The following is a 61,401-nucleotide window of genomic DNA, read 5'->3' on the forward strand; positions in this document are numbered from 1 at the left end:
TGATCAAGTAAAGCGCGTCTCTCTCGGTGATGGTCAACTCACCCTCCATGAGCGCCTCCTTCTTTATTTCGGGCCAGTTGGAGCAGTCCAACTCCAGGTCGTCCCCCACGATCCAGACAATTTTTTTCCAGTCCTTGTAGGAGTCAAGAAGGCCAGTAACGAGCTTAAACTTCCTCACCATTTGGAAATGATAGTGGGACTCAGTCTGGTTCACCTTCACAGCCACTAGCCGGCCCACGTCCCGCAAAGATGCATGGCTTGACCACCAACCAGTGGCAGATCACCATGAACCCCACCAAGATAGCGATGGTGTTCGGCTTCATCTGTGCCGGTGAAACCCTAGCACTGTGAACACTTGTTGGAGGAAGGGATGTAGGGGTAGCCGCAGACCAAACTCTAAATGCCTCAAGTACAGAGGACCTCGCTCTGGCCCTGTTTGGTGGAAAATTTATAGTAAAAAGAAATGAAGGAAATTTGATATGTATTCCTTTAATCTCATTTACAATTGGATTTTCTGATTACAAAAGAAAGGAGAATGATCTGGATTCTCTCCTTTGTTTAATTCTGGGTTCTTCACGGTAGCAATGAGATGCCTCCCTTGAATGCTCGCGTCGAGTTTGCTTCTCGTTGATGATTCGACGTCTTGTTTCACTGGAACGTGATATTCTCCTCACGATTTGACGTTGTGGAGAACTTGCGTGGCAAGTTTTAGAACTCTGAACGAGTTTGAAACTCTATGAAAGAGTCGATTTAACCGAAATCGGTCTATAAGCCAAGGATGAAGATGAAACTCTATGAAAGAGTCGATTTAACCGAAATCGGTCTATAAGCCAAGGATGAAGAAAGCTCCTGTTACTGATCTTCAAAGCTCCAGCATCCCCCCCTAAGATCTTTTCTTTGCTGCCAACAAGAAGGATGAAAGATCTAGCCCCGAACTAAGCTGATTTTTTAGTTATTTCTATGGGATTAAGGGGTATAACTGCCCCCTTAATTCGCTCCTAAGTGGGGCTAATGGGATGTAACTGCCCCTTAAATCATTCCTGAATGGAGTTGTGATCCTCTCAGATCGTGGGAAACAGTTTTAAAACTGTTCAACTGTGTTTGAACAAGTCAAACATAAAATCCGCGTTTTGACATGGATTCTGCGTTCAAACGTAGTGTCTGGAAGCTCGAACACCGCGTCTAGAAGCTCGGACGTACCAATTGGAAGCTGCGTTGGCAGCGTTAGCAGCTGGATCTGAGCTGCGTTTGCAGCGATTTGGAAGCTGTGTTGGCAGTGTTGGAAGCTGCGTTGGCAGCGTTAGCAGCTGGATTTGAGCTGCGTTTGTAACATTTGGAGCTGAATGTCAGCTGCGTTTGCAGCCAGGTTTGACCTGTGTCAACGGCTAAAAACCCTGCGTCTTGATGCCGGTACACAGGGAGGACTTCCACGTCTTGGTTTGAAGAGACCGTCGATTTGTAGTCTCTTTCTATCAGAGCGTTGCAAAGATCGTTATTTTGTAATCTTTGCTTTAGCTCTTTGATATGTGAGAGCCGTCAGATTGTAACTCCCGATGTTGATTGTGAAGGCTGTTGATTAGAGCTTTCATCAGTTGTTGTGAAGATCGTCATATTGTAACCTTCATCGATCTATATAAAAGTCTTCAAATTGTAGCCTTCTGGAAGTCGTTGAATTATAACCTCTATTATTGCTGTTTGATGGGGATAAGCTATCTGTTGTGATTTTTAGACAGCCTACAGGCCCATGATCGAAAATGGCCTCTGACCTTGTCGGAGCCATCAGATCATACCCCTTGGGGATGTCAAACCTCCCAGAGAGCGTCCTCACTTGGGATTGTGTCACTTTGGAATGGATCCCCACCAGGAGAGCTCGACGATCCACATGCTCAAATGCCATCAAAGATTGCAGAGATGATTGCCGGAAGAGATGAGCAGAAAAGTTCCGAGTTCTCTAGAGGAAATTTCAATAGGCAATAATCGCCACCCTCAGGGCCCTGGTCCTATATATAGGTAGTTGACTTTACAACTGCCAAAATCTAGACCGTCGGGTTGAATTCTGGCCAACGACCAAGATCGATTCTCAGAATCCGAAGCGCCATCTCATAGATCGAGACGCATCCTACTTGCCTCGAATAGCCCACAATCTGCCAATAAAAGCGTAGTTTTGGCAGTAAAAAAGAATGTGCAGTGATGTCAGACATGTCATTCTGAAGGGACTTTTCAGTTCTTACATTTAATGCACCCACGTCCATCCAAAACAACTTTCACTTCACTAGAACCTGGTTAAAACCGACTCCAAGCAAAAGGGGCCAACTGTTATGATGTTTTCAATCACCTAAGTGTAACTATTTGCCAACGACAGACGTGTGTATTTCTGCATACAATACCCCAATCAAATTGGCGTCCGAGACCAATAATGGTTACATCTCAGCCAACTCGCTGAGTCAACATTCCTTTATGTCGACTTGAAAGGCACTACTAGTTGACCCGCTTGTCGAAGACGACTTACAGCGAGTCTAGTCGACCAGCTATTCAACGCCTCTTGATGACGACTCGAAAGTCGTTACTTCTCAGCCAAGCTAAAGGACTTCGGCCTCAAGACCCCCCACTGACAATGTCGACGTCGCAGTTAATGCCTAGAAGGTGCCATCATGCCTCTAGCTCCGATAGTATTCATGACTCATCGGACCACATAGGCATCGTCATGCCTCCGATCTGTATTTAGCTCGTGATTGTCCAAATCATCCATAAAATTGTCTGTTAAGTGTCCTGCATCAGTGTCCCCTTGTTGAAAGAAGCTCGACCTCGAGCTTATATTTGCTTGAATAGTAACTTCATCGATAAATATCTTTATTAACCTGCATCGATCAACATCCGCCTTATACTTAGCATTGATTTTCTCCATTTGTTCTTTAACGTTCTCGGCTAGGACTTCTTCTGAATCAAATTCATATATTATTCTTTCCGACATCATGTTTATTTTATTAGCGGCATGTGGATGTGCAGTTAACTTCAAAAACTCCACAATATATGTTCCATGATGCTTCTCGTATTCTAGTGCTTGAAGTATCATCAAATTCTTTTTAAAATTATTCACCAACTTTGCTTCTAGGGAAGAAAATCCTGCGTCATACTCCATACACAATTCTTTCATCTCCTTTGTCTCTAGCCCTCCACCAAGCAATTCACACATTTCATCAATTGTCTCACTCTCTAATTTATCTTTCTCCTCCAACGGGACAACATCAATATGTGTAATATCACTCTCAACCCCTTTGAGAATATCATGCATATCATCCATCTTCACTATCATATCACCATAATGAATCTCATGCATAACGATTGTTTGCACCTTAGAAGGAATTTCGGTAGGGGCAGGTTCTTCTTTTTTAGTTACAACCAAGTCATAGACCTCTTCAGATTGATTCAAGTTTTCTGCTAAAGCCTCTTTGTTTGCCACCAAAGATTTCTTCTCCTTAGTAGCTTTTATCTTAGATGGCTCCTTTTCCGTAAGAGACAGAAGTACAACTCGACGTCCATCTTTCTTAAAGATATAAACATTGTCTCTACTTCTGTGGGTAGCTCTAATATCGAATTGCCATGGCCTACCTAAAAGCATATGACAAGTATCCATCTCGACTACATCACACAACACATCATCAAAATACCTGTGACCGATAGAAAAAGGTACACGACACATCTCATCGTTCTGCACATTATTGCCCTTGTGAATCCAGTCGATCTTGTAGAGAGATGGGTGTTTCTCTATCTTCAAACCTAACTTATTCACCATACACCGAGAGACAAGATTCTTTCTACTGTGATTGTCAATAATAACATCCCAAATCTTCTGCATCATAGTGCACCTCGTGCGGAAGATATTATGCTCTGGAGGTGATTCTTCTTTCTTTATTGCTTCTTTAGTGCTCTTCCCAACTCTAAGGTCTTGCTTAGGATCATTGTCGCTGTTGAATTCATCATGTGGAGTCGAATCATGTCACTGGCGACCATCAACGCGATTTCGAACTCCTCTCGTGTTCAGACGCTGCACTGCCGACGCAAGTCTCTCTATGATAGTCTTCATCTGATTAACACTGATCTTCAGCACGTCGAACTCAGTTCGAGAAATAGGGTCTTCATCACCTGCCATCGGATCGGAGGAACAAGGCTCTGATACCAATTGATGCAGCGCGGAAGTTGTAGCCTCGGAATCCACCAATGGTGTTCTCCGAATCTACAAAGAACGATCTTCGAATCCACGAAGAACTTCGAATCCATAAAGAAAATATTGAAAAGAAAAATTTTATTGATGAAAAATTATTATTTTTCTTTGGGGTTACATGACTCTTCTTAAATAGAAAAACGAATAAGACTCCTAGTAAGACTAGAATTACAAAGAAATAGAAAGTATTAAATTCTATCCTAAAAAGACTCCCTATAATAGATGAAACAAATCATGAATCAAAATTGAATTTGTTTCCTAATCTAATTTGACTCTTTGAATTTATTTCCTAATCTAAATAGACTCCAACTTTATTACTAAAAAAACTAAAAGCTAATTATTTTTGGATTTCAGTCAAAACTGGGTATTACTGATGAGATTTTAAAAATCTGACAATCTAGTTGGCTCCGTCTCGTCGAGATAGACAAAACTGGGTATTACTGATGAGATTTTAAAAATCTGACAATCTAGTTGGCTCCGTCTCGTCGAGATAGACGATTTACATATATAAATCTGACAATCTAGTTGGCTCCGTCTCGTCGAGATAGACGATTTACATATATAATATGTCAGAATCTTCCTTCTGGGTTGGAAGATATGATCATTTGTATTTAGCTCGTGATTGTCCAAATCATCCATGAAATTGTTTGTTAAGTGTCCTGCATCATAAAATAATAAAAATCTTATCAAAATATCTTGTATGTAAATGCGGTGTTTTTAATTAATTAAACCACAAAGGAGATGGAGGAAATCTTTGAAATATCTCCATATATGGAAGGCAGCACTCGACCACATGTGTTTCCAACACATATTTTTAAGGTAATGATTAACTTTCAAGCTTTTTACCAGAAAATGTTTTTAGGGGTTGTTTGGATGCCTTTAGGAAACTAGAGTATTTATGACACGAAATAGAAAGTGGTTATTCATCTCATCACTTTCTATTCGAGTGTTTACATTGTTTGGTTATGAATCTTTGTGAATCCTAAAATAATAGTATTACATTGTTTGGATTACATTGTTTGGTTATGAATCTTTGTGAATCCTAAAATAATAGTATTACATTGTTTGGATAGTATAATGTAAACTAGAGTATTTATGACACAAAATGAAAAGTGGTTATCCACCTCACAACTTTCTACAAGGTTTTGACTTTTTTATTATTATTTTGGACACATTGATGACATTGTGTCAGCTTTCCAACAAAATCACTCCTAATTTTGGTGATTTTGCTTTCGGTGACACCTCATCAAAAGGGGTAAGCTTTTTATGTAAAAGAGAATTTAAACAAACAATGTAAAGTGATGAAAACTGATATTGAGACCCACTTTTTTACACTTTCCATCCTTTTACGTGGTAAAAACATACAACTAAACAGCCCCGTAGCTTTATCTTTTACTCGTAACTTCTAATACTTGTGATGTACCATTCAATCAACACACAGCATCGCATGGTTCGCATCACCTTTGCTACGCAACGGGATGGGTAGGAGACACGTGTACGATTTCTATAGCTTAACAATTTAAAAAATAATATTAATAAAATATATAAAACATCTTTATGGTATTAGTTTGTTAAGATAAAGAAATTATACGTAGCTCACATACTATAAACATGACGTATTGCAAAAAGATCCCTAAAAAGTTTTAAAATTACATAAAATATATTGAAAAGTTTAAAATTATAAAAACAATCGCGATGTCTCAAAACTTAGAATAACAAACATGAAATTAAGAAATTAACAGCAGTTTGTGAAGAATTTAAAATTTACAGTTAGCACCTCAATGGCTCAAAAATTATAGAAACACCCTCAAAAGTTCACAAACAAGCACCCTGAAATTTTAAAATTTCAAAACTTATAAACAACATAGATGAATTTAAGGGATTACCATGATGCATCCAAAAATTTCTAACATTTCAAAGCTTAAAACAACAAACATGAAACTAAGAAATTAATAGCAGCTTCTGAAGAATTTAAAAATTTCAATTAACTACCTCAATATCTCAAAAATTATGGAAACAACCTCAAAAGTTTAAATTATAAAAACTCACCCTAAAATACTAAAATTTTACATTTTGCAAATAATAAAAGATGAATTCAAGATATTACCTCAGGCACCTAAAAAATTAAAAATTAATCGAAATCAACCTCAATGTTACAAAAATTGTTAAAAAAAAACTCCTTCAAAATTTAAACATCTTAAAAAAAACTCTAAATTTTCAAAATTTTTAACAAGTACACATCAAATCTGGAAACTATTAGTAGACCGCTGAAATTTAATTTTTTCCAAAATTAATCTATAGTTTTAATAATTGTAAAAAACACTCTCAAAATTTTAGAGTTGTAAGAAATATCCTGACATTTAAAAAATTTACCACCGACACATAAAACATAGAATTTACAACTACCAAACTTAAAAGAATTAAAAAAAACCATCCTAAAGTTTTAAAAACTACAAATCACACCCTCAAAGTTCAAAACAATAAAAAATGGCTGAAATTTTAAATTTTGGCAAAGAAAAGTGTAATTGTTAGTATTTTTTTCATTAAGATATGCGTGTGTGTGTGTGTGAGTGTGAGTGAGTGAGTGAGTGAGTGTGTGTATATGTAGTTTCCAATTTAGGATTTACCATCCCTTTTCAGCATCTAAAAATAGTATAAGTTGATATTGGTAAACAAAAACAATAAGAATTGATTAAAACATCCAGCTAAGGAATAAAAATTTAAAAAATATTATAGCTTAAAATTATTGCCACTATATAAATTAAAGTAACTGCATATAATTTTACTAATAGGTTGGACCAGCAAAAATACATTAGTAAATTAATTGATAAATATTTAAATCTATAAAAATGATAAAATATTATAATATAATAGCTTAGTATTAATTAATTATAATTTAAAAACATTAATTTATGATTATAATAATACTTATAAGGTAAAAGAATACAAATAATTACATATAGAAAAACTATCAGAATATTCAGAGATACCCTTCAAAAGAATTAAGCTATTTCCATTGCAAATGAGAAAGTAACGGAAATAAATTTAAAATTCAAAAAATGTTCATAAATTACTTGAATTGGCATTAACATAAAACATATCTATTAAAGAAGCACCGACTGAGTTGCATTAAAAAATAATTTAACAACTTTATCCCAATCAAAAAAGAATTCTCCATAGAAGATATAAAAAAATTAGTAAGTATTCACAAATTTCATACTTTATTCTTCAAATACTAAAGAAATTAAATATTAATATTATAATTTATGACAAATTGGTAATTAAAATGCAAGTATTTAGTTTAGATCTTTATGAAAAATGACAGGGATATAGCAAATATAATATTATTGACATAACAAAAACTCTTATTGGATGCACATCAGAAGAACTCATTGTAGGAAAAAAGGAGGTAGCTTCTATTTTTATTTAAGTACTAAATTAGGATCACAAAGAATTTCGTATATATATATATATATATATATATATATATGAAATTAACATTTATTCTCATTGGAAAAAAAATCAAAGTCTATATTTTAAGCAGTTTGTGTTGAACATCGGAAATACATTTGACTTCTTTGTAAACTTAAATAAGAAGACAAAAGACTAACGAGCCTATGAAAGATAACAATATAAAAAATACAATTCTAGCTTGATGTCATAATCGATGTAGATGATGAATGAACTACTCTATAATTATCCGGGAAAAAGAAAAAGGTGAAGAAGGATTGATCTTAGCTCAATGTCGGCTGTTTAAAAATCATAACAGATAGCTAATCACCATCAAACACCGATGATGGGAGTTACAATCCGACGACTCTCATATTTTTAAGGAGCCAAGATGAAGATTACAAGATGACGGTCTTTGTAACGCTCCAGTAAAAGAGACCACAAATTAATGGTCTCTTTATATCAAGACGCAGAGGTCATCCCTGCGTTTCACCATCAAAACGCAGAGGTCATCCCGGTGTTATAACATCAAAACGCAGAGGTCATCCCGGTGTTATAACATCAAAACACAGAGGTCATACCCATGTTTCAAAGTCAAAACGCAGAGGTCATCCACAGCGCTCCAATTAAAAACGTAGAGTTCGTAGACTCAAAACGCAGAGTTCATCTCTGCGTCCCAACTCTGCGTTTCAGATTTACAACATTGTGCGAACACTACGTTTTCAGCCTAAACAGGCCAAACTCTCTGTTTCAAGTCTAAAACGCAGAGTTCGGGCTCAGAACACCATTTTCGACGTTTGACTCGTTCAAACACGAGCTGAAAGGTTTCAGAAACTGTTCCCCCCCTCACATTTAGAGGGATTTTTGCCCCACTTAGGAGCAGATTAAGGGGGCGGTTACACCCCATTCAACCACATTATGGAGAGAATTAAGGAGGCGGTTACACCTCTTAACCCCTACAAATAGGAGTAAACTCAACTGAGTTCGGGTCTTTCGACTTGGCAGCGAAGAAGAGATCTTTGGCTGGCTTTTAGAAGGAATTGCTAGAGCTTTGGAGATCAACAACAGAACCTTTCTTCATACTTGGCTTACAAACCCATTTTCGGTTAAACCAATCAACTCTTCTATAGAGTTATAACTCGCTCAAAGTTCCCTAACTCATTAAGAGTTTTAAACTTGCTCTGCAAGTTCTTCTAAACTCATTCAGAGTTCTAAAACTTGCTTTGCAAGTTCTCCACAACGTCAAATCGTGAGGAGGAGATACTGTTCCAGTGGATAAGGACGTTCGGATCGTCAACGAAGAGCAAACTCGATGTGAGCATTCGAGGGAGACACTCCATCGCCACCGTGAAGAACCCAGACTTAAACAAAAGGGAAAATTCAGATCAATTATCTTCTCTTTTGTAATCAGAAAATCCAAGTTGTAATTGAGATTGAGAGAGTTGTAAACATTCTTTTTCTAAGCAGTTAGAAAGAATAAAATCAAATATGATTCTTTCATTATTTTTCATTTTACAAATTTTCCACCAAACACTCAATATAAAATAAAACAGAAGGAATAAAAGATAATATTTTCTTAAATATATTATAGAATAGTTTAATTATTTTGAGTAAAATTAGGAATCTACAAGGGAGTTTCATGAACTTTTTTTAGTATTTTTATATGCTTATGTGGATGCTTTTATCATATAAAAGTATACTAGATTTAGTATTAATCTTTAATTTATAATTTTTTATGAAATCTATCAATGATTAGGAACAAACTTCATATTTTCTTTTATATCATTTTAGCATACTTTTAATCAATCATTTTGCCTTATTGGTATTAAATATTCACCTAATACTATTTTAATATTTTCACTTTTGCAACACTGTACTTTCTCAAGTAAAGTTTGGTTTCATATCGGTCAAAATAATATGAAAATTCAAATTAGCTTCAAATTATATTTGTTTTCTATCAATTCAAATATCAAAATAAAAATTTAAATTGGGTGTAGCACATTTAAACAAACATAAAATCACGATATAAAAGTTTAGAGATAAAAGTGAGCACACACTATTAAAGTGGAACCGAGGAACAAATTTTAGTTAAAAAATAAGCAAAAAAGTACTTAATCATGGTATTTAACCACGTGCATTGCACGTGTATAAAATCTAGTATATAAAAAGAGCAGCTCTTTTCAGAACAAACCACATGGGATTGGGTGTTCTGAGATTATCGACTGGTTCCAACAGTGGGCCGCCAAACAGGCCCAACTTAGTTTGGGTTTAAATCTGGCCTGGCCCATATCTGACCGAGCCTAACCCGGCTCATGGCGGTTCATGGGGTCGGTGGAGTTTGATCCAACCAGGATCAAAGAAGCAAGCCCGACGTCCTGGCCCGGCCCGGTCCGGTCCGCCTCTGCTTGACCCGAGTTTAATTGTAAACATTTACTTTGTTTAGCAAAAAATAAATGGGTCTTAAGCAGTCAAGTATTCCTTTAAAGCCCGGATTGCGTATAATATAAACAAACAAATATATATATATATATAAAGTTTAAAATAGGAAAAAAATAAATTAAATATAATTTTATAAATATAAATACAAAATTAATATAGTTTAGAAATGAAAAAAATAGAAAAAGGTTGAAAAAACCCATGGGTTAACTCACGACCCATGAGCTGTGGGCCCTGCCCGACCCGCTCCTAAATGGGTCGTGGGCCGAGCTAGGTCCAGTCCCAGACCCGAGATTAAAGAAGCAGAGCCGACCCACTCTGACCCACGTGGACCTAGGTTAAACCCTGCCCTGCTTTGAACATGACAAAGCCGGGTCATAGACCTAAATCGGCCCGGCCCACGCCCACCCTTATCTGAGACGCACATAGGGGCATTTTAATTTTCAAACCGTCCTCTAGTATTCTCCATGTGGTTCAGAACCCCGACTTGTATGCCGATGGTTCTGAAAGAAACCAAACTCGGTAGAGAACCCTCTATAAAATATAATACATAAAAGAAGTAGGGTGCGAGAATACACATATCATTAATGCATTATGTAGGTTCATCTACTATTATCCATCATAGCATTATAGCTACACTTTTAATGATAACGACTGTGCTAATAGACATGTGATTGCACTGATAGTAAGTAAATCGTTCGTTATATTAGTTGTTATCTTCTCATTCGTTTTTGCCTTCACGTCCCAACTACAATAACGCCAAAGGACTAGATGGGTTGTGGGCCAATAAAATCTGTGGATAGGGATTATGGTGCTCCGTTGATGGTAGCAAAAGGTTAGGAACTACGTGGGTGTGCTCGATCAAATCGTACGATGACATTGATTCTATATTCCTAGTAAAGAAATTTATAATATTTTGTTTTGATTTCAATTTGATATCAATATTTCCGACGAATTAGTGATATCCAAAGCTAAGAAAGTCGGATACAGATGTAAAGTCAATGCATTCATGCACATGTAATCCTATTATCCTAAACTACTCAGAACTAATCTCCTTGAAAATAAGGGGGGAAAAAAACCATAACCAATATGAAATTACTAGAAAATAAGAAACATGATGTGTTTTGGCATTAGAGAACTATGCAACGTCCTGATACAGTACAGTGTGAACACGTTTCATCAAGGGGGCCCACGTATATGTGATTACGCGTTTTTGTAAACACAGTCGGTTTCGTGAACAGGTGGGGGCCACGAAGTGCGTGAAGAGCCAATAGAGGCTCGTGGGCTTTCATGAAATCGGGTGGGCAAATCCAGCAGACTCGTTTTCACCAGCTGCTATAAATATAGCACCTAGGGCTTGGTGAAAAGGTGCAAGTGCAGGAGGTAGGTGTGGGCACGGAGTTTATTTCTTTGGCGGCTACAAGTGCAAGCAGCAGGCTTTGGTAAAGGCGTACAAGGAGTTTTTTTTCTGCAGAGAGATTTCTATGGCTTCATGTGCATTGCAGGGGTCGTGAGCAGAGGAAAAAAAGGGCGGCCTTTTGAGATAGTTTGTGCTGTTACTTGTACTTTTGAAAGAGATATTTGTGAGAGGGATTTGAGAGTTTGTTTGTGAGGGTTTAAATTGAGTGATTGTAAACCCTAGTTGTATCTCTCCCTCTAATAGTAGATCTCCCCCTCCTTGCCCCGTGGACGTAGGCAGTTTGCCGAACCACGTAAAATTGGTTGTTTGAGTTTGTGGCCATTGTAATAGTTTTAGGATCCCTCGACAGGTCAGTCCTAGAACTGATGAGAGGAAGAGCCGATATCTCACTTTGTTGAGATATCCGCTTCAGATTCTTGTCTCCTTGGTGAGACGAGAATTCTTATCGATCTTTCTCTCTTATTGTGCACCAGAAACTCTGCCGAAATTTCCGCTGCGCACAACAAACATTTGCTCCAAATCTCATTAAATGAGCATAACTGCTATCATTCTTCTGATTGAAATAATTTCTGATGTTCGCCACATTTTTTTTAAATGAGAACTCTCTAGGGCTTCGTTGGTGATAAAGGTGGGATCTTTTTGGTAAAGACTCTATCTTTTTAGTTTTGGATCTATTCTTCGTTCGTTGGTGCGTAAGGTGTCAGGGAAAGAAGGTGCTTCGGGTGTCGAGGGTGGTGCTTCTGGCGCGAAGACCATTCAGAGTTTGAATATCCACTCTATGAAGATAGATGTGGAGAAGTTTAATGGCACAAATAATTTTGGATTATGGAGATGCGAGGTTTTGGATGCGCTGAACGCGCAGAATTTGGAGGATACATTGGAGTTAGATGGCAAGCCAGATGAGATTGAAGAGAAGGTTTGGAAGAAGATGAATCGAACGGCGTGTGGTGTGATTAGGTCTTGTTTGACTCAAGATCTAAAATATGATGTGATGAATGAGACTTCTGCGAAGAAGATTTGGGAGATTCTCGAAAGCAAGTATTTGACCAAGAGTGTGGAAAATCGCTTGCATTTGAAGAGGAGACTTTATCGTTTCCAGTTGAAGAAGGGAACCTCCATTAGAGATCACATGAACCACTACACAAAGCTTCTTGCGGATTTGGCGAATGTGGATGTCAAGATTGAAGATGAGGACAAGGCGTTGCTGTTGTTGAGTTCCTTGCCCGACGAGGAATATGAGACCTTCGTTCTTACTCTGATTAATGGGAAGGCATCACTTTCGTATAGTGAAGTCACCGCTGCACTTGTGAATTATCAGCTTCGAAAGAAGGATAAGGAGGCTTCGGTTGAGCCGGTAGCGGAGGCGTTGGTCGCAAGAGGGAAGGGTCCAAACCGAAAGAATTGGAAGTCACAGTCTAGAATTGGAAAAGATCAGTGTGCTTGGTGCAAGGAGACTGGTCATTGGAAGAAAGACTGCCCAAAGCTCGACGAATGGATGAAGAATAAGCAGAAGGGAAAAGGGAAGAAGGGAAAAGGGAAGCAGCCATCATCAGAAGCAAATATCATATCAGATGGTAATAATTCTGACTCTTCTATTTATTCGCTTTCTATCAGTCCTACAGATAGCTATTCGGAGGAATCTGAATGGATGTTGGATAGTGGTGCGACCTATCATGTGTGCCCTAGAAGGGAATGGTTCTCCAGTTTTGAGAAGCTGGTGGATAGTGGTGTGGTGTACATGGCTGATAACCGTGCATGCCAGATCCTTGGGATAGGAAGAATTCGCATAAAGATGTTTGACGGGACTGTTAGAGAGTTAAACGATGTGGTGTACATGGCTGATAACCGTGCATGCCAAATCCTTGGGATAGGAAGAATTCGCATAAAGATGTTTGACGGGACTGTTAGAGAGTTAAACGATGTGAGATATGTTCCTTCTTTGAGGAAGAACTTGATCTCGATTGGAGCTTTGGTTGGAGAGGGTCTGAAGGTTCGTGTTGAGGAGATGGTTCTCGAGATTGCGAGAGACTCTCGTATTTTGATGAAGGGCGTCAGGAGGAATAACCTGTATTACTTGACTGGAGGGATAGTGGCAGGGGGAGAGCTGACGACTTCTGTTGATTCGACTAGACTGCGGCATTTGGGGCTTGGCCATTCCAGTATTGATTCCTCGCATAGATTGAAAGAGGGTGCAAAGACCTGCAGTTTGAAGTCCAGTGAACATGTTGATGTGAGCAAGAAGACCGAGGTGAAGTTTGGCACCTCTATTCACCGTGCTAAGGGTCGTTCTAGAGGAGTTCACGTAGATGTTTGGGGGCCTTCCAAGGGGGCATCATTGGGAGGTAATAGACGTTTGGTTTCCTTTGTTGGTGGCTGTTCTAGGCATGTTTGGGTTGCAACCAAATCCCCTATGGATAAAGTCCTAGTAGTCTCTAACAGTTTGAAGAAGTGTGTGATAGACAGAAAGGTGAAGGTACTCCATTCTGGTGGGAGGTACAAGATGGACCTATTTCTGTATTGGAGCCGAGCTCACGGCATTTCGAGACACTTCGTTGGAAAGGAAATCTTGGAACAGCTAGATAGGGTGACAAATTTGGAGAACCGTACCTTGCTGGAGGAGGAACGGTGTTGGTGGTCGAGCAATGGTCTGCAGAAGAGTTTCTGGACAGAGGCTTCGACATATTTGGGTCATCCTATTAAAGAGTTGTCAACTGCTGTGATTGGAGGTAAAACTCTATTGGAAGATAGGTCTGGTAGTGTCACTTTGTATGAGGCTTCGATGAGGGAGACGATTGACTCTCAGCAGGTGAAGAGTTTTGGACAGACCTTAGAGGTATCGCAGCGGGTGGAGACTGATGCTACTCCACATTGGGTGGGGATTTTCCCACATACTCCAGGTCATTCTGCATTGGTTGGGATTCCAGCTGAGGTGACACAGCGTGGAAGTCATTTGGATTCGGATGCAGATGATGAGTTGGGTTTTGACTCGAGTGCACATGATAGATGTAGTTTGAATATGACCATTGGTTCACCTCAGGTGGAGGTGTTTGAGGCCATGGGAGGTGCTATCAGTCACAGAATTGATCGTGGTTCGCGGCCATTTGGGTGAACTACGTTTGGCTTGATTCCTTGGGCAAGAGGATACGTAGGCAGTCTTTACGATACAGCCGGGTTGGATTATTTGATGGGGGTGAGACCGGTTTGGTGAGTTGATACAGACATTTGGAGAGTGTTTGCATTCTCATTTGGGCTCTCGACTTGTTATGGATTGAGTCTGTTGTCGTGAAGTGTTTCACTTCGTAGTGGACACAACAAGTGAGGCATTTGGTTTGGTTGGTGTCGGCTCAGTTTTGAGAAAACTTCACCGAGGTGGAGAATTGTGAACACGTTTCATCAAGGGGGCCCACATATATCGTAACGAGATAAACACCCACGTTCTGTTGATGATAGGTGGGCTACGTTTATTTCTTTGGCGGCTACAAGTGCAAGCAGCAGGCTTTGGTAAAGGCGTACAAGGAGTTTTTTTTTCTGCAGAGAGATTTCTATGGCTTCGTGTGCATTGCAGGGGTCGTGAGCAGAGGAAAAAAAGGGCGGCCTTTTGAGATAGTTTGTGCTGTTACTTGTACTTTTGAAAGAGATATTTGTGAGAGGGATTTGAGAGTTTGTTTGTGAGGGTTTAAATTGAGTGATTGTAAACCCTAGTTGTATCTCTCCCTCTAATAGTAGATCTCCCCCTCCTTGCCCCGTGGACGTAGGCAGTTTGCCGAACCACGTAAAATTGGTTGTTTGAGTTTGTGGCCATTGTAATAGTTTTAGGATCCCTCGACAGGTCAGTCCTAGAACTGATGAGAGGAAGAGCCGATATCTCACTTTGTTGAGATATCCGTTTCAGATTCTTGTCTCCTTGGTGAGACGAGAATTCTTATCGATCTTTCTCTCTTATTGTGCACCAGAAACTCTGCCGAAATTTCCGCTGCGCACAACATACAGCCCCGAAAAATCTAAAACTGTTTACAGGTGATAAGGGACATGCCCGCATAATTAACCATCAGAGTTAAAATAAAATGCAAAAAACAAACCAAATTATCCAAAATACAGATTGTTATATCATACACGCGTCATAATATTTTCAGGCTAGCTTCAGATATTTTTTGATGAAGAGGGCACAGGATGAGGTTCTGGGTATGAAAGTGAGATCAGCTTGGACCTGTGATCTTCTGTTTCTGCTGAAGATGACTTATCATTCAGGGGTTCTTGAATGGGTTCAGGAGTCGAAACGAGCGAATCAGGAACCAACTCTTTGGCAACAGATGAACTATCAGGCAAGAGATTGGAGATTGCGATGAGTGATTCACGAATCACTTCCTCCGAAACCTCTGTTATCGGTGCTATGGCATTGACATCCATAGAAATACTACCTGCAGGGTCGAAGAACTTTGTGGTATAAGAATTGAACCTTTTGAAGTCAGAACCAAGCACTAAACCAGAATCAATTGTCATTACTTGGCATTATGTATTTGTCTGAAACACATACCAAAAAATATCCTACTGAAAGACAGCAGGAAACTATCCAGTTACCAGATATATGTTAGAAGATAACTATGAGGAAAGGAGATGCAACAATAGCGACAAAGACTATCAAAATTTTGATGTCACTCTCAATGGGGACGCCCACACCACAATCAACATTCTCACTGTCGCTACTGTTTACGTTCTCCAATACTTGAACAACAATAGCGACAAAGACTATCAAAATTTTGATGTCATTCTCTCAATGGGGACGCAACAGTATAAACCCTTATACCACATCACAATAAGCATTCTCATTTTCGCTATACTCACTTTTTAGACATGTAAAGCTTCTTAATTGCCCAAATCTGAAGTCATAAAACATAGATAGTTATACAACCATCTTCAACAAATTTGTCTTCACTGTAGATGGTCAAAATGTATTTTTACTTAGGACGATGATCAGCTGAGATCCAAGAAGTGAACGCCCATGGCCTAAATACTTCGAATGGACCCAAAGTTAAGCCCACAACAAGCTACAGTGAAGGACTGAAGGTCACCTGATGACCGAAGCGAATCTCGCTAAGAAACTCATATTGACTCAACTCGACTAAGTCAGACACGAGTCGACCCCCGCAACACGCCTCAGATCAAGTCGAAAGGCGTCATCAATCGGCCAAACCTAAAGTCTAATTCTATGTCAATTTCAAACTCATAGGCGAAGTTCGCCAACTAATAAACTCCGCCCACGTGGACCAAGTCATCCACATCCGAAGAAGGCGCGCCCACGTTCGAAGTGACCCTCGCCCGCACTCACAACGGCCTTCGCCCACACCTTCAGCAAACTTTGTTAGGCCTACAAAGTTCGCCTAATAGCCGTTTTAGAGCTATTTTCAGGAGATAACCACTCCCCATTATCTTCTACTTTTATGGTCACTTAATCCATAATTAAGGGAACCATTAACTCTCTCTTTTAGCCTATAAAATGAGAGGAGATCATCTATTCAAAAGAAGAGAAGAAAAAGAGGTCAGGAAAAAGAAGGTCCAAAAGCCTTAGCTAAAAACCCACACGCATCGCACTTGCGATCTTATTGAGAGATATTGCTAAGAGAAGACTGAGTTAGCTTCCAAGCAATTTAATCCTCATCAACAGCAAAAGACTCATTGTCTTAATCGGTGCGTCAACGGACGCTCCACCGCACACGGAAAAGAACACCAGGAAATATAATTTTTTCTTCATTTCATTGTTAATCTTTTATTGTAATCTGTGTCAATTACAACATTAAAAGAACCCAAACATTCACCTTCATTGGTATTCTCTCTGTTGGTTGTATAAAAATATGATAACTTTTCGGTATTTCTTTCACATCAACATGAATTGCATCTTAAACTTTTTCTTTAATTTGTACTGAGTTCCCATTTGCATAGAATTTTATTTCTGTCCTGCTAAATTTTGATCACTTATATTCTGAAACGTCTCAATCACTTGCACTTTAACAATTACCTCTTGACTCGATCCACTAATGAAACATAGTACACCCTCATCTACAGCTAAGGGGGAAAAAATCCACGTTTTAATAATATGGATATAGAAAAGTGATCTGGTAATAGAGGATGGATTTGCCTCTTATTTCTGTTCATGTAAGTTAGACACTACAGTCGCCCTTAATATAATAAATATAATAAGCTAAAACATGTTTTTCTAAAGCCCATAATGTGGATCCATTTACGGAGCCTATATTATTCTTAAATCAATGAAAACAACCTATAACTTCCAAATGTCCTTTTGAAAATAAAATTAAGTAACTGGCCACAATTCAGGGACTACGTAGGTGGCCAATACATTTATCAAGTACAACCATCCTTAAACACTACAAACAGAGAGCCTTTGAGAATACATTGTACTACAGGCTTATAGCTTTAACAACTCATTCAACCAGAGAAATGAATACCAGACAAGGTTTTAATGACAGATCACATAACTGTTGGCCATCAGACAGTATTCTGAAATTGCTATTGGAACATTTTTTTTACCAGTTTGCCATTAGTTTCTTGTGGACTTCAGACCAAGCAAGCCACTAAGAACAGTCAACATTGTTAATATTCCATTATTGCCCTTTCAGGGCTAGAAATGGTTATCATGGTAAAAGCCATCACATTGTTTCTAAAGTAAAGGGGATCTTGATGTCTGATGAAGGCGTTATTGCAAGACATCCTTTGACACAAATCAATGGATAAGTCCATCCTCTACGCATAAATGAATGAACAAACAAAAAACTATATTGGAATGATAATATTGGATGTTGTAATTTAAGATTGGAAGAAGATGAACCTGATAGACCATTCTTATTCTCGCATAATTTTGGATGCAATCTAGAAAAGGATGCAAACATATCTGAATAATTTGCCTAGTGACAGTTCCCATATCATTTAAATATGGATACAGATAAAGTTGTGGTAAAATATCCACCATATCATTCCGAGCAGCAGACCAGTGAGGTGGTCAATTGTGCAATTTTTATTTTTATTTTTTCTATTTCACCTTCTCTATCTTGTATACGCCAACTTCATGCATGCAGTCCTTTCTCTTTCCTCTCGTTTGTTCTTTAGCCTTTGAATTAATGAGCATAGTCACAAATTCAGTGTTCGAGATTAATTCATAATAAAGGGCAATAATTTTGGCGTTTAGAAATACTTGAAATTTTGGGAGTAACTCGACAGAAGTTTGGAAAGTATTTATACAGTACAGACACAGTGTTATGATTCTCAACATAATCAACTCTCTGCTAAACAATATCAAGCATAAGTATTGCAAAATGCCACGGAGGTCTTACCATCCACCTTTCATTAAGAAGACCCGGTTAAACTCTAAGCACCTATGAATATTTTTTTCAGTGCAAAGTAAGATGCAGATAAAAAATGTTTTTATAGTGTATAGGTGAGTAAGACACAATGTATATGGTAAAAGTTTGGCCAAATAAGTAAATTGGGCACAAGTTTATTTTGTATGGAATCATATCGTTTGTGAATTTTTTCAAACAATTTGTGAATTCTGTAAATATGATAGTGAGCCAATCACGAAATTACTCTTTTTGATTAATATGTATAGGTGAGTTAGGAGGTCATTATTGCTCTTTTTGATTACTTGCTGAGGTAAGATTTAACTATGTTTAAAATTGAATGTTTTGTATCTTGTGGTTTGCTCATTAGGTTACATTACTCATAAACATTATGTACTAAGTTCTTGCATAATTTAAAATTTTTATCATACTTTATAGGATTTTTCAAACAATAAAAGTAAATGGAAGTGTTGTAAAACCAATTTTAAATAGTATATGTAACTCAACTGCATGATGTATGATCCTTTTATGCGTTGTCTACCGCAATACTACATGTGTAATACATATGTGTCAGAACACTGTCATATTAGTGAGCATCAGAGAAACATGAAAATCTAAATCCAGATTTATATCAAACTAATATGGATATGGAGTTAGAACATGCACATCAGAAACCCTAATACAAAAAGAATACAATAAGAATACTGTAAGAGTAAACGGGACCTGATACGTCTGTGCACACAATTAGCTGGTGTGAAGCTAACGTGGTCCACATTCAGACCATCAGGCATGATCTCGATATGTTGATCAATCTAGACCATAGGTGCCAAAACACTAGCGACACACCAACAAACTGCGTGGAGGGGCACATCATCATCAGTTTAATCATATTGTATATTCTGTTGTTTGTAGAGGCTGACTTACATGAAGAAAACATAGAACCAGGATCCGAAATTAAAACCCCACAGAATTGCACCCTACTGCAATGGGGGCGGCACCCCCTCCGAGAAGTCCTGTTGGCCAGACAACGGGCCAGGGGGTCAAGGGGAGGCAGCCTGCCAGGGGCAGCGCTATAATTTAAAGTTTATCAGGTGTGTTTGCTCTTGTAATTTTCGGCTCTATAAATAGAAGCCCGATGACATAATAAGTACCTCAACAGCCTACTGCAGTTGTATCGGAAAAGAGAACAGGAACGACAGTGGGAGAAACAAGGGTAACGTTTGAGAGATTTGGTTGTAGTCGTCGTTGATAATTAGCGGAGCTGTGACCTGGTTGTGCTCCAAGGAAGGGACATAGAGACAATCAAATTGATTGTCAAACCTCATCAAATTCCTATCGTCGATATACCACATTATTCCGTTGTCTTACTAAACATAATCACAACCCCATATCATAAACAAGTCTAGTATCCAAATTCATAAAGTTATTACTCTATAGCCTACACCTCCTTGTATCTAATTTCTAGTAACCGGGTAAATACTCTTACTCAATTAACAAATAAAACACATCTCAAGAGTAGAATGTTAGCATAATAAAGATGCTGTAGTGTTTCATCAAGCTCCTTCGCAAAGCAACAAATCAACATTCACACCTGAAGTTAGTCTTTTATTAAAGCAAAACGACTCAATGATATAATTAAATAATAATAATTCTGGGGGGGAGGGGATTTATTTCTAGAATAAATCAGTAAATAAATTTTGGAGAGAGAAAAGCATAGATAAGTCTACAACAAGAACAAATTACAAACGATTGTGATTCAACAAACCCAAATCCCAAAACTCTACCACTGAAATCAAAAGCTTCAAACAGTTATTTTTTTTCCTGATATCTTAAAGAAATTGGTGCGAGATCGAAGAGAGTAGCGGTACCTTATTGAGATTGGCTGTGGTTTCTTCGTTGAAGTTTTGGGTTTTAGCTTGTAACGCTCTCCCTCGAATATTACCAGTATTTAAAGCAAATTATTCATCAAATCGTAGTTTGACTCTGACCGATATTTCGGTCCCCAGAAGTTTCGGAGTCGGTACCTCATGTCATTTTCTTGCCTCCACGTGAGATGCGCGTGATGATAACTCAATTTTGTCAATTTAAGGGACGTAGCAAATTCAATTTTGACAATTTTCAAGGATTTTCTCCGTCCATTTCAAAAATTTCGTACACCTCATCTTATCAAAAACTAACTTATAAGCTCTCCTATAAGTAGATTTTAAAAAAAAATTCTATCCAAATATTTTCATAATGGTAATTTCAAGCGATGCTAGCACAATTATTTGTCATGAACATTCATTATGATTATCATAGCACAATTATTTGTCATGAACATTCATTATGATTATCATTGAGTCAAAAGAGATGAATTAGAGTTTCTATACCAAGAAGATGGATTATAAGCCGTCTTCTTAGAAATTAGCTTAGGATTTGAAGATAGTGTATGATCATTATCTAACCATTTCTTTTTAAGTAATAATTATTCTTACAAATAACATGAAAATTGTAATTTTTATGTACACATGGTTTATTTACATTCGCCAAATCCAAATTTATTAAAAATTATGGGATATAACTCACGAAAACCGAAAAATTTGATATACACATAATAAATTTTTTTCTTTTAAAATAAACCAAAATTAAAAAAATTACAGTTATAACTCATACAAATCACAAATTCTGATGCACACATAATGAATTACTTTTGTTAAAAACGAATTAACTTTTAGAGAAAATTTCAAAATAAACTCAATCACAACTTTAATCCCACAAATTGACCCAATTAGGTTTTTATTATGAAAATCAATCAAGTTTCTGGCCACGTCAGTATTGTGGCTGAAAACTAGGTCGTTTAAAAAAAATCATGATGCTAATTAGTCGGGGTTGCCAGCCCCGACTAATTAGAAGCTCTGCTAACCATGAGTGTGATTAGCAGCGCTAAAACAATCAGGGTTGCAAAACCCGACCAAAATGGTCAGGGTTTCCAACCCCGACCAAAATGGTCATGGTTGCCAATCCCGACCATTTTAGTCGCGGTTCCCCGACCATTTACTACGTGCTATTGAAATGGTCGAGATTCCAAACCCTGACCATTTCGTAGAGACCTCCCAGCTCACCTACTTGCTGGAGGATCTCCTCTCATGCTACACATATATCACTTCTCGACCAAAATTGTCACATATATCAATCCTCGACCAAAATTATCGGGTTTAGCACAACTCTCCTACTATACGTATATCAGTCTATAATCAATTTCAATCACAAATAAACACATACTTATATATCTATATTACATTTATAACCAATTTCAAGCACAAACAAACATGTAATTGACTTACTAAAATTCCAATCATAAACATGTAGTCCAACTAGCTTTTCAAATGTAGACATCATAAAACAAGCAATAGAAATTTAGCAAATATTTAGAACTCTCTTTCCTCTCGCTCTCCCTCACTCTCTCTTCTTGCTCTGTCTCATTCTCATTCGCCTTCAACTAGAGCTTGGATGATCTCATCATCCGGTTGTGTATGAATTGTGAGCGCATGACATCCTCATCGACTTGAACCTTCTGTGAACATCTAGCTTGAACCTACTATGAACATCCGGCTTGAACCTGCTGTGAACATCCGGCTTCGTCATGTGTATGGCTTGAGCCCGCCCCATGCGTCCTCGAACCCGTCAACGATTGTACCCTATGAGTCGTTCTTGATGTCTATCACGATTTGCATGACGTGTTTTTCTAAGAGAGGACCAAATCTTTCCTATAATGTGAGCAAATGCGTCCCTCTCCCTAGCTCAGTAGTCGATCTCAATGCATCATATGCAATAGAAGCAACCTCATCGAGTTCTTGTACCTATAAGATAAAAAGCAGAAGAATGTTATTAGCAATTGGATGATAATAAAAATAATAATCACAATTTTAAATCTCTCAATCGAAGGACCAAATGTCCAAAATACAAAGGTGAATTGCTTAACTCCCGTATGGATCACTTTGGTTATAAGTTTGTATTAAGTTACAGGATTGCTTCTTTTGATCGCATCAAGATATTAAGGAAGTATCACGTAAGACTCCTCCCAATCACCAAATATTTTTGTCATCGCAATTCTCATTGCATTCCATGCTTTATTATATGATATTTCAATGTATCTCGAATCTAACTCTCTATCAATTATCTAACCAGGATTAAGATCAAGCTTCTTCTTTAACTTTGGCATAATCAACCTCACTACATAAGAGGTAGATGCACCACTATGGTCTTGCTCTAAGATCGGATTACTACATGTGTGAACACCGTAGTACATTGTGATGTTAAAATGCCCATTATATTTCTTTCCGGAAAATGAATATAACTTTCAAGGATATGTGTAATCAGCTTTATTTCACTCCGCCTAACCTTTTCTTTCTGTATTTATAAAATAAATTGCATCAAAACTTGTGTGATTGCTTTTAATTGCTTAAATTTGACATTCTTTTTGATAGAATAATTGCAAATAGCATCAACCAATTGGTTCTTAGTCTCGAATAAATCACCAACTTTAAAAGTAAAGTCCTCATCTCTTCTACCATTTAAACATTGCCCGATGTCAATGCCTTGTACTGTGGAAGAATGGATCCACTCATCATCCTCAAACTTGTCGGGAGGTGGCTCTTCGAACTCAACATATTCATTATTAACATAAGCCTCGTCAGACCATTCTGGGTTCTCTTCAACATTTTCAATCATAAATTGCATGCTATTAATTGGTGCACTATCTTATTCTTCACCTTCGGAGTCATCGCTTCTTTCATACTCTTCAATCGCCACCCCTCTTAACGCCCTCATATTTTGATAAGGGCTTCGTTGTTCATGACATTTGATGTTCCCCAAAATGAAGGTGCACTTAGGTATTGAAAATTGAGTCTGCTCCATGTCATTAGAAGATGAAAGAAAACTGTTAAGACTCAACTCCCAAGTCTAACATGCGTGAAAACTCTCCCAGAGGTTTGAACGTTTGGCCCGAACTAAGTGGACTCTTTTCAATAAATAATTCTACCGTTGGTTGCATCTTGTTCAAATTAAGCATAATACTCATATTATGATCATTTGATATCTCAACCGCAAATGTTCTGTCAAATGTTCTGGGCTAATTGTGTATTACTTTCGGTCGGTACTCTCGTGGATCAATTTTAGTTACTCAGTGTAATTCTTTAATCAAGTCATAGTAACTACATGATTCTAAAATCATTGACGATGCAATTACCCCTCCAATGTATATTGGCATATTATTCATTCAAAAGTTAATTTTTCCACCATAAGAACAAACGATAAAAACCATATCATTCAACCGCTAAAAAAAATTAGATTATATCATTTACATAAAAAATTTAATAAAATATTATCAAGCCATTCAATGAGAGAGGAAACCTTGGATATGTAAGTGTTTTTGACCTCATGGGCCAAATATGTTACCCGACCGTTAAATTGATCTGGCTGTTAGGGAATATCTCATATTCTGTGGGATATTCTCTAATCAGGATCAGGCGTTACGGAGAAATCTGAGGAGAACGCGGATAGCGGAGAAAAATTAGGCAGCTATTTGGGGACGGAGAAGGAGGTAGAAAGCCTATATATAGAGAGGATTACCTCACCTCTGGATTATTAAAAAACTGAGAAAATCTCTATCGGAGTCCCCAAAATCAATCCTTCTCTCGTTCTTTCACTGGTATCAGAGCTGCTAAAATCCCAAAAAGTCCCAATCGATCATCAATCTGCTCTCTACCCCATTTTCCCACCAGCCACCAGCACTCTGATCTCGTCGTCGCGATTTCCCCTCTCCGCTGATCTCGTCGCCGCGATCTCGCCGCGATCCCCCCTCCGCTGATCTCGTCGCCCCGATCCTCTCTAACTTCTCGTCGCCGCGGATCTCGTCGCTGCGGAACTCATCGCGGATCTCGTCACCTGTCCGCAGAGTCCTTTCGGCCGTGCCCGTCACTCGCCCGCACCCATTTGATTTTTTCGTCGCTGGTTAAGTTTCTTTCTTTTTTTCGGCCGTGCCCGTCACTCGCCCGCACCCATTTGATTTTTTCGTCGCTGGTTAAGTTTCTTTCTTTTTATTCACTGTAAGTATTAAATCTCAATTGGTCAATCTTTTATATTATCCCATAGATTTGGACTTTTTGTGGGTCATTGAGGCTAGTAGTATTTGGGCTTATTGTAGAGATTTTTTTTATATGGGTCTAGTGGAGTTTTGGGCTTATTGTGGAGTTTTGGGCTTATCTACATGGTTCTTTATTTGTTTAATTTGTTATAGGTCTTATAGTATTGCAAGTAAATTAATTTGCTATATTTTTTTTAAGTCCTTTCATTAATAATTTTTTTTAATACTTAACTTTGATAATAGTTAGCATTTATTAAAATTAATAGTTTATTCATTTCCTTCAATTAATTTTGTATATATAATTAATCTTGTTGATTATTATAATAATAAATAAAAATTATATTTCATTATTATAACAGTACATTTTTTAACCTTTTAGTTATAGTTATTTTAGTATCAATTAATTAAGTTAGTTTTAACATCAATTACTATTTTTTTTGTTGCTATCAATTTTTGTTGTTTAAGCATCAATTAGTTCTATATTTACAATCTAAATTTAATATTTTGAATTATCAAACAGAATTTATTCGTCATGGCTAGTAAATTAATTGCATCTGAACTGGCTAAGATAGAACACCTTAATGGTTCCAACTATAATATGTGGCATAGAAAAATTAAGTATGGACTTATCCATGATAATCTAGATAGTGTCCTAGAGGTTTCTGCACCAACTCTTGGTGAAGATCCCACTGACGCTCAGAAAAGAGAGCTTGAACAGTGGCAACTTAGAGACAAAAAGGCTAAAAGCTTAATGTTAATGTTCATGGAAGATAGTTTAATCAAAGTTTTTGAAAACTACAATACGGCTAGGGAAATGTGGTTTGCAATTAAAGAGAAGTATGACACTACCTCTGAGGTGAACATACAGCTCTTGATGCATAGATTTAATTCAAGTCGTATGCAAGAAGGTGAAAATGTTACTGAACATGTGAACAAGATGATTGTCATGGCTAAGGACCTAGCTTGAATAGCCTGCCACCGTCACTAGATATGGCTACCACAACACTTAGGCTTAATGGAACCATTAAACGTGTTACTGACTTACCAGCCCAGTTAGCAATGGAACAAGATTTACTAGCTAGAAGAAAAGGTTCAGATGTGAACCTTGTGCAGAAAGAAGAAGCAAATGCAGCTCACTATCGCAAGGCACAAGGAAATCATCAGTTTGGACCTGTCAAACCTTCCTTCAAAGGACCTGGCCAACAACGTGCTCGCGGTAAGAAAGGACCTCCTGGATCATGCTATATCTGTAGGAAGTTCGGCCACTTCAAAGCCAACTGTCCATAGGCGAAGAACAAGGGCGGTCCCAAACGCCCAGAACAAGGAGGATCCGGTAAGCGGGAGTTCATCGGCGTCATTGAGTGCAATGCTGCAACTACTGACGCTGGTGGCTGGTGGATTGATTCGGGAGCTACCCGACATATTGCAAAGACGAAGGAAGGGATATGCGACTTCAAGGAGCTGAAGAAGGGAGATCAAAGGATTTACATGGGGAACAATACCTACCTAGATGTTGAAGGTATTGGTTCATACAGATTGGATCTTGGGGACAGCATCATGGTTCTCAAGGAAGTGTTTTATGCACCTGGCATAAGACGAAATCTGATCTCCGTCCCAGCCCTCCTGAAGAAAGGCCTTGAAGTTAGGTTTTACAACAATAGGGTCTCTATTGGGAAAGACAAGAAAGTGTTTGCTATAGGTAAGTTTGTACCCGAACATGATTTATTTTGTCTTTCTGTTGTAAAACCTGAAATTTGCAATAAGAATTCTGATTTGCTTTATTCTTCTTGTCTTTTATCTGATTTTGATCTATGGCATATGAGACTAGGACACCCTGGTAATAGAAAGATAGATCAGATAATTAAAATGGATTTGTTACCAAATCTGACAGGTGTAAGGACATTACCCTGTGAACACTGCTTAACAGGGAAAATGACTAGAAAGTCATTTTCTGAAGGTCATAGAGCAAATGAACTTTTAGAGTTAGTTCATTCTGACATTTATGGTCCGTTAAGCGTAAAGACACGTGGTAATAAAGAATATTTTATTACTTTCATAGAGGATTATTCCAAGTATACTTTTGTGTATCTTTTAAATAGAAAATCAGAAGCTTTTGAATGTTTTAAAAGATACAAGACAGAAGTAGAAAGAAAACTTGGAAGACATATTAAGGTGTTAAGAACTGATAGAGGTGGAGAATTCAATTCAATAGAATTTGAAAATTATTGCATTCATTATGGCATTAAGAAACATACCACTATGTCTTACACGCCACAACAGAATGGTGTGGCTGAAAGAAAAAATAGAACATTAATGAATGCAGTGAGATGTATGCTGTCACATTCTAGCCTCTCCAAGGACTTTTGGGGAGAAGCAGTATTGACTGCAAATTATGTTTTGAATAGGATTCCCACAAAATCAGTTGAGTCAACACCGTATGAGATTTGGAATGGACACAAACCTGAATTAAGTCACTTAAGAAAATGGGGTTGTGTTGCACATGTTCTCATTCCATATCAAGTTAGAGATAAGCTGGATCTCAAAACCTTAAAGTGTAGATTTATAGGCTATTCTGAAAAGTCTAAAGGATATAGGTTCTTCCATGAAGAGAAAGGGGTCATTGAAAGTAGAGATGCTACTTTTCTAGAAAATCTAGAGGAAAAGGAACAAGTTCAAGAGGCAGTACAACCTCTGCTAGATTTAGATGATGTTCCAAACGATGACCTGGACATAGTGGATGAAGTAAATCATCCAATAATGGAAGATGAGCCCTTAAATGAGAATATGCCTATGATAAATCAACCAGCTGAACCTGTCCAACCTGTCAACATTAGTGGTAATAAAAGACACAGAACAACACCTGCATGGATGGATGATTATTATTTGTATTCATGCGAACCATCATGTTTCTCGATAGATATTGACATAGATGAGCAAGCTGATCCCTTAAATTATGTGGATGCTATGAGCACACATGAATCGGAACAATGGCTAGAAGCCATGAAAAGGGAGCTTGACTCAATAGAGAAAAACAATGTATGGGAGCTATGTGACTTACCAGAAGATAGGAAGTCCATAGGATGCAAATGGGTGTTAAAAAAGAAATATCGGGTTGATGGGTCTATTGATATATTTAAAGCCCGTTTAGTTGCTAAAGGCTTTACTTAGAAGGCAGGTATAGATTATCAGGAGACTTATTCTCCGGTGGCTAAGTTTGCTTCTATCAGAATTATCTTAGCAATTGTTGCACATCTTGACTTGGAACTTTTCCAAATGGATGTCAAGACTGCATTCCTCAATGGAGAATTGAAGGAAGTAATATATATGAATCAACCTGAGGGATTTCAGGTTGAAGGACAGGAAAATAAAGTATATAAATTAAAGAAATCTTTATATGGTTTAAAACAATCATCTAGACAGTGGTATCTCAAATTTCACAATACTGTTATCCAACTTTGTTTTGTTGCAAATAAATTGGATAACTGTGTATATGTCTTGAAGAGTGGCAGTAGTTTTACAATATTGTCCTTGTATGTGGATGATATTCTACTGGCTGGAAATGACATAGAAGTGCTGAACAGAATCAAGTCAGCACTTAGTAGTGAATTTGAGATGAAGGATATGGGAGATGCATCCTATGTTCTTGGTATACAGATCCTTAGGGATAGAAAATCTAGAATGTTAAGTTTAAACCAAGAAAGATATTTGCATACAATACTTAGAAGGTTTGAAATGCAGAATTGTAATCCTGCACCAACACCTTTGGTTATGGGAAAACGGTTGTGTAAAGAACAATGTCCTGGAGAAGGACAGAAACTGCTTGATGTCCCGTATGCACAAGCTGTTGGAAGCTTGATGTATGCAATGTTGTGTACTAGACCAGACCTAGCATATGCGGTGAGTTTGGTTAGTAGATATCAAAGTAATCCTGGTCCAGCACATTGGGAGGCTGTTAAGAGGATTTTGAAGTACCTGAAAGGTACTGTGCACCATAAGTTAGTTTATCAAGCAGATTCGCTTGAGGTTCTTGGTTACTCCGATGCTGATTTCGGAGGAGACAAAGATGACGGGAAGTCCACTTCCGGACATTTGTTCATCTTTGGTGGTGCAGCTGTTTCTTGGGGTAGTAAGAAACAGGGATGTGTGGCAAGATACACACAAGAAGCTGAGTACATAGCCTGTAGTATGGCCACTACTCATGCAGTCTGGATAAGACGGTTCCTAAAGGACTTGGATCTCAATTTGGTGGATGGACCAATTGAGATATACTGTGATAATCAAGCAGCCATCAGCTTGATCAACAGTGGTGCAAACAGTTCTAAAGGAAAACATATTGAGATACAATATCATTATATTCGTGATATTGTGGAAAAGGAAGAAGTCTGTGTGACTTATATTCCTACTAGTGATATGATTGCTGATCCCTTGACAAAGGGTATCCCAGCAGGTACATTCATCAAACATGTTAGTTTGATGGGACTTAGAAATGTCTAAGTCAAGGAAACTTTCATGAAAAATGAAAGGAGACGATCATGGGTAATGGTTGTACTCGGTTTATTCACGAAGAGTGAAAAGTGTATATATCTCATGGATAGTGAGAGTATGAAATTACATCTTGAGTCACATCTCACGGATAGTGAGAGTGTATACTTAGAAAGTATTTGGCCATTTCGGCCAAGTGGGAGATGTAAGTGTTTTTGACCTCATGGGCCAAATATGTTACCCGACCGTTAAATTGATCCGGCTGTTAGGGAATATCTCATATTCTGTGGGATATTCTCTAATCAGGATCAGGCGTTACGGAGAAATCTGAGGAGAACGCGGATAGCGGAGAAAAATTAGGCAGCTATTTGGGGACGGAGAAGGAGGTAGAAAGCCTATATATAGAGAGGATTACCTCACCTCTGGATTATTAAAAAACTGAGAAAATCTCTATCGGAGTCCCCAAAATCAATCCTTCTCTCGTTCTTTCAGGATGCAGACAATATCATAATCCATATATGCAATGCAACAATCTCATAATCATATAACTCTAATTTTAATCAACAACTCAAATAAATAAATAAAAATCCTGAACCCTAAATTGAGCATTCTATGCCCTAGAGTTTTAATTTCAATTAAACTATACCACAAATGAGGGCTGACAATCACCACAAAGATATCTAATTGATATTAAATTTTAAACTCTAGAAATTAGATTTTGATGAAAACCCTAGATTTAAATGTTCAAGAAGAGAAAAATCCTAGATTTTTAAATGTGGAAGAAGAAAAAAAGGAAGAGAAATTACCTAAGAGACTTTCTTGTCGAATTTCGGTGAGAAAGTCGCCAAAAAATCTGGGTTAGGGGGACTCGGGTAGGTTGAGGAGGAAGAGGGACCAGAGTGGGTTTGGGGAAAAATCGAAGAAGAGAAGTTATGATAGGGATCAGATGATTTTATACTCGATTAGGGCCCACCGTAGTTAGGAAATAATTGAGGTTGGGACCCTGAATATTTCCTCACTTAGGGGGGTTATTCATCGGTGTAATTTGAGAGATAATGAGATAATTTTAGGAACATCATTTTTTGATGTTATTTATTAAGGTAATTGGAACTGGAGTCAACTTTATGATGTTATTAGTTTATTAAAACAGGGGACAAATACTTCATTTTCCCCTAAATTGCACCAACCATATAAAGATCCACTCCACCTCTTCATTATAATTACCCCAAATGAATTGCTGGAACAAGATTGGGGGTAATCTTACCCCTTTCAGCGCCTCTTCTTCCCAGCGCCTCTTCTTCTCAGGCTAACTCCGCCTCCCAAAACCCTAACCCCAATGAAGCTAAGAACCCGCCCTCACCGCCGTTGCCGAGGAGGACTCGTCGCCGATCTCATCGGAGATCACCAAATCGATTCCTCACAAGCGATTCGGCCAAGACGACGACGACGAGGTCGATGGAGGGGAACCGAACGAAGAATTCGGCCAAGATTCTATCTTTGCCGATGTGCCCGAGGATGACTGCGACGTGAGGAGGGAGATTATTGAGCTGGGGTTTCCAGATGATGGATACAATTACTTGCTTCATCTTAACAGCAAAGCGAAGCTTGATCAACTGCCGCTTGACGTCAAGGTATAAATTGTGATTCTAAACCGGTGAAATTCACTGCAATTTTGAAATTTTGATTGGAACTTTTGAGGTTTTAACAAGGTGAGATGTGAATGCTAATATATTTCAGTTATTAGTAGTGGAGCCATCAAAATCGCAAATTTTTATATACTTTTGATAAAATAATTGAATAATTTTGTTGTTGGTAATGTTTTTTATAACGGCAGAATTTTAGATGTCACTCAATTGTAATTAATTGTGCTACTCATTTGTTGGTAACATTTTATCATCATCATTGTAATTAATTGTGCCACTCAATTTATCCCAATATCCCAATTTACCCCACTTTATCCCACTCAAATTATCCCAATGGGTAAAATTATCCCATTGGGATAATTATCCCAATTTGCCGCAAATTATCCCAATGAATAACCCCCCTTTAGCTAATTTCCAATTTGGCCGAGTCCTTGAGGACTCTTTGCCAAATGGTCACGGTTCCCAATGTTGATCAATTTTGTTGGGTTCGAAAACCTGACTAATTTGCCCTTAAGCATATTAGTGCCCGCTGCTCCTAATTACTCAACTAATTAGTCGGAGTTGACAACCTTGACTAATTAGCATCACGGTTTTTTTAAAAACGATTTAATTTCTGGCCACAATACTGATGTGGCTAGAAATTGGATCGATTTTCATAATAAAAACTTAATTGGATCGATTTATCGGATTAAAGTTGTGATTGAGTTTATTTTGAAAATTTCTCCTTTTAACTTCTCTTATGTTTTGTTATCCTCCTTTCCGCAATAAGTAAACTCCCAAACATAGTAACAGTTCTTTCAACATCGGGTGTTTCCTAGTTAAAAAAAAGGGGCTGTTTGGTTCGTTTTTTTAACTCGGTGGAAAAGTTTTACACCGCCTCCACATCAGATTTTTCGTGGCCACGTAGGATATAAGCTTTCCGTCGGTTTTTTTCCCATCTTTGGTTCGCTAGGGTTGAAGAAGGGAAACTCGGTGAAAATCGCCGCCACATCAGATTTTTTTCTCTCCCCCAATTCCTTCCTCAACCTCGTGAAATCGATGAAAACTGCAGCTACGTCAATTTTTTGCCATATAAACAAAAGTTTTTCCTTTTTTCCATGCGAACCAAACACAAGAAAAATAAATACATTGGTTTCCCACCATTTTTTTGTGCGAACCAAAGCGAAACAATCTATTTCTTGAAAAAGTTTGGAAAACTCAAAACTTGTGTTTTTGTACATGGAAATGCATTTCCTTATATCTAGGAAACGAACCAAACAGCCCCTAAATAAAAAAATAAATAACATTATGGTTTTCATGATAAGTGGGCAATCCGATTAATCGACCTCTTTTTCCCCTCATCTCCCCCTAATTTCTCCCCAAACCCTAAAAATTTCTCCCCATAACCCTAAATTGGCTCCCTTCCATCTCCATTCAATCTTCCTTCATGGAGGAGGAAGAAGCAGCTAGATCTCAGCAGCAGCAGCAGCAGCAGAGGAAGCACAGGGGATTTGATATGGGCTTGGAGCAAAGGAGGAATGCTCCAAGGCTGCGCTTTCTCCACTCTCTTCCCTCAGTACGGAGGTAATGCCAACTCTCAGTTGATCTGTTTATAGACGACTTATGATAAAAAATCTGTAAAGATGTCAACTTTGTAATTAGGATAAATACAAAATATTTTTATCAATTCTCTTCCCTCTACAGAAAAAAAAAAAAAACTTATAAGAGGCCTGGCCAATTAATTGAATGTGAGCTCAACTTGGTAAGTAACCAAAGCCTTTTTAGTAAAATTATTTTCTTTTCTATGAAAGGATGCATCACATTGCTTGACATCGATGCTCGTTGAATTTTCTTTGCTTCCTTAGGTTGAGGGATCAATGACTGTTTCAACTACTAGGAAGACTAGAGACCCATATATTTTCATCAAAGCCAGGGACCTCGTAAACTTTTTGCCTGCGCGTCTTTTTCCTCCCAATTATAATGTGCTAAGTGACCTATGAAGCTCTTATTCATGGAGCATATTGTAAACATCATTTGCTGTTTTTCAAGAACATATAAGATATTTGTGGGTTAGAGTGAAGAAGTGCTTCTTGAATATGGGGTGGTTCTAGAAACTGATAACATGATACAGCCATGCTTCAAGTGTTGGACAATTAAGAAACATGTCTTGAAAATAAAGATAGCTGAAATGAGATTGTTAAAATTGTTTAGATGGCTTAGCGGAATAAAACTTGAAAGGTAGAATAAGAAATTACGTCGTTCTCAAGAAGTTAAAGGTACGTGTAATAGGGGATGTAATGAGATGGATTGACTGAGATTTGAGATTGTTTGGCGCTTGTTAGGAACAGTAATTGCATCAGTTAGTAAGACTAGTAATCTTGTAGTTGGAACAAGTTAGGCTGTGTGTGGATATATGATCATGGATTCAGGAGGTTAAATGGATGGATACTTGTTAATAATAGAGTGATGTCCCTTCGTAAAGCTTAATGGAGAAGCCTAAGGTCAACCATAATTTTGGGAAAAGGCTTGGTGCTCTCCAATGTCTCCATGATTTAGGTTGCTTTTCTTCTTCTATATTTCAGAATAAATTCTTTGAGAGCTAAAACACTATTAGTTCATTTGTTTCTTTCTCTGGTCACTTTAACTAAAATTGTGGTTTGAATTCCTTTCGATATTGTAGGCAGTCAGAATACTGAATGATTAGATGCAATGTGACATTATAAAGATCGGCAACCTCATATGTAACAAGGTATTATACTTTCTTTTCTTTTGCTTCAGATCCTCTGCAGATGCAACAACATATATATTTTCCTCATACTTTCTTTTCAAAACTTTGTTTAGTCCAACTATGTGATACAACATTTAGACATTTTATGTGAAGAGGGCTTCATAAATAGCCATTCTCTTGATAGCTTGGTGGGAGAACATACAGTTTCTCCAGCACATTCTCAATATGCTAAGAGCTAGAAGTAAAAGGCACAAAAGTAAAATGAGTGGATCCTATTTTCTCTCATGTTGAATTAAATGGTGATTGAGCTGTCAATAGATGAAACTTCCTAGCAGCTTATAAGCTGTAATGATCACTACTGTTCATACATTTTGATATCTTTGGTATAAGATACTTGCGATGTTGACAGGACACTTGTTGTTTCAGAACTTAGGCCTGCTCAAATTGCTTTTAAAAATATTGTAGTAAACCGACTTTATACTTGTGCTTAGGCACGTAATCCTTCATTTAAGCGCTTTGATCTGTGATGTGGCAATTTTGATGATAAATGTATAATATTGATGCTCCATGGTTTAACGTACTGATGTGAATTAATCTACTTGCAAAAAAAACATTTCTCAGTTGACATTTAATCGAGATATTATCCAAATGTGCTTTATACAACTGGTACTTGTTAAGTATTCATATCACATTGTAAAATGCTTCAACAACTATGATATTTTGTTTGTGCTTCCATTGGATATACAATCATGGCCTCTCTGTGTAAATCAAAATCTCAATAAAGACAAATATGCAAAGTCAAGTTTTTTTTCATTATGATCAGCATAATTAAGCAAGTGTCAGTACACTTGCTGCTCTGATTATGTCTTCGCTGCTGCAATCATCATGTTTCAGCAATTTTTTTTTCAATAAATTGGCCCATGTTCCTTGTTTGATTTTGTAAAATGATCTTCTTCATAGTGTCATGTTCGCTTAGCTTCTATTGGTTTGAAACACCAGTTTTGATGTCTTACTTGATTATTTAACAGCATCATCTACACTATGTGCATAATTCAAATTCTGAATCACATAACGTGATGGATATCTAAGAAGCTACTAGGTCACTTGGGGCACACTTGTGATAATCTGTGTGTCATGATCAGATCACAATGCTGTCACAACATTGACGATGTTAATTTGATGCTATTCCTTGAAAGAACTAAACTTTTGCATACTTGAACAACTTGCATGTGTTCATCTTCTCATTTGCATATTTGTCTTCATGCTATAGCTTTGTTAGTTTAATAATTATTTTAGCTACCATGCCATGTTCTTCTTGATAAAATCTCTGTACAGATGCAGTTTTTGCTATTATATGTTTTACTTGATGGTTGTGTTGTAGGAGTTTTTCCTCTCCATCAAGGCTGTGAATCTCCCTTCCCTAATTTTGTTGAGACATGATTCTGGTGTTTATTTGTCTTTTGTTTGCTTTTTACTGCTTTTAGTGAACTTTAATGCTAAGTGATGTGGATTGTTTCAGATTGATCTTCAAGCGGAAAGTGGTGAGTATTTCTCAAGTGAGAAAAAGAAGACTGCGAAGAAGTGGGAAGAGAAGCAGGAGAAGCAGGCAGCAAAGACAGCTGAAAACTAGAGGAAGAGAAAGGCTGCATTTGTTCCGCCAAATGTTCACTCTGCAACCAGTGGCAGTTCTATTGTTTTGATAAAAGACATTTCTCATTTTGGAATTATTCTGATAACTTGGCATGCTTTTTAGGAATCCTCTGCTCATGCATCTGATAGCGCTAAATCTGACAATGTCAAGAGTGAGGCGTCTGATGTTGCGGCGTCTTTGAAGGTAATTGGTTTTTCTTCTTTGTTTTCTTGCCTCTTGAGGAGTAAGCATTAATTCTTGCATATCTTGTGTATCTGACTTCAGTCTTTATTTAGACATAATTGCAGCTGTGTTATGAACTCCTGTCAGTTCACTTAGTTTCTGCATATTTTTAGTTTTGAACTTGGGCAATGCAATATACAGACTTTTTACTGCCAGCATATGTTGCATTGACACAGATACATTGAACCAAATGCAATACAGATATAGGACATACTTACAATACCGCAACAACACAACATATCATGTCCAATACAGTGTCCAACGTGACACAGTCACAAAATTCAAGTGCATGTGCTTTCTATGAGGCTGCCATTTCCTTAGGCATAACCAGTTTCCTTCTGGCTTTAATTTCTAGTAAAGCACTTGCATCTAATCCTGTATATCTCAAAATTAAATCTCGTGGTTTGCCCCTCCTTGTATGTGTATTCAGTGATTGTGTAAAACTCGTGCTAAATCTGTTGTGAGGGAATATTTAGGAAAATGTGACAGTTTTGTTGGTATCGAAATGAATTGGTTTAGAGACCTTGAGAATCATTATGGATGTATGTCTCACTGAACATTCTTTCTAGAGTAGTTTTTAATATGAATTAACATAAATTTTGTTATAGCTAGTTCTATATAATCAAATTACTTTATGGATAGAGAAATACAAAAATGAACATAGCCTAATGGGAAGTTGAAAGGTTAACGTTCAAATTATTTGAGGAATAACCCTTTTCTTTTAGATTCTTTGGTCTATTTTTTCTTCTGAATATTTATTGGTAACACCATAGCAGCTCTATTGCTTGCTGGAAAAATGAACGTTCAGTTAATCCTCAAATAATTTCCGTGCATAGAACCATGAATAAATAATTTGCATCCAATCTGTCAAATTTGGAGTGGAAGTGTTCCAACAAATTTTCCCAAGATAAGCGTGATTTTAATGAAGTAATTGTTCATTCAGTCCATTTCCTGTGATTGCGCCCAGCTTAACTGGTCAAACGCTGACCAATATTTGTTACTTACTACTGTGATTGCCAAAGTCTAACAAATATGCATGGTGATTTTGATTAACTAAAAGATGAGTTATGGACATTTGTTTGGATAATTGCTCCATGCAAGCCACGTAGTAAAAGTTTGCCTGCCATATATGGTGATTTTGATTAGCTAAAAGATGAGTTATGGACATTTTTTTTGGGGTGGGGTGTGGCTCGTTCTGTGAGCAGCCAAGCAAACTGTTTATGGGAATATTATTAATTAGAGAATATAAATATAGAATATATATGAAAGCAGGGCGGTGGGACGGGGCGCCGGGGCATGGCCCTGGCCAGAAAAAGTGCCGAGAACTATAGTTGGAGTTAATCTAGTTACTAAGAAGAAAAAGAATTACAAGGTGAGACTACTAATCTGGTTACTAATATCGCTTACTTGGAATTGGATTAGAAGTCGAAACAATGTGATCTAGCTTTCTAATGTAAAAGGATTGAAAATTTAATGTTTTTATGACTTAGTGATTATATGTATCAGTATTGGCCTACTCTTTTTTTTTTTTCAAAATTTTGTTTTCTCGTTTGTTCTATTGAGAACTTCAGACTTTTCTTTAATAGACATTTTTCATTTTTAATGTGTAATGTTGAATTAGAGTTTGAGAACTTTCTGTTTTTTGTACTCATATGGTTTGATTAGGGAAGTTTTGCGTGTCCTTTGTAACATTCTTAAAGAAATTATGCATAGCTAACATACTATAGTACATGTGTGATTTTACTCTAATGCAAGCATTCGATCATTGTCTCAGTCGTTATCTTTGCTTGAATTGGCATAATCAGTTTGAATTAAGCAAAACATGATGAGTAGTAAAATTGGGAAACCGTAACCAGAGTTGTGGTCCAAGAGATGAACAAAATCAGATGCATTAGGTGTCATTTTTAACTTTGTACAAGCCTAAAAAATGTAAGTCAATGCAAGTTTTTGTCCTACATTTTCCTTCTTCTCGTAGTATTTCTTGCAAAATGTTTGCTTGATATTTAATGCAAGAACATGATCATTGTCTTAGTCTTTATCTTGATCTTGAGTTGGCACTTGAGTATCAGCTTGAAATTAAACAAAATTCAATGTGATAAGTACACATAATTGATTGTCTATGTAATGGGCTCTAATCTACGATATTTGTTCATTTTTGTTTGTTACCCGATGATAAATAATTATGCGGAGTTTAAAATTCATGAGTTTCATGAGCTATAACCAAAGATTTCTATTCATTAGATTCGATTTGACCCGAAGAACATTCACGATTTTATAAGTTAAACGCCACAATTTTTTTTATTTTTGTTCGTTTCAACCCAACGATAAATAATTATGCAAATTTTAAATTTTATGATTTCATAAGCTATAACTCATAATTTTTATCTATTTTTATTCATTTCAATCAAATGACAAATAATTAAGCCGAGTTTAAAATTCAAGATGTTCATGAGCTATATAATCTATGATTTTTATTCATTTTCGTTCGTTCTGGCCTAATGATAAATAATTATGCGGAGTTATAGAATTCATGATTTTATGAACTATAATTTTAATCCATTTTTAATTATTTTGACCTTATGAAAAATAATTAAGAGAGTTCAAAATTTACGATTTTTATGGGCTATAAATTATGCTTTTGGTTCATTTTCATTTGTGTTGACCTAATAGTAAATGATTATGTAAAGTTTGAAATTCATGGTTTCATTGCTATGAACCATAATTTCTGTCCATTTTTGTTCATTTTGACCAAATGGAAAATAATTATGTGGAGTTCAAAATTGACATTTTATAAAGTAAAATATATGATTTTTGTTAATTTTTCTCCATTTTGACCCAATGGAAATAATTAATTGTACTTTTAAATTCCGATTTTCATGAGCTATAATCCATAATTTTTGTTTATTTTTTATTGTTTCGACCCAATGTAAATAGTTATTTAGATTTTAAAATTCATGATTTCATGAACTATAACCTATGATTTATGTCCATTTCGTCTATGTAGAGGTCAAAATTCACAATTTCATGAGTTATAATGATAATTTTGTCCATTTTTTATTGTTTCGAGCAGATGATAAATAATTAAGTAGAGTTTAAAATTCATGATTTTTATGAGCTATGAATCATAGATTTTGTTGAGCTTTGTTTAAATTGGACTAATAGCAAATAATTATGTAGAGTTTAAAATTCATAATTCAATAAGCTAACCTATGATTTTTTTTTTCATTTTCATTCATTTTGTAAAAAATACTAAATAATTATTCAGAGTTCAAAATTGACTATTTTATAAATTATAATCTACGATTTTTGTTCATTTCGACACAGTGACAAATAATTAAGTTGACTTTAAAATTCACGATTTTCATGAGCTATAATTCATGATTTTTGTTCATTTTCTTACAATTTGACCTAATGACAAAAAATTCACAATTTTTTGAGCTATGACTCATGATTTTTGTCTATTTTCATTTGTTTTGATTAAGTGATAAATAATTATGTGGAGTTTAAAATTCACTATTTAATGACCTATAATATAAGAATTTGTTCATTTTTGTTCCTTTTGACTCAAATGAAAAATAATTATGCGGAGTTTATAATCCACCAGTATCATGAGCTATATAACCCATAATTTTTATTCTGTTTGCTTCGACCCTTCAACATATAATTGTGCGGATTTTTAAATTAATGATTTCATGAGCTATAACTCATAATTTCTGTTCATTTTCTTTTGTTACAATCCAATGGTAAATAATTATGTGCAATTCAAAAGTTACGATTTTATAAGCTAATACCTGCAATTATAATCCATCATTTCGATCAAATGGCAAATAATTAACCCAAGCTTAAAATTCATGATTTTCATGAGCTATAACCCATAGTTTATTTTTTTAATCATTTTATTTGTTTTGACTTAATGTTAAACAATTATGTCATTTTGGCCATTTTTAGTCATTTAGATCCATTAGCAAATAATTTCAGGGAGGCTAGAATTCACATTTTTAGGAGCTATAACCCATAAATTTTGTCGATTTTTATTCATTTTGACCCATTGACAATTAATTTCGTGGAAGCCGAACTTTACAATTTCATAAGCTAGAATCCACAATTTGTTTTCATTTTAGTCATTTTGACCTATTGACAAATACTTTCGTAGTGGCTACAATTCACGATTTCATGAGCTATAGTTTATGGGTTTTTTGTCATTTTTAGTCGTTTCTATCCATTGACAAATAATTTTGCGGAGTCTGAAATTCACGATTTAGCTATAACCCACGATTTTTTGCCATTTCTAGTCATTTCGACCCGTTGGCTAATAATTTTATGGAGGCTAAAATTCACGACTTCGTGAACTAACCCATGATTTTTGACTATTTTTATCACTTTGACCCATTGACAAATACTTTTACGGAGGTAAAAATTAAATATTTCATGAGCTATTAACTATGATTTCAGCCATTTTTAGTTGTCACGATCTGTTGATAAATGATTTCACTGAGGTTAAAATTTACGATTTTGTGAGCTATAACTCTTGATTTTTGGCCTTTATTCGTCGTTTCAAACACTTATCTCTTTTGCTAGAGCGTTGCAAAGATCGTCATCTTGTAACATTCGTCTTGACTCCTTGAAAATATGAGAGTCGTCAGATTGTAACTCCCGATGTTGATTGTGAAGGCTGTTGAATTAGAGATTTCATCGGTTGTGAAGTTTGTCAGATTGTAACCTTCATCGATCTACGTGAAAGTTTTTAAATTATAGCCTTTTGGAAGCCGTAAAATTGTAACTTTTATCCTCGGTGTTTGATGGGGATCAACTATCTGCAGTAATTTTTAGACAGCCTACAGTCTTACGTAGGTGCCTAGATCTTCATAATCCCCATATGGTCGAATGACGACTGTAGGAGTCGACCATAGAGTTATGCCTTGGGTTTATCCTGAGAAGGTACCACCAAGGGCTTGTTGACATACCAACCCTGAGGTTGGGCCGCCCAAGGCTTATTTGGATGCCTGGGTTTCTGATTAACCATGATGGTCGAGTTGCATTGCAGGATTCGACTATATGTTATTCCTTGGGTTTACCCTGAAGAGGTACCAATGACTTGAAATTCGACTGAGGAGTTGAATGCTTAGAACTCTTGAGAGTTGACTAGGTCTTTGGCAGCAATGATGCTGAATGATAACCCTAAGGTTGGGTGCCTAAGTCTTACGTAGGTGCCTAGATCTTCATAATCCCCGTATGGTCGAATGGCGACTGTGGTAGCCGACCATAGGGTTATGCCTTGGGTTTATCCTGAGAAGGTACCAAGGGCTTGTTGACATACCAACTCTGAGATTGGGTCGCCTAGGACTTATTTGGACACCTATGTTTCTGATTAACCATGATGATCGAGTTGCACTGGAGGATTCGATCATATGTTGTGCCTTGGGTTTACCCTGAAGAAGTACCAACGGCTTGAAATCCGACTTAGGAGTCGAATGCCTAGAACTCTTGAGAGTTGACTAGGTCTTTGGTAGCCATGAGGCTGAATGACAACCCTAAGATTGAGTGTCTAGGTCTTACGTAGGTGCCTAGGTCTTCATAATCCCCGTATTGTCGAATGACAACTGTGAGAGTCGACCATATGGTTGTGCTTTGGGTTTATCCTGAGAATGTACCAAGGGCTTGCTAACATACCAACTCTGAGGTTGGGTCACCCAGGACTTATTTGGACGCATGGGTTTTTGGTTAACCATGATGGTCGAGTTGCACTGGAGGATTCGACCATTTGTTGTGCCTTAGGTTTACCCTGAAGATGTACAAATGACTTGAAATTGGACTGAGGAGTTGAATGCCTAAAACTCATGAGGGTTGACTAGGTCTTTGGTAGCCATGAGGCTGAATGACGACCCTAAGGTTGGGTGCCTAGTTTTTACGTAGGTGCCTAGGTCTTCAGCACTAGTGAAGGCTTGATCCCTGCGAGATAAGAGTTAATTCATATTTGACAAGATTTCATTAGTACTGAAATTTACATGATTATGGAAAGTATCCATTGCAGACATCTGATGCCCAAGCGTGTTGAACCACTTGTGATCTTGCTTTGTCTTTGTTTCAAAGGCAGCTTTGTAGTGGACGAGGCCGCCAATATAGAGCATCTTTAGTTGGATTTTGCTTTTACCATAGCAAACGAATCAATGATAGATGAAGATGATTTGAAACTCTATTTGCCATCTCATTAGCCAAGGTTCCTATTGAGTTTGAATTTTTAGTAAGGCCTTGAAGGTGGATGGTTGGCATGCTGGCTTTTAGCAAAAGGAACTGCTCAGATCTCATGAATTATGTTGAATGGCGTTTTCCAGGTCAGGTTCGTGAGGGTTGGGGGCACGACCAGAAGCTATATGGTACATTTTGTGGTGGAAATTCTCTTAGAGAGAGAATCCACCAGCTGGTATTGTACTCCCTGGAAATGACAAACCGTAGCGGTTTTCTTAGAGAGTGAATTCACGATTTCATGAACTATAACCGATAATTATTTTTCATTTGTAGTCGTTTGTGCCCATTGTTAAATAATATCGCAATGGTAAAAATTCAGAACCCATGATTTGTGGTCGTTTTTAGTTGTTTCGACCCATTGGAAAATAATTCCATGCTGGTCAAAACTCATGAGTTCATGAACTATATAACCCATGATTTTTGGCCTTTTGTCATTTCTTCCCTGGGGCAAATAACTTCGTGGAGTTCAAGTTCACGACTTAATAAGTTTCAATCCATGTTTTTTGGTTATTTTTAGTTGCTTTGATCTGTTTTCTAATATTTTCATTGAGGCCAAAATTAAAGATTTCATGAGTTAGAACCCACCATTTTTTGTCATTTTCAGTTGTTTTGACCATTAACAAATATTTTAGCAATGTTAAGAATCCAAGATTTCATGAGTTATAACCCAGGATTTTGGTTATTGTTAATCATTTTTACCCGTTGTCAAATAATATCAGGGTGGCCAAAATTCACAATTTCTGAGCTATAACTCATAATTTTGTTCATTTTTAGTCATTTCGACACGTTGGCAAATAATTCTGCAATTGTTAAAATTCACAATTTCGTGAGCTATATCTCACTATTTTTGGTCATTTTTAGTCATTTCGATCTTTTGGCGAATAATTCCATGGTGGCAAAAATTCATGATTTTGTGAGCTATACATGTTTTTTGCCTCTTTTTCACCAATTTAACCATTTGACAAAAAATTTCATAAGAGTCCAAATTCTTGATGTTGTGAGCTATAATCCATGTTTTTTTTGCCATTTTTTGTCATTCCAACCTATTACCAAATAATTTCACCGGCCAAAAATGTACAACTTCATGGGCTTTAAGTGACGATTTTTGGACATTTTAGTTGTTTTGAGGCGTTGGAAAATAATTCGCAGAGTCAAACTCATGATTTAATGAGCGATACGATAACCCATGATTTTCTGCCAATTTTAGTTATTTCAATCCATTGGCAAATTATTTCGTGGTGGCGGGAATTCACTATTTGATGACTTATAAACTACAATTTTAGCCATTTTTAGCCGTTTCGACTCGTTGTCTCAAATAATATCATCGTGGCCAAATTTTATAATTTTGTGAGCTATAACCCATGACTTTTAGTCATTTTTAATTGTTTTGAACTGTTGGCAACTAATTTGGCAACTAATAATATCATCGTGGCCAAATTTTATAATTTTGTGAGCTATAAACCATGACTTTTAGTCATTTTTAATTCTTTTGAACTAATTCGCAGAGTCAAATTCATGATTTAATGAGCGATAACCCATGATTTTCTGCCAATTTTAGTTATTTCAATCCATTGGCAAATTATTTCGTGGTGGCAGGAATTCACTATTTGATGACTTATAAACTACAATTTTAGCCATTTTTAGCCGTTTCGACTCGTTGTCAAATAATATCATCGTGGCCAAATTTCATAATTTTGTGAGCTATAACCCATGACTTTTAGTCATTTTTAATTGTTGCCAAAAAATTTTCATAGTTATAACTCATAAAAATTTGTCGTTACGGTCCAATAACAAATAATTCCATGGTGGCCAAAATTCACGATTTTATGAGTTATGACCCACGATTTTTGGTAAATTTTCATCGTTTTGGTCACATTTTCAAATAATTTAATGGAGTCCATATTCACGATTTCATGAGTTTTAATCCACAATTTTTTGTCATTCTTAGTCATTTAAACCCATTGCCAAATAATTTCAAGGCGACCAAAATTTACAATTTCATGGGCTATAATCTTTAATTTTTTGCCATTTTGATCTGTTGTCAAATAGATTCATGGTGGTACGAAATCAAGATTTCATGACCTATATAACCTACGATTTCTGGTCATTTCAATCTATTAACAAATAATTTTGTGGTAGCCAAAATTCACTATTTCAATAGCTATAACCCACATTTTTTGCCATTTTTTGTCGTTTCAACCCATTGGTAAATGCACCAATGGAGGCCAAAGTTCACGATTTTATGAGCTATAACCCATGTTTTCCCTTTTTTGTCATTTTGAACCGTTGTCAACTAATATTGTGGTGGCAAAAATTCATTATCTAGTGCTTTTGGCTATTTTTAGTCATTTTGACCTTTTGGCAAGTATTTCTATGGTGGTTAAAATTTATGATTTCGTGAGCTATAATTCATAATTTTTGTCTTTTTTGTTATTTCAACCCATTGGCAAATAATTTGGCGGGGTCTAAATTTACAATTTCATGAGCCATAATCCATGATTTTTGGCCATTTTCATTGTGTCAACTCATTTCTAGATAATTTCATGATGATCAAAATTTACAATATGATGATCGACGGACCATGATATTTAGCCATTTGGATCCGTTGACAAAAAGTTCGCGGATGCCAAAGTCATGATTTCGCAAGGTCTAACCTACTTGCTATTTTTAGTGGTTTTAACCCGTTGGCAAAATAATTTCACAAATGCCAAAATTCATAATTTTTTTGACCTTTAACCCCTGATTTTCCACCATTTTTATTTGTTTCGGCCTGTTGCCAAATAATTCTCTAGTGGTCAGAATTCACTATTTCATGCTCTATAACCATGATTTTTGGCAAATTTTCATTATTTCAATCCATCGATAAATAATTTCGCAAAGTCTAAATTTCCTATTTCACGAGTTATAATCCATATTTTTGGTATTTTTAATCATTGAAACCCATTGCCAAATAATTTCAAGTTGGCCAAAATTTACAATTTGATAAGCTATAATCCAAATTTTTTTTGCCATTTTTAGTCAATTCGACCTGTTGTCAAATAGTTTCGTGATGGCAAGAATTCCAAATTTTTATGACCTATAATCCACAATTTTGGTTATTTTTATCCGTTTTGACCCATGTCAAATAATATCACGGTGACCAAAATTCATGAGCTATATAACGCACGAATTTTCGTCGTTTTGACCCGTTGGCCAATAATTTTGTGATGGCCAAAATTCATTATTTTTTGAGCTATAACCTATGATTTTTAGCTATTTTTAATTATTTTGATGCATTGACAAATAAATTTGCGATGTCAAAATTCTCCATTTTGTGAGCTATAATCTATTTTTTTGTCATTTTAGTGATTTAAACAAATTGTCGTCGTTTTTTGTCACTTTTAGTGATTTAAACTCACTGCGAAACAATTTCGTGAGCTATATAATCCATGATTTTTTTTACCATTTTTAGTCATCTAGATCTATTGGCAAATAATTTGACGTAGGCCAAAACTCATGATTTCATGAGCTATAGCCCACATTTTTAAACCATTTTTAGTCATTTCAACTTATTGGCAAATATTTTCGAGGTAGCTAGAATTTATAATTTAATAGACTATAACCCATGTTTTTTGATCATTTTTAGTCGTATAGACTAGGGGTGGACAAAAACCGAAAAAAACCGTCCAAAAAAAGCGGACCGGTTAACCGAACCGAATTAAATGGATGAGAAGAAGTCTCTAAACCGCCCGAACCGAATTAAATCGGTTTGGATCCGGTTTGAACCCCTGAACCGCCCAAAAAAAAATCGACCCGAATTTTGTTGGGCGGTTTAGAGACTAAACTTATACCTCAAAACTTTTCCTGTTATCATCCAATAGATTCAAACGGCGTAAGGAGCAGTTTCAAGCAATGAGTACAGCAATATCACAGAAAAATATCCTTGAGAACTAAGTAAAGATTCAAATCACTCCAGAAAATTTGTTATGCACATGATGCACTTACAAAAGATGCATATGCTATATTATATGAACAATATCATACAAAACATCACTCCCTCGTGTAATTAAATAAACTTAAACTTTAGTTAAAAAATTTCGCAGAAAAGATCTTGAGAATTACATAAGATTCAAATCAATCACAAAATGTGTTATGTACATGATACTTACAAGAGATAAGCATGCTGTATTATATGAACAACATCTTTAAAATATCAGTTCTCTGCGTAATTATATCAACTCAAAACTTTATTCTAAAGATGATAACCAGTCTAATAAAGCTTTGTTGGCGAGCTCAGGAACCTCATCATGAGGACAATGCCCAGCTTGCAAATTCACAACAGAAGTCTTTGGATAGAACTCTTTGCAAATTCAAAACCGAAACCGAACCGAATTTCGGTTGGGCCGAATATTCGAATGAAGGGGAAAAAATCAGGATCTGGATGAGAGTTTTGAGCATCCGAAAAATTCGGATTGGATGCGGATTGGGCATAAAACCGAACCGAATCGAATATGCCCACTATAGACCCGTTGGCAATTAATATCATTGTGGCCAAAATTCATGTTTTTATGAGTTATAACTCTCGATTTTTGGTCCACTTTCATTCATTTTGACCCATTAACAAATAATTTTTAATTTTTTGTTTTAATTTTCGTCTCTTCGACTCACTCACAAATAATTTCGTAGTGGCTATAATTCACGATTTCATAAGCTATAACTCACTCTTTTTGCCATTCGATAGCCATTTCCATCAAAGAGGTATAATCCACGATTTATGGTCATTTCTAGTCATTTTGACCAATTTATATTGGCAAATAATTTTGTGGAAGCCAAAATTTATGATTTCATGAGCTTAACCCATGAATGTTGGCCATTGTTTACTCAATTCAACCTCTTAACAAATATGTTGGCGGATGCCAAAATGCGAGATTTCATGAGCTATAACTCACAATTTATTATTATTTTTAGTCATTTTGTCCCGTTGTCAAATAATTTCGTGGCAGTTAAAATTCAAGATTTCGTGAATAATTTCATTATTTTATGATTTTAGTCTTTTTTTTATCGTTTTCACCTATTTGAGAATAATTTTATAGAGGCGAAATTTATAATTTCATGAGCTATAACCCATGATTTTTGATCATTTTTAGATGCGTTGACCCGTTGACAAATAATTCTGTGCAGGCGAAAAGTCAATATTTCATGAGCTATAACCCATAATTGTTTTGTCATTTTTAGTCATTTCGACTCATGTGCAAATAATTTTGTAGAGATCAATGTTTATGATTTCATGAGCTATAACTAGGGGTGTTAACGGAGCGGATACAGCTCGGATATGGCACTTACCATATCCATATCCGCTTACCCATCTCGGATACAGATACAGATACGAATATACGTCGGTAAGAAAAATTCATATTCATATCCGCCAAAATCGGATACGCTTACGGATATAGATGCGGATATATAAACAGATATACATGCGGATACAAAAAGGATATGAGAAAACTAGATAGTATTTAGAAAAATATAGTCATGTGATACAAAAAGAGTTCGTTAATATGTTCATTATGATTGAAAAGCTAAGATTAGACATCTTGATTATCAAAATTAACCACAAATCCATAATCTAAGAATCGAAACTATCGTAAGAGTATTACCAATATGTATTCGAATATTTTCGGATACGGATACAGATATTTCACTACAAAACCATATCCGCAACCATATCCTATCGGTAATAGATTTGAGTAACCATATTCGTATCCTAACGGATACAGTTACGGATATTTCCTCGGATACAGATACAGTTTGGCACCCCTAGCTATAACCCATGAATTCTATGCCATTTGTAGTCATTTTGACTAGCTAGCTAATAATTGTGTGGAGGCAAAAAATCAAGACCTCGTGAACTAGCCCATGTTTTTAGCCATTTTAGTTGTCTTAACTAGTTGGTAGATAATTTCATGAACAAAATTTAAGATTTTATGAGCTATTAACCATAATTTTGGTTATTTTTAGTTGTCTCTATTCGTTGGTAAATAATTATGTGGAGGCTATAAGTCTTGATTTTTCACCATTTTTAGGTCTTTCAACCCATTACGAAATTATTTCGTGATAGTCAAAATTCACGATTTCATGAGCTATAACCCACATTTTTTGTTATTTTTATTCATTTCAAGCCATTGGTAAATAAATTTATGGAGGCCAAAATTCACTATTTCATGAGTTCTAACCCATGATTTGACCAACTTTTTAGTCATTTCGATCCACTGATAATTTTTTTTATTTTCATGAGTTTCATCTGCGATTTTGGCTATTTTTTATTCTTTTTACTCACTAACAAATATTTTTGCGGAGGCCATAATTCTAGATTTTATGTGATAGCCCATGAGTTTTTGCCATATTTAGTCATTTCGACCCGCTGTCAAATAATTTCGCAGTGGAAGAATTTAATGTTTCATGACCTATAAGGCTATTACTCACGATTTTTAGTCTTTTTTGGTCATTTTGACTCGTTAAATAATATCATGGTTGTTAAAATTCACGATGTATAGACTATAATCCATGATTTTTGTTCATTTTTATCATTTTTGACCTGTTGGCAGATAATTCGATGGTGGCCAACTTTCACGGTTTTGTGAGTTGAAACTACAATTCATGATCATTTTTAGTCACTTTGCTCTGTTGGCAAATAATTTTGTGGTGGCCAAAATTTAAAACTTCATGAGCTATAATAATTGATTCTTTACCATTTTTAGTCGTTTAGACCCATCGGCAAATAATTTCACGAAGGCCAAAAATCCTGAGATGTAATCAATGATTTTTAGCCATTTTAGTCATTTTGACGTAATGGCAAAAATTGAGTTCACTATATAATGAGCTATACTCATGATGCTTTACCATTTCAAATCATTTTTGACCTATTGGCAAATATTTATGCGGAGGCCAAAATTCACTCTTTCATGAGCAATATCCCAAAAATGCAATATCCCAAAAAATTTAGTCATTTTAGTCGTTTCAAGCCGTTCGGAAATAATTTTGCTGAGGCCAAAATTCAGGATTTCATGAGTTATAATGCATAATTTTTAGCCATTTTTTTTATCATTTTGACCCATTGGCAAATAAGTTCGTAGAGGCCAAATTTCACAATTTCATGAGCTATAATTCATACTTTTTTACTATTTTTTAGTTATGTAGATCTATCAAAAAATTATTTCATGGAGGCCGAATATCAACATTTCACGAGCTATAACCCATAATTTTTTGCCAATTTGGTTATTTTGACCCCTTGGCAAATAATTTTATGGAGGTCAAAATTCAACATTTCATGACTTGTAACCCATAATTTTTTAATCATTTTAATCATTTTGTAGTGACTAAAATTTAAGATTCCATGAGCAATAATACAGGATTTGTTACCATTTTTAGTCATTTTGACCCTTGTCAAATAATCTCACGGTGGTGGAAGTTCATTATTTCATGACCTATAACCAATGAATTTATCTATTTTTAGTCATTTCAACCCATTATCTAATAATAGTACGGTGGCCAAAATTCATGAATTCGTGAGTTATAAGCCACTATTTTTAGCCATTTTAGTTGTTTTCACTTATCTACTTCTTTATTACTAAAGTTGAACAATAATCTACTTCTTTATTACTAAAGTTGAACAATAAAAAAGCTAAAATGAATAGTAACCTAAGGTTGTGAACAATTAAAATGAATAACCAACTTATAATCTTTCTCTAAAAATAACCAACCTTAACTCCCACGTCTCTCTTCGATCAAAGCAACAATCATAAACTATAGAAATAGATGAACAGTAAGTCCTAATCAGATAAAAACTCCCCACGTTTCTCCATACTACCTCTTCGTATTTGGGAAAACCTACCCCACACCACGTTCTCTCTCCCTCTCTCTCTCACATTCCCCATCGATCTGCGAGTCCGCGCTCCCTCAGTCCCCTTCTCTCCCCTCAAACCCCAACGCCAACAACTTAATCCTCGCTTCAACTTAATCCTGGCTTCGATCTCGACTTCTGTTAAAAATTTGAAGAAGGCGCAGAATAACGCTAAATCGATCCTTGATGCATCTGCTTCGGACTTGAACAGGACTAACGTTGCGAAGAAATGCCCTGGCTTTTTGTCTTTTTCCGACCGGAGATTGGCGGCCGCATCATGTGCGGTGGGGGGTCGGGCGGTTGAGGATGCGGTAATGGTACTCAACAGGTAATTTGTTCTCTAATTGATAATTTTAATTTCTTTTTTAAGGAATTGGTGAACTTTGTTGAGAGGCCCTTGAAAGTTTGTCCTTTCTCAGTTTACTATTTAGACTGTGAACCATGTGACCCTCCCGCAGACCATCTGTTCTGGTCAAAATATTGCTGGAAGAAAATTAATCCATCCATATAAATGAAAATAAAGACATAGGGGAGCACACAAGGAATATCATGGTACTTTCGAGTATAAATAACATAGTTATTTCGAGAATAAGGGGGTGTTTGGTTGCACACTTTTCTAGAAAAGTTTTCTTAAAATATCTATTTTTGGTAATTTTGTAATTAGAAGATTTCTACAGATTTCTGTAAATTGTGTTTGGTTTAACAAAAAATTTAAAGAAATATTTTCTATAAAATATAAAAAACTACCAAATTTTACAAAAGCAATTTCCTCTCAAATTGAGAGGAAATCAACAGAAATCTGACACTTTACTTATTTAATCAACAAATCACCGCCCATACCCATTTCCCTCAGCTGTGCGATTTTCTCGAACTTCTTCTAGGGCGGAAATTCCTGATCTCTTTCCCGCCCCAAATCCAGTCGTTCCCGCCCCGAATCCAGCTGGGTTTTGGTCCTTCGCGCCAACTACTTAAGGTCTCGTTCCTTCTCATCCATCGCCCCAGTTCTAGGGTTCTCTCGTTCCCAAATCACACGATACAGTTCCTTCTCCTCCATCGCCCCAGTTCTGATCTCAAGGCTCTCAAGGTAATAATCTGTTCTTTGCTATTTGCTCATCTGATTCCTTGCCTCTTTGTTATTTGCTCATCTGATTCCTCTTGGTAATTTAAGGACCTTGACCCATTACGGGCACTAAGAAAGTTGCAAAGACACCTCCTCACTCGATTTTTTTTTTTGAAAGTTGAAAACTCTGCTCGTCTCGTTTTTTTCATTTGGGAAAGGAAGATTTTCGAGAGGGCCCCTCCAGTCGTCCCCCGCGGAAATTTTTTTTTGACTCGTGGTTCACCTAAAACTGTTAAGCAACACGGTTTCTTGGACACCCCAATTTGGCGGTTTTTTTTTTAAAGAAAAACGATTCCTTAACTGTAAAGGCAAGGGTTTGATCCGCTTTCGATTTGCTGCGGGACCGCCTCCTTTGTCCGTTTTCACAATTGGGGGCAAAATCCGGAGAGGCGGATTTTTTTTTTTGACTCGTGGGTCCCTACACCTGTAGAGAAAGGTTTTTTTTTTCTTTTGGGACGCAATGTGGGAAAAATTTTTACTGTCCAGACTCTTTTAACAGAGAGGCGAAGTGTTCTGGAAGTGCAACGAGAACAAAACGGTGGGAGCAAATTTTTTTTTTTTTGGAATGGGAAGTTTCTAACAATTTCCATGTTACATTCTGGCCCGCCCCTTTTGTGGGTTTTTTTGGAACTTTCCCCCCCGGGTTAACAATAAATCCGGTCCCAACGGCCGCAGTTTTCTCTTTTCCCGTCCTTGCAAAGACTGGTTTTCCGGAACAATTTATTTCAAAATCAAATTTACCCTGTAACCCGGGTTAAAAGTCCTGAAAAAACAGCAATATTAAGCCCCTTAGAATATTCCTCCCAGGAAAAACCTTTCGTCCCCCGCCCCGTTCCAAAACAGTGGGGGACAAAAACAGTTTTTCTAAAGCACCCCCTCCATAAAAACATAACCTTATTTTGGAAGGTTAATCCAGGGAGTAAGTTTTTTAAACACCTCTTTATACCCGGGTCGGCCAGGGATTTTTTAAGCAAAACAGTTTTAATACTTCCGTATACCCCCGTCCTTTTTTTTTTTGGGAAGTTTTTTTTTTTTTTTCTTGAAGGAAAAGCAAAGTTTTCATAACTCCCGTTTCATGACTCGCCTTTTTTCCGGCAGTTTGGCGTTTTGGCCGTTTTTTCTACCCATTGGCTTTACTTTAAGCGTTATGACCCGCCGGCCGCCCCTCAACCAAAAAGGTCCCCCCCCTCGAATGCCTATTCTTACCGCCGCGAGAAAAAGGTAAAGCAATCCCCCTTTGGTTGGAAAATGAAAAAACGACCCGACTCCTGTGGTTATTGCGCGCAAAACAAGTACTTTGGGTCCCCGTAAGTTTTTGGGCTCGAAGCTTTTTTCCCCTCCCTGGTGCTGTTGTGGGCAAACTTAGGTGGTAAGCTTCTTTTGAAATCCGCCCCTTGTTTTCAACCCACCCTAGTTCAACGGACGGGAAATCCCGAAAACAAAAGATGGATGGAACAATCTTTTCCCGAGTCCCTTTGAAAGCAAGTACGTCCCTTCTTTTTTTTTGGAATCCCCCTCTTTCGGACCCCGAAGGTCCTTTTTTTGCTTGCCCCGTTTTCGAGGATTGGCTTCATTGTCGACGCCTTGGAATTAAAAACACGCACCGATCCCCGCCAGCGAAAGCTTGCAGTTGCCTTTGCCCCCTTACCAGAGCACGAGAAAAGGCGAAAGTTTCTTTGAAGGTCCATCCGGAAACTTTAAAAAAACCCCCGTGCGTTGGCTTTTTTTTCCCCTTTCTTCGCCCTTCCCCCTTTCCCTTTCTAAAGAAAATCCGCTTCAAAGGAGAGCCCCGAATCGACAGCTGGGGTTTGCGCTCCTTCGCGTCCTTCTCTCTTAAGTACTCCCGTCACAAGGTCTTCGTTGCCTCGCTCTCAATCCATGCGCCCCACGTTCTAGGGTTCTCTGTTCCCCGAATCACACGATACCAGTTCCTCTTCCCTTCACTCCGCCCCGAGTTCTGATCTCCAAAAAGGCCTCTGCAAGGAATAAATGAGCTGTTCTTTGCTATTTGCTCATACCTGATTTCCTTCGCTCCTTTGTTATTCTTGCTCATCCCTGATTCCCGCAGCGTAGGTAATTTAGAGGACCTTGCACGCGCAAAATTAGCGTGGGGTTCGACTAAGAAAGTTGCAAACAGACCCGCTCGTCATCAACGCTGTATATTAGCATATTTTATTCATGTATGTGAGTAGTCCCTATATGCTGTATTTCTCCACTATCGCGTGTCTGTCCTTCGTGAGTTCCATATTTCTTCAATCAGGTGCAGTCGAAATTCTTTTGCTAAACTCACGCACGTTTCATAGCATGTAGCATATGATGCAATACTGATATTGTAGTTTTTAAACTGTTTAAATTCTAAACAGAACACTTTGTTTATAAATTCGTGAAGCTTGTGCTTTGCTTTAACTCAAGGTCAAGCGGCATTTCGTGTTTATGGCTTTCAGCTTCTCAAGCATTGGTTTAATAAGTTTGTCATATATTCATCTTTCTCTGCGGAGGGTAAAGAAGAAAGAAAAGGGAGAACGAGGGAGAAGAGGGAAGGAAAAGAAGGGGAAGAAAGCGAGTGGCAGGGAGATAGGGAGTGTAGAAGGGTTTGTATAATAGGTTGTGATTATGGTAAGAAAATTGCAAAAGAGCTTAGCATATTGGTATAAGAGGCCTAAGATGTTCTTTCCTATGAAGAATTTAGTTAGACAATAAATGCAAGGTGCTCCTGAATATTTTATACAGCTTTTTGACTTGAGCAATTTTTCAAAGAAATATCATATGATGGCAATAAGCATCCTTTCTTGAAATGACATTGCTGGCAGGGGAATACCATCTTTTTTTAAAAATATTCCGATCGAACGATAATAATACTTCATCTAGGTTACTTTTGACTGTTTTCTGGTGATTCATGTACATACTTCAATGATGTATAAATGATTAGATTGCAGTCTAATGAAACATTTAGAGCTGAAATGTAATATAAACGAGGCCCTCAAATACTCCATTTGACTTGAATGCTTCTATTTGAATGTTATAATCTGATCCATTTTGGTATAGGCTTGAATTCTTCTGAAATGATACAACATTATGATGTTGATATGCATTTGAAGAATGTATCGAAATGTGCATAAGAACATAGTACTATGTAGAAGGTATATACTTAGATTGAGATGTGCAATTTTACAATTTTAGTTGCTCTCTTGAGTAAGTGAATCGGTATGCATGTTTATTGATATTTGCTATAGGTTGAATTGCATGGGTACAGGTATGGTACACACAGCAAATTTGTACAAAGTAGGGTATGGGTCACGACTATGTATATATGTATGTTTGTATGTTTTAAAATTAATAATTTACATAAAATCATTCTTCCTTCACATAAGATCGATATATAAGGAATAGATGTGAAATGAAGAATACACATGCAAGAAGTGTATAAGGAGTGTTTTAAATTAAAACATATTAACTTTTTCTAAACCATATCTGAACCACACTGTCATCTTCCTTTTTCTAAAGTTATTTTTGTTGCAATCTAAAACTGAAATATTCTTGTGAATCTAAAAATCTGTAAAAGGCAGATTTTTGTTGATAAGTTAGTTGATAAATTTTTTGTCGTTGTTTATTGTTGCATAAACATCTTAAACTATTTTTTCTTTGTAACGAATGTAGATGGATGGTGTAGATGAAGATGTGGTTACAATTAATAGTTTTTTATGAGGAATTCGTGGTGTCTAGGCGCAAACATTTGTTATGTCAAGAGAGTATATTCTATATATTATTATTTTTATATTATGTATAATGCCAATTCAAGCGCATCTTTGAGATATGGTTTGATAGTTGTAGGTCTTATATTAGAATGACGGCCTAAACGTTTTTCAAACTTTGCGGGATGTTATGTATATATTTGTATAATTGTTTATATGTACTTTGCTATGTTTCTTTGTCATAGTGTCATAAAACCAAAAACAAGTAATAAGGACGAATTCTATAAGGATCGGGTGAAACGGCTTAGTGATACTGTTTAATAGATCTTTATTTATGGTCTTCTCGATGATACATTTGAACAAAGCACCTAATGAGATTCCACCGGAGATATGTCAACAATCAAACTATTTTCCTTTACCTTCAAGGTAAGTTGAGAATTTTATATTTGTTTTGCGTAGTGATTTAATTAATGATATTTATACTAATATTTCAATCATTTATTTTTGCATTGTTTTTTGTTTTCTTTTGTATGATAGACTGGAACACATGATGAGATGCGAATTGTTCCTCTAGCGTAGTTGCACGGGATGTAGAGGACGTAAAGGTGTAACGCAAGAATGTTTTAGCTGCGATGCACTCCCAAATAAAACTTTTCGCACATATGTCTAGCTGGCGTGGGAAGGGCGCGGAAATGACTATAGGATTCTGCAGAGACGCCGTTGTCTAGACGCACAACCTTAACGGATGTGATGAGTAGGTAGATGGTATTCTTCCACCCCATACTTAATTTAAATATACAACTTAAATTGAATGAATGATCCAAACCTGATCACAGCAAGTTTGTCTTGTTTATTAATTAGGCAAATATTATCTTCTTTTGTGATTCTGTGATTACACTACCTATGCCTGGCTTCATCTTCCATACCGTGGCGTCGTTATCACTAAAGGGAACAAATTGGTAGGACACCCAGAAATAGTAGGGAGATTATCAATTTAAGACACTCTTCTTATACGGTTAAATGAAAGACTTTTGGACATGTAAGACATCGGTTCAAATTCGTTTCCGCTAAGTCTAGATACCATTCCCCCAACAAGGTTTTGCTATCGTTCTCTAGCATGTACTAGTATTACATAATTTTATTGCAATTGAAAGATCCACAAGATGACAGATCTGGAATAGAAGAAAAAATGTCTAATTGATGAGGAGATATTGATGACGTTGGACAATCGAAGGATTGATCAAGCGTTTAGTTGACATTTCACTTCAATTCAGGAACATAAGACGAGGAGCGGAGCAAGAAATGTTATGGTGTAAGGACTCTTCAGGGATCAGATTGCATTGCAATGTGGGTTGATTATTTGTGCAAAATTTAACAGATGGCGACACCACAGAAGATTGGGCTTGTAAGTTTTATTGTTCGCATATTTCATAATTGTGCTTGTATGAACAATGTAATTTCTCATATTTAATTATGTTTTTTTATTTCATAATTGCACTTGTACGGATAATGTTTTTTATTGTTTTCACATATTTCATAATTGTTCACATATTGCAGCTATGTACTTCTAAATTTATGGCTTGTTTTTATTATGACACATAGGTATGTCTAACAAAAAGGGAGGAAAAGAAAATTTGCCCAATTCACCACATGCACCACCAATTGATTCAGGCGGTATTAATGTCAATTTTGTTTCATATCCAAATCAACCGTTCAATCCGCCTCAAACAATGCCGTCTTCTTTCAATAACCTTTCACTATTTGAAGGGAACTACAGTGGAATCAGCCAACAACGTGTTTCATTCACTAACATGTTGAACAGTCCCCAAGGCTTATATAATCCCACTTTGAGTTCTCAAAGCAGCGGTCCACAACAAATGTCACCAACCACAGGTGAATCTGGTGGACATCAAAGCAATGTAATTAATTTGAGTCAAGAGATGTCATCCTCCAAAAAAACCAAAAAATTAGCTCAAAACAGTAAAGTGTCTGCAACACAAGGAGCTCCTAGCCTCAATTCGAAGGGGGTTTCCAACATGTGGTGGCTCCCCGAGCATGATGCAGAGCTTATACCGTGTCTTGCGGAGCTCGCGGATGATGGAATGAAGGTTGATAAAAACTTCAAAGCTGAGGCTTACAAAATAGCAGCTATGAAGATGAACATGAAATTCAAAACCAGCTACACCCACCTTCATGTGATTAATCGCATGAAAACTTGGAGAAACAAATTCAATGATATGAAGGCTTGCATCAACATAAGTGGTGCGGGGTGGGATGAGGATAATTGTATGATAATTCTAGATGAGGAGACACTTAAAATATGGGCTCACGTATTAATTTTATCATAACAACACATTTAATTTATTTGGATGTGAGAATGTTATAATTAATTTCACACAATATTTTTCACATATTGCAAGACAAAAGGAATTCAAAGCTAAGAGGATATATAAACAAGTCTCTTCCCTTCTACAAACATTTACAGAAGATCATGGGTGATGATCAAGCTAGGGGTGATTTTGTTAGGCCAATTTATGATAAGATTGGTACTAACAACGTCATTCCTCTTGATGATGATGATATGGACATTCCACTTGAGAGTGAAGTTGAGCCACAATCCGATGCTAACATTACCCCAAACTCCACATCTAGAAAATCCCAACGTGAATCTAAAACAAAGCCATCTTCAAGCAAGAGACCTCGACACTCAAATGATGATGAGTTGATACATAGCTTTGTTGAGTCAATGTCGGAGTCAATTAGAAATCAACACATTATACATTGGACTGAACAATTAGCTGCAGCTTTGAAGAACCATAGTGACTCTTATAGTGATAAATTCCTTGATAAGGTTTTAGATCATTTGTATGAAAGTGAGCGTGAGGCTAGGAGGTTTTTTATAAAAACGAAGGAGGCTCAGAAGAGGTTTCTTGCAAGTCTTGCTGCGGCTCAAGGATGGGACACGTCATAGTGTGTTGTTGTTCTGTGCACACAACACTCAATTTTGCTAATTCACATGTTTTGTTACTATTCCCTCGCAAACTTGTATTTTGTTACTTGCAAACTTTAGATGTTGCAATTTGTGCTCGTTGTCGAGCTATGATGTTTTTTGGGTTTTTTTGGTTGAAATTTGTGCTCGTTGTCGAGCTATGAGGCTGTTTTTCCATTTAATATGCTGATTCGAGCTTGTTTAGCTCTACATTGTTAAGTTTTTTGGTCGATATTTGTGCTGGTTGTCGAGCTTTGGGGCTGTTTTTCTTATTACTATGCTGATTTGAGCTTGTTTAGCTCTCTATTGTTGGGTTTTTTGGTCGATATTTGTGCTCGTTAGCGAGCTGTTGGGGCTGTTTTTTCCAGTTACTATGCTGATTATCCATACACGTCAGACCGATTTTGCTAGCGCATCTATTCCCCAACACAACCGATTTCTTTATGACTGCGTGCAACAGAAATAGGCCAAGGTATGCAGATGTTTGTGGTAATTTTATGTTTCTGTATAGAGTTTGATACCAGTAAAGGGGTTTCATTTTTTGCTTTTACCTGTAGTGGGTTATCGCCAGCCTAATTTTTGTATGCTCTTTCTTTTAATGTACACAGAATGATATGGTCCACATTCATGTGAATCCCATTGAGCCAATGCCTTCGCGCTTGAGTCACAATTTTGTGGTGAGACATTTCAGAATTTATAATGTTTCTTGTTTTGAATGTCATAATCCTTATCTTCAATAATTTCTCATGCCTCTCTCTTGTTTTACTTTTCATATTACATATGCTCTTTGTTTTATTAATACAGCATCTTTACTTTCTACATTTTACAGGTTTGCAATAAGAAAGAAAGATTGCATATCTTGTTGTCCTTGCTTCAAAGAGATGCCACCAAAATCAGGGATAATTTTTGTTGGCGAACAGGTTTTGCCCCTTAGTTCTCTTTGTTACCTGCGCCGTTTGATATTGCCATGTACCTTGTCATTAAATACCTGAGAGACTGCTATAATGGCAGCCTGGAGGTCCTCCTGCTTGAAGAAAACATGAATTTTAATGCACGAGCAACATCGCTATCGGTAAATCTCTGTTTTAGGAACCAATTTACTGTAATAATACAGTCCAAGTTAAGCTGCATTTATTCTCTATCTATATTGTTGGAGACTTCCCAATTTGTAAACAGCTTGCTACGTTGTAGTAATTGGTATCAAATTATGAATGAATATAATTTCCTCCCTTTTCTGTTTGTCATTGTTTTTTCTTCTTTTTTTTATGTGGACATCATTGAATTATTCTTAGGAGAATCAACTTATTATTCTTAGGAATCAACTTTGCCAATAAGCTCATCTAATGTTGCCATATAGTATGAATTCTTGTTTACTTAGTTTTATACTTGTGAGTGCAGGACGTGAGACAAGGAGGCTGCCTTTTAGTGGCGACAGACTTGGCAAGCAGAGGTTTCGACTTGCCAGAGACAACACGTGTGTAATTTTGATCTCCTGAGGACAGCAGTCGACTATCTTCATCGTGCAGGGAGGACAGGACGGATGCCTTTCTCCAATGACAGGTGCAGCGTCACAGTCTCCTCACCCCCGAGGAGCGTTTTGTGTTGCAGAGGTTTGAGAATGAGCTTATGTTTGAATGTCAGGAGCTGTTATTAGATTCTTTTGCTCTATGACAATCTTTTGTTATCTTCTTGGATGTGGTTGAAATAGCTAAAATGAAAGAATAGAAGCGAGTTATGAGAGGTTGATGATCTCTGTAATGTACTTGTCTACTATCTATTTTGGTCGCTGGCAAGAGAAATTGTTGGGATTGAAACTATAACGAAGAATGCAGTTGGATTTGTACTTTTTGATGCAATAGAGTTCTAATCGACGACAAATTGGGGCTGTTTTTCCAGTTACTATGCTGATTCAAGCTTGTTCAGCTCTCTATTGTTGGGTTTTTTGGTCGATATTTGTGCTCGTTGTCGAGCTTTGGGGCTGTTTTTTCAGTTGCTATGTTGATTCGAGCTTGTTTAGCTCTCTATCGTTGGTTTTTATAAGATTTAATTATGTGAAAATTTTGTATATATGCATACTTGAGGATGAAATTATTTTATAAGATTTAATAATGTGAAACTAGCCTTTAAACTAGCCATTAAAGTGATAAATATGGTAGTTGATACTTTTCTATAAATTTGGCATATGTAACCAAACAAAAGAAAAGGAAATATTGCTATTTTCTATAAAATTATGGGTCATTTTCTTGTTTTGAACCAAACAAGCAAAGTATAAAAAACAAGAAAATTGATACTTTTTGAATTCCCAAAACTTTTCCTATAAATTTTTAAAGAAATATAAGGAAATCATATTTTGGGTGGAAAACATTTCCTATAATTTGTAGAAATTGAACCAAACACCCCCTAATAGCAATTTCAATGATTTAAGAAACTAGGGGCTAAATAGCACTTAAATACATTATGGTTTCACTCACTGCACATTTATACACTCCCACTTGTTTATGGTGATATTTATACATGAATTCATAAGACCAATTTGTTAATTTTATGTTATTAGAAATGATTCATAAGATCAACAGTAAATCCACAGGTTGCCTGCATGATTCATAAGATCAAAACAGCCCCTTTTTTGATGTTTTGATAATAAGAGGAGACTGATTCTTTTTCACAGGTGCATACTTGTTATTTCTTGAGTTATTGTGCAATATGCTTATTTTTTTATCTCAATCTCAAAATTTCTGCCTCTATTTTACTGGTTGCATTTTTTAAATAACCAAAAGGTGTATTCTATTGGATCAGTTTTAACATAAATGAACTTTGATTTTTTGGCATCATTAGGTGCCTTTTCTCCATAGGGATCCTCACTATCATGCTTAATTATCTCACTATTGCTAGAACCTAGAATTGTGGAGAAACATTGAATGTCAGGAGCTGTTATTAGATTCTTTTGCTCTATGACAATCTTTTGTTATCTTCTTGGATGTGGTTGAAATAGCTAAAATGAAAGAATAGAAGCGAGTTATGAGAGGTTGATGATCTCTGTAATGTACTTGTCTACTATCTATTTTGGTCGCTGGCAAGAGAAATTGTTGGGATTGAAACTATAACGAAGAATGCAGTTGGATTTGTACTTTTTGATGCAATAGAGTTCTAATCGACGACAAATTGGGGCTGTTTTTCCAGTTACTATGCTGATTCAAGCTTGTTCAGCTCTCTATTGTTGGGTTTTTTGGTCGATATTTGTGCTCGTTGTCGAGCTTTGGGGCTGTTTTTTCAGTTGCTATGTTGATTCGAGCTTGTTTAGCTCTCTATTGTTGGGTTTTTTGGTCGATAATTGTGCTTGTTGTCAAGCTTCAGGTCTGTTTTTCCGGTTACTATGTTGATTCGAGCTTGTTTAGCTCTCTATCGTTGGTTTTTATAAGATTTAATTATGTGAAAATTTTGTATATATGCATACTTGAGGATGAAATTATTTTATAAGATTTAATAATGTGAAACTAGCCTTTAAACTAGCCATTAAAGTGATAAATATGGTAGTTGATACTTTTCTATAAATTTGGCATATGTAACCAAACAAAAGAAAAGGAAATATTGCTATTTTCTATAAAATTATGGGTCATTTTCTTGTTTTGAACCAAACAAGCAAAGTATAAAAAACAAGAAAATTGATACTTTTTGAATTCCCAAAACTTTTCCTATAAATTTTTAAAGAAATATAAGGAAATCATATTTTGGGTGGAAAACATTTCCTATAATTTGTAGAAATTGAACC

General features: G+C 36.5%; 1 protein-coding gene, 1 long non-coding RNA gene and 1 pseudogene across 5 annotated transcripts; all 3 read left to right on the forward strand.

The window, feature by feature from the left end:
- LOC109819612 lies at positions 30,701 to 36,966 on the forward strand. Of its 4 annotated transcripts, none has more exons than XR_002241563.1 (4): positions 30,701 to 31,114; positions 32,559 to 32,689; positions 33,786 to 33,854; positions 35,353 to 35,801. It is a non-coding gene; the product is annotated as an uncharacterized LOC109819612 (long non-coding RNA). The 4 variants fall into 4 exon arrangements; XR_002241562.1 differs by lacking the exons at positions 30,701 to 31,114; positions 32,559 to 32,689 and adding exons at positions 32,696 to 32,867; positions 35,883 to 36,966 and having other exon boundaries at positions 35,353 to 35,667; XR_002241561.1 differs by lacking the exon at positions 30,701 to 31,114 and having other exon boundaries at positions 32,324 to 32,689.
- Positions 56,680 to 57,614, forward strand: LOC109819476. Its single transcript, XM_020385211.1, has 2 exons — positions 56,680 to 56,973; positions 57,129 to 57,614. Exons 1-2 carry the CDS (start codon positions 56,680 to 56,682, stop codon positions 57,612 to 57,614), a joined length of 780 nt encoding a protein of 259 aa, XP_020240800.1.
- On the forward strand, positions 58,006 to 59,418 carry LOC109819478 (annotated as a pseudogene).

This window comes from Asparagus officinalis, chromosome 8 (assembly GCF_001876935.1).
Source record: "Asparagus officinalis chromosome 8, Aspof.V1, whole genome shotgun sequence".
NCBI lineage: Eukaryota > Viridiplantae > Streptophyta > Magnoliopsida > Asparagales > Asparagaceae > Asparagus > Asparagus officinalis.

Coding starts and splice junctions, on each gene's coding strand:
- LOC109819476 (XM_020385211.1), top strand. CDS start 56,680: ATGTGGTGGCTCCCCGAGCATGATGCAGAGCTTATACCGTGTCTTGCG. Junction 56,974..57,128: donor CACTTAAAATATGGGCTCAC/GTATTAATTTTA, acceptor AAACATTTACAG/AAGATCATGGGTGATGATCA.